At 37.9% G+C, this 72,089-nt stretch overlaps 1 protein-coding gene across 1 annotated transcript; it reads right to left on the bottom strand.

Moving 5' to 3' along the window:
* Nucleotides 1-27,567: 27,567 nt before the first annotated feature.
* LOC149828615 (putative inactive cysteine synthase 2) lies at nucleotides 27,568-36,246 on the bottom strand. Its single transcript, XM_090017098.1, has 5 exons — nucleotides 36,205-36,246; nucleotides 35,999-36,108; nucleotides 35,865-35,922; nucleotides 34,866-35,129; nucleotides 27,568-27,891 (listed from the first exon to the last, which is right to left on the bottom strand). The coding sequence occupies exons 1-5, from the start codon at nucleotides 36,244-36,246 to the stop codon at nucleotides 27,568-27,570; spliced, it is 798 nt and encodes a 265-aa protein (XP_089873224.1).
* Between the last annotated feature and the right edge of the window lie 35,843 nt (nucleotides 36,247-72,089).

Raw genomic sequence — 72,089 nt, 5'->3', positions numbered from 1 at the left:
TGATCTTTTTGCACTCTTTTTTAGTCATTGGGATTTCTCGAGTTTTTGAAGAATTTTATTGCATCATCCTTCATTTTGGAGATGTCTTGACTTTTTCTTCTTCTGGGAAGGGTACATCACAAACTCCTTCACCTTGGAGATGCTCTGATCCTTCTTTTTCTCAGGAATTGTATCGTTTCTTGGGTTTGAGAATCTTTTGATGATAGCAGAAATCAAATATCCTTTAGGGTTAGTCGAGAGGTTCATCGCATCTGCCTTCAACTTGGGGGTGATCTGAATGTTCCCTGGAAGGATCTGTCACAAACTCTTTCATCTCGGAGATGATCCAAATCTTCTTTGGCCCCGGGGGTAACTCATCCATTCGCCTTCAACTCGACTGTAACGCCCCGGATTTCCAAAACAAAGCTAAGTTAAAATTTTCATGAATTTTTTTTTTCTTTGCAGCGGAACTTAGAAAAGCTTTTAGCAGCGGAATAAGACGATAATGAGTCGTCGGTTTTAGAAAACTCCGAGCACGTTGCAGGTATGTGGCCAAGCAATTCATTGACCACCAAGGTGTTCCATTTTATCGAAAACTCATGTTTATTACAACACTACTGCTTAGAAAAGCAGTGTAGGTTCAATAAAAGGAAGCAGTACAACTCTGTCTAGAGAAACCCTGGAACTCGATGCCGCCTTGCTCCGCATATCGCCACGCAGGTTCAACACCTGAAATCCCCATAAAACGGGGTCAGAACCACTGATGGTCTGGTAAGCATGCAATCATACATCCATTCAACTCAAGTACGATAATGACCACTTAGGGTCGCAATGCGCAATAACGACGCTCAAGCCTCCAAGACTTAGCGTATATCGCAAGAGCCTCCTCAGGGCTATGAGTTGAACATCCGCTCGAGTCCTCATGACTTAGAGCAAGCCTTTTCAGGGCTGTGATTTGAATAGCCGCTTAAGTCTCCACGACTTAGCAATGACCTCTTTCGGGTCTCAAAGTGATGTCTAGCTCAAGTCTTCATACTTGGCACATCCGTATCCCACGCATCTAAGGACAACTCCTCGAGCTTCGCTTAGTCGTGCGGATACAACACAGGTCTTTGCCCAGTCGGTCCAGTAGTATACCGAACATGACACCTTCACAAAGGTTATGCAGGACTGACTCAACACGTCATCCACTCATACATTCAAAGCATCGCTGTACCTAGAGCTAATGCATTGTTTGATAATTAACCGCTCCCGCCTTTGGTACGCAGGTAGAGCTATTGTCCGGGCATCAACGCGACATTCTGGGGGTTGATTATTCTATGTATTTTAGATACCCCAGAGGCCTGTTGACCCTATCCATAGTAGGGCAGTGTGTTTCAACTGGGAGAATCCTACTAGGCCCATATTCGGATGCATCCTCTACTTGCAGTAGTTGGGTTCAATCCTTAGATCTTAAGGATAACCACGACCCCAAAACCCATGAGTGACTGAGGCCATCGTGGACTCTATCAGGTCCAAAGTAAAATACATGTCACTCAAGGCTGTACCATCACTGTCATTCCAAAGTGAGCATAATTCCTGAAGGGGTGTGCCAGTCTTACAATTACTTGGACAGAATCTGCATGCCATTTAGGCAGCCCGTGCTTTCAGCACTACGGGAGTATGTACCCGACCCCATTCAGTCTGCCCCAACACAGTCATTACTGAGGGGGTACCCCTAACACGATCTTCAACCGCGGGGTATGTGCGACCTTAAGTCTTATTCATATGCATGCAGAACACCGCTCTTTGGCACTTCGGCCATCACGAGCATCACACCTCTTTGGGTGGAAACAACACACTCTGGCTCTTCGGCCCTTACGAGTCTGGTTGTGTAACCGTTCTCAATGAGCATGCATATGACTCGATCTAAATAGATCGGCTACTCGGCGTATTTTTACGCAACGAGTCCAAACCTAGCCAAGGCGCAACCTCTACTCCAGCTCAGCGGCCCTTACGAGCAAGGTGCCCTTGCAGGCACAAGGATACGAGCCGATCTGGCATCATTCCATCAACGGACATCATTATGCCGTTCCATTGGTTCCGGCAGCTCTTCTGCCAACCATTTCGTCAGCACCTCCTCTGCTCTACCGGCAGTGGTGCGACGAACCCTTCTACGTTGTAGAGGGCAAACCATGAACTGGGTAGCACTCTGCTATATGTCAGAGTATCCTGCTACGTTCTTTCTGAGCTATTCATAGCTTCTTCAGAAATTTCAGCAGCACTTCCTCTCTTTTACGGAGAAAGCGTGCGTTTCTTTTATCCATTTCAGCGGCATCTCCCCTCTTTGGTAGGAAATCGCCACGCTTAATTCGGGAAATGGATGCGCACCGTTGTGCGTACTTTGCATCCATCAAGGTTGCAGGAACCCTTGGCCATAGCCAGGCCATACGAAATTGACTTAGTCATTACGTAAAGAGCATTTTGCCAAAAACCGAAGCCTTTCCAATAGGGGCTTCATTCGTCAAGCAGAATCTTGAACGAGGAGCGGTCAAGGAATCGCATGGGCGATTTGGAGTTGATCTCCATTTGAACGCTCATTTATGCGCTATATATGTAGTATAAGCAGAAGCCTATGCTTTATACAGCGGCGGCGTAAAGAAATGCATATACTATTGTTCAGGGTGTGTAACTGAACGAAATATTCTACATATATAACAAAGCAGAAGCCTTGGCATCGTTCGACGCGACGGCGTAAGTAAATACATTGCAGAAAGCAGGAGCCTTGGCATCGTTCGACGCGACGGCGTAAGTAAATGCATAATCAGAAGTGCAGTAATCGGAAGTGCAAAAAACAGGGAGCCTTGGCATCATACGACGCGACGGCAAAGGTAAATTACATAGCCTGTGCGATATAAGACGCGTCGGCAGAATCAACAGATATACACCTAGATCCGTATCCAACGATAGTTACGAGGCGAGCGGGTGAACACCGAAGTGTCCTAGAGGGCTCAACCAAGAACTAGGGTGAGATACTATTTTTGAAGAACGCATATACTGCGCATTCGAACATATATATCCGACGATAGTTACGAGGCGAGCGCGTGAACACCGAAGCGTCCTAGAGGGCTCAACCAAGAACTAAAGCAAGATACTACTTCAGAAAGTATATTCTATATACAAACAATCAAATACTTGAGAGAGATGGATCAACGAAGCGAACTTACTTCAAATCGTGGAAGAAACGGCTCCGGGTTGCTTCTTGGGCTTCGAGCCTTCCTTCGAGAGGTCAGACTAAGTCAGATGAAGCTGACTTAGTTGAGAAAGAGGTAGAGTAGGTCAAGCTACTCAACCTAAGTGGTTTGAACCAAACAGGGTTCGATCCAAGTCAACTGGGTTCAGCAGGTTCGAACTCAGCTCAAGTAGGCTAAGTCTGGGTTCAGAAATCCAAACTGGAATCTGGACCAAAAAGGACTTTGACTTTAAACCCAACTAGGTTCAAGTCAAGTCAACTGGGTTTGGACCAGGTCAAGTGGGTTCAGACCCAGGTCAGGTGGGTTAGGACCAGGTCAGGCAGGCTCAGGCTAAATCAGGCAGGCTCAGACCAGGTCAGGTGGGCTCAGGTGGGCTAGGCTAGGTAGGGGAGGTTTAGGAGAGAGAGAGAAGGCAAGAGAGAGAGGGGGTCGATTTTTATGAGAAGAGAGAGAGTGGGGAGGGCTATTTATAGCCCAAGCCCACCTCCTCTTGGATTTTCTCATGCCCCTTCTACCCCCTTGGCTTCTTTTTAATTCCAAGAGGTTCCTTGGTGTGGGGCCCACTTGGATATTCCATGGGATATTTTTGTGGGTCCCACCAGATATTTTCTGAGGAATATTTCTGTGGGTCCCACCAATATTTCTGTGGGTCCCGCAAGAATTTCGGGTTTCCGGCGATTTTTTCCGAAAAATTCTGAGTACGCTATTTTCTTCGTATTGACGTAACTAAGAAAGTTGGCTCGTACGAATCTATTGATTTCGTTTAGTTAGGAAGTTATGGCTTCCCGAGTGTTTGAGCATATATTCGCAATTCGACGAATATCCTAAGTATAACTGGCTCGCAGGAATTGATTCGTTTCGCATTCTGAGAAGAAATGCTATTTTTACCGGTAAATGCCTCATGAATTTTATTCAGATATTTTCTGAAAAATTGCGGGTCTTACATCATTACCCCCTTAAAGGAATTTCGTCCGCGAAATTCAGCTAAGAGTACAAGGTGAAGAGTTCAGGATATTTATCCCGCATATCCGATTCGGGCTCCCAAGTGCAATCATCGATTCCATGATGCTGCCACCTCACTTTAACAAGTGGAATGACCTTCGTTCTTAGCACTTGCTCCCGTCGGTCCATGATCTCCACTGGCCTTTCTTCTACCGTCATATCTTCTCGGATGTCAATGTCTTCATGTTGAATGACGTGAGAAGGATCATGAACGTACTTTCTAAGCATTGATACGTGAAATACATCATGTATTTGCGCGTATTGTGGTGGCAATGCTACTCGGTAGGCAGTCTCTCCGATCCGGCTCAAAACTTCGAAGGGACCAACGAATCTGGGGCTGAGCTTCCCCTTCTTTCCAAAACGAAACACACTCTTGGTTGGAGAGACCTTGATAAAAACCTTATCTCCAACCGCAAAAGCGAGTTCCCTGCGCCGCTGATCGGCGTAGCTCTTCTGTCGACTCTGAGCAGTCAGTAGCTTCTTTCTGATCATGTGGACCTGCTCAGTATAATGCTGCAACACAATGGGCGAGTCCAAGGTTCGCTCACCCACTTTACCCCAATGGATCGGTGATCTACAGGGTCGTCCATACAAGGCTTCATACGGCGCCATCCCAATGCTAGCGTGGTGGCTATTATTATAAGCAAATTCAGCCAACGCTAGGTGGGAATCCCAATCACCTTTCCATTCCAGCATACAGGCTCTTAGCATATCTTCAAGAGTCTGTATGGTTCGTTCTGATTGCCCATCTGTTTGGGGATGGAATGCTGTACTGAACTTGAGTTTCGTCCCCAGGGCTCTCTGAAGCTGCTTCCAAAAGTGAGAGGTGAACTTCGGGTCACGATCAGATATGATCGAAATCGGCACTCCATGGAGTCTAACGATTTCCCGAATGTAGATCTCCGCCAATCGTTCAGTTGAGTATCGAGTGTTGATTGGCAGAAAATGAGCAGACTTGGTGAGTCTGTCCACGATCACCCATATTGAGTCATGTTGTCTCTTGGATCGAGGCAATCCAACAATGAAATCCATCGTAATGCCTTCCCATTTCCATTCTGGAATCTCGATCCGTTGCATCTTTCCACCAGGTCGCTGATGTTCGATCTTAACTTGCTGGCAGATCAAACACTTCGAGACAAACGTAGCCACATCACGCTTCATACCCTTCCACCAGTACTTCCTCTGCAAATCTCAGAACATCTTCGTACCTCCAGGGTGAATGGTGTACTTGCTATTATGAGCCTCCTGGAGTACTTCCTGTCTTAGCTCAGGGTTATTTGGAACCCAAATCCTTTCTTCCATCCATATTCCTCCATCTTCTTTCAAATGGAAGAAAGTGTCATCTTTTTCAACATGAGCTTTCAATTCCAAGTACTGGGGATCCTTGAACTGTTCGGCTACGATGCGATCGAGGAACTCAATGTTGATCGTCAAACATGACATTTGGATTCTACCTGAATAAGCCAGAAATGGCTTCCACTTGACGAAATCCTCCATCAACTTCCATTGTCCGGTTAGGCTGGCCAGAGTGCCAACAGTCTTGCGACTAAGGGCATCTGCTACAACATTCGCCTTTTCAGGGTGATAGGAAAGCGTGAATTCATAGTCTTTGAGGAATTCCAGCCATCGCCGTTGCCGCATATTGAGTTCTTTTTGAGAAAAGAGGTATTTTAGGCTTTTATGGTCCGACATGACCTCAAATTTCTCTCCATACCGGTAGTGTCGCCAAACTTTAAGTGCGAACACTACCGCGGCAAGCTCAAGATCGTGGGTTGGATAATTTTTCTCATGGACTTTCAACTGTCGTGACGCATAGGCGATTACTTTGCCATGCTGCATCAACACACAACCCAGACCTGTTCCCGAGGCATCGGTATAAGCCACGAAGCCTCCCTGACCAGAAGGTAAGGTAAGGACAGGGGCAGTGGTAAGCCTCTGTTTGAGAACCTCAAAGCACTCCTTACACTGGTCAGTCCATTCAAACTTGACTCCCTTTTTAAGTAATTTCGTCATCGGTACTGCGATTCGGGAGAAGTCTTGTATGAACTTCCGATAATATCCGGCAAGTCCAAGGAAGCTACGAACCTCAGTGATATTTTCTGGCTGCTTCCAGTCCATCACAGCTTCCACCTTCGCAGGATCTACTACGATTCCATCTTTCGAGATCACATGACCAAGGAACATCACTTTATCTAGCCAGAATTCACATTTTGAAAACTTAGCATAGAGTTGGTTATCTTGAAGGGTTTTCAAGACGATTTTCAAGTGATCCACGTGTTGTTCCTTGTTCTCAGAATATACGAGAATGTCATCAATAAAGACGATGACAAAGCTATTCAAATATGGTCTGAATATCCGGTTCATTAGATCCATAAAGGCAGCAGGCACATTAGTGAGTCCGAAGGGCATTACTACGAACTCATAATGGCCGTATCTCGTTCTGAAGGCAGTCTTGGGTATATCCTCTTCCTTTACTCTGAGCTGATGGTACCCAGACCTGAGGTCGATCTTGGAGAACACCCTCGCTGTTCTGAGTTGATCGAATAAGTCCTCAATCCGAGGCAACGGGTACTTATTTTTAACAGTTGCCTGGTTAAGCATCCGATAATCGATGCATAACCGAAGGGATCCATCCTTCTTCTTTACAAACAGTACCGGGGCTCCCCACGGTGACACACTAGGATGGATGAACCCTTGTTCCATCAGTTCTTCCAACTGACACTTCAACTCACTGAGTTCAGCTGGCGCCATTCGATACGGGGCTTTGGATATCGGCGCTGTTCCAGGTAAGGATTGAATTCCAAATTCAACCTCACGAAGTGGCAGAAGTCCTGGCAATTCCTCAGAAAACACATCGGGAAACTCCTGCACCACTTCCAAACTCTCAAGGGGTTGGTCATTGGATTTTTCCACCGAGAGACTCAACAGGAAGGCCACACAACCCTTCCTAAGGTATTTTTGTACCTTAAGTGCTGATATGAGCCTTTTCTGTGGAACTGGTTTGGATAACCGGTACTCCATCTTAGGCAATCCGGGTCGAGATAGAATCACTCTGCCCTCGCGGCACAGAATCTTGGCATTATTCTGAGCCAACCAATTTATTTCCAGAATGACATCGTACTGTATCATATCGATCAGGATGGCGTCGGTAGGCAAGTGTTGCCCTGCTATCTCAATATCCAAATTTTTCACACACCGGATACATTTGGTGCGTGAACCCAACGGGTTATATACTTCGATCATTTTATCAATCGGTTGCACCGAAGCGTGGAGTTGTTCGGTGAAATCGTCAGAGATAAACGTATGAGTAGCACCACAATCAAACAAGACGTAAGCTGCATGTCCATTAACAGGTACGGTGCCTTCAATCAGGTCACCATTTTCGACTTGTTCAGTCGTTACAGCGTATACACGACCTGCAGCAGGCCTTTGTTCTACTCTAGGTGGAGGTCGTTGAAACTGAGAACGTTGTGGCGCTGGTCGAGAGGGTCCGGCAGATCCAGCATTACTCCTCTGTTCATCTGCAGCCTTCTTGGCGCAATCCCTTATAAAGTGGCCCATCTTGCCATAATACAAGCACCCACCAATGTCACGAGGACATGGTTTTCCGGGGTGGTTCATACGACACCTTGGGCAGCTGAAGTTGGACTGCTGACCATTCAGAGTTGTGTTCTGTCTTGGCCTCACGACTTGTTGAGTGTTGTTCCCTCCTTGGAACTTCTTCTTTTGAAAGGGTTGTCGTGAACCCTGGCCACTTGGGAATGTCCTTTTACGATTCCCACCATTCACTATGGGCTTCTTTGCTATGATCACTTTAGATCGCGCCCAATCCTCTTGGATTTTTGAAGCTGCTGCTACCGCAACCTGAAAAGTCGAAGGCATGCTTGTTATCACTCGAGATCGCAGCCCTTCGCGCAGACTATTCACATATTTGTCGGCCCTTTCTTGGTCTGTTTCGAACAATCGAGAGCAGTAGCGCTCTAGATTCTGAAATTTGGTGGTATAGTCCATTAGACTCATACCGCCCTGTTCCAACTCCAGAAACTCCATCTTTTTCTTGTTTCTGGAATGCAACGGAAAGTAGTTATCCATAAAAGTCCTCCGAAAGTCAGTCCAAGGAATGACTTCGACTTGTGAGAACTGGATAAGTTTAGTGGTATCCCACCACTTCCGTGCATTGTCTTTCAACCGATACGTGCCAAAATTGGTCTTCTTTTCCTCTGGTACTCCCAGTACTGAGAAGGCACATTCTGTCTCTTCGATCCAACTCTCCGCGAGCTCAGGATCGGCTCTGCCAATGAAAACTGGCGGGTCAAGCTTGAGGAACTTCTCATAAGTCACTCCTCCCAGGTGCTCGTTTCGTGGTGCGACTGGTTCTGGCCTCGTTTCACGGATGGGTGTAACCAGGTTGTTGAGTGTCTCCAACAGGAATCCTTGAGTATGGGACTCCTCGCTTGGTATGGTTCTCCTCGTCGTAGGAGCCATTTATCTATGCACACACAAGCACTTGTTTTTAGTTTTTCGATGTATATGAGGAAGTAAAAGCTTTATTTACTTAATATACATCACATTTACACAAGCATCGCCTTAAACAAAACGTCATGCCGCACTGGCAGACTTTAGGCGTTGAGAAACTATATACATGAGTCTACTGACTCCAAAACATCACCAGTCTCTTTAAGACTTGGATTTCTTTGATGAAGACGAACTCCAAAAGGTCCATCTATTGCCACATGGCCTTGGTGCAGGCAATACTAGCTTTGGCTTGGGCGGCACTTCCGCACTAGCAAGCGAATACTGGGGATATATGAGAGACTCCAGTCCACTTTCCCAGTCAGCAAGTTCAAGACTCTGGGAGTCTGGAATAATGATTGGCGAACAGAAAGAATCCCCTCTTTTGTTCCTGCCATTTAAGCTCGGCATATGTGATGCCGGATGGTAGCTTGGCGAGTAATAGACTTCTGCAGGGAAGTTCAAATCAAAATCCCTCAGCCTTGGTAATTCATCAAAAGATGTTGGGGTATGGTTGCTCCCAACACTAGAGTGATGCGGTCCACTGACACGCGAAGTCTCATCCCTGAGACCCTTTGAAGCCCGCCGACCCATATCGGCGGTATATTTCCTTTGGCATTCGTTGGCGGAATGCCCATCTTCGCCACAGTATTGGCAGTCTTGGACTTCATACGGGCATATCCACTCATCGTGCATGACCTTGCAGCGATAGCAATATCCACGCGAGTCATGAGTTGCCATCTATACAAAGATGCACCCAGATCAGAACAAAAGTATAAAAACATATACTTACAGTGCGATATCAGTACCATGACGGATCTTGAACCAGGTTTCTCAGACTCATGCTCTGATACCAATTCTGTAACGCCCCGGATTTCCAAAACAAAGCTAAGTTAAAATTTTCATGAATTTCTTTTTTTTTTTCTTTGCAGCGGAACTTAGAAAAGCTTTTAGCAGCGGAATAAGACGATAATGAGTCGTCGGTTTTAGAAAACTCCGAGCACGTTGCAGGTATGTGGCCAAGCAATTCATTGACCACCAAGGTGTTCCATTTTATCGAAAACTCATGTTTATTACAACACTACTGCTTAGAAAAGCAGTGTAGGTTCAATAAAAGGAAGCAGTACAACTCTGTCTAGAGAAACCCTGGAACTCGATGCCGCCTTGCTCCGCATATCGCCACGCAGGTTCAACACCTGAAATCCCCATAAAACGGGGTCAGAACCACTGATGGTCTCGTAAGCATGCAGTCATACATCCATTCAACTCAAGTACGATAATGACCACTCAGGGTCGCAATGCGCAATAACGACGCTCAAGCCTCCAAGACTTAGCGTATATCGCAAGAGCCTCCTCAGGGCTATGAGTTGAACATCCGCTCGAGTCCTCATGACTTAGAGCAAGCCTTTTCAGGGCTGTGATTTGAATAGCCGCTTAAGTCTCCACGACTTAGCCATGACCTCTTTCGGGTCTCAAAGTGATGTCTAGCTCAAGTCTTCATACTTGGCACATCCGTATCCCACGCATCTAAGGACAACTCCTCGAGCTTCGCTTAGTCGTGCGGATACAACACGGGTCTTTGCCCAGTCGGTCCAGTAGTATACCGAACATGACACCTTCACAAAGGTTATGCAGGACTGACTCAACACGTCATCCACTCATACATTCAAAGCATCGCTGTACCTAGAGCTAATGCATTGTTTGATAATTAACCGCTCCCGCCTTTGGTACGCAGGTAAAGCTATTGTCCGGGCATCAACGCGACGTTCTGGGGGTTGATTATTCTATGTATTTTAGATACCCCAGAGGCCTGTTGACCCTATCCATAGTAGGGCAGTGTTTTTCAACTGGGAGAATCCTACTAGGCCCATATTCGGATGCATCCTCTACTTGCAGTAGTTGGGTTCAATCCTTAGATCTTAAGGATAACCACGACCCCAAAACCCATGAGTGTCTGAGGCCATCGTGGACTCTATCAGGTCCAAAGTAAAATACATGTCACTCAAGGCTGTACCATCACTGTCATTCCACAGTGAGCATAATTCCTGAAGGGGTCTGCCAGTCTTACAATTACTTGGACAGAATCTGCATGCCATTTAGGCAGCCCGTGCTTTCAGCACTACGGGAGTATGTACCCGACCCCATTCAGTCTGCCCCAACACAGTCATCACTGAGGGGGTACCCCTAACACGATCTTCAACCGCGGGGTATGTGCGACCTTAAGTCTTATTTATATGCATGCAGAACACCGCTCTTTGGCACTTCGGCCACCACGAGCATCACACCTCTTTGGGTGGAAACAACACACTCTGGCTCTTCGGCCCTTACGAGTCTGGTTGTGTAACCGTTCTCAATGAGCATGCATATGACTCGATCTAAATAGATCGGCTACTCGGCGTATTTTTACGCAACGAGTCCAAACCTAGCCAAGGCGCAACCTCTACTCCGGCTCAGCGGCCCTTACGAGCAAGGTGCCCTTGCAGGCACAAGGATACGAGCCGATCTGGCATCGTTCCATCAACGGACATCATTATGCCGTTCCATTGGTTCCGGCAGCTCTTCTGCCAACCATTTCGTCAGCACCTCCCCTGCTCTACCGGCAGTGGTGCGACGAACCCTTCTACGTTGTAGAGGGCAAACCATGAACTGGGTAGCACTCTGCTATATGTCAGAGTATCCTGCTACGTTCTTTCTGAGCTATTCATAGCTTCTTCAGAAATTTCAGCAGCACTTCCTCTCTTTTACGGAGAAAGCGTGCGTTTCTTTTATCCATTTCAGCGGCATCTCCCCTCTTTGGTAGGAAATCGCCACGCTTAATTCAGGAAATGGATGCGCACCGTTGTGCGTACTTTGCATCTATTAAGGTTGCAGGAACCCTTGGCCATAGCCAGGCCATACGAAATTGACTTAGTCATTACGTAAAGAGCATTTTGCCAAAAACCGAAGCCTTTCCAATAGGGGCTTCATTCGTCAAGCAGAATCTTGAACGAGGAGCGGTCAAGGAATCGCATGGGCGATTTGGAGTTGATCTCCATTTGAACGCTCATTTATGCGCTATATATGTAGTATAAGCAGAAGCCTGTGCTTTATACAGCGGCGGCGTAAAGAAATGCATATACTATTGTTCAGGGTGTGTAACTGAACGAAATATTCTACATATATAACAAAGCAGAAGCCTTGGCAACGTTCGACGCGACGGCGTAAGTAAATACATTGCAGAAAGCAGGAGCCTTGGCATCGTTCGACGCGACGGCGTAAGTAAATGCATAATCGGAAGTGCAGTAATCGGAAGTGCAGAAAACAGGGAGCCTTGGCATCATACGACGCGACGGCAAAGGTAAATTACATAGCCTGTGCGATATAAGACGCGTCGGCAGAATCAACAGATATACACCTAGATCCGTATCCAACGATAGTTACGAGGCGAGCGGGTGAACACCGAAGTGTCCTAGAGGGCTCAACCAAGAACTAGGGTGAGATACTATTTTTGAAGAACGCATATACTGCGCATTCAAACATATATATCCGACGATAGTTACGAGGCGAGCGCGTGAACACCGAAGCGTCCTAGAGGGCTCAACCAAGAACTAAAGCAAGATACTACTTCAGAAAGTATATTCTATATACAAACAATCAAATACTTGAGAGAGATGGATCAACGAAGCGAACTTACTTCAAATCGTGGAAGAAACGGCTCCGGGTTGCTTCTTGGGCTTCGAGCCTTCCTTCGAGAGATCAGACTAAGTCAGATGAAGCTGACTTAGTTGAGAAAGAGGTAGAGTAGGTCAAGCTACTCAACCTAAGTGGTTTGAACCAAACAGGGTTCGATCCAAGTCAACTGGGTTCAGCAGGTTCGAACTCAGCTCAAGTAGGCTAAGTCTGGGTTCAGAAATCCAAACCGGAATCTGGACCAAAAAGGACTTTGACTTTGACTAAGTAGGGGAGGTTTAGGAGAGAGAGAGAAGGCAAGAGAGAGAGGGGGTCGATTTTTATGAGAAGAGAGAGAGTGGGGAGGGCTATTTATAGCCCAAGCCCACCTCCTCTTGGATTTTCTCATGCCCCTTCTACCCCATTGGCTTCTTTTTAATTCCAAGAGGTTCCTTGGTGTGGGGCCCACTTGGATATTCCATGGGATATTTTTGTGGGTCCCACCAGATATTTTCTGAGGAATATTTCTGTGGGTCCCACCAATATTTCCGTGGGTCCCGCAAGAATTTCGGGTTTCCGGCGATTTTTTCCGAAAAATTCTAAGTACGCCATTTTCTTCGTATTGACATAACTAAGAAAGTTGGCTCGTACGAATCTATTGATTTCGTTTAGTTAGGAAGTTATGGCTTCCCGAGTGTTTGAGCATATATTCGCAATTCGATGAATATCCTAAGTATAACTGGCTCGTAGGAATTAATTCGTTTCGCATTCTGAGAAGAAATGCTATTTTTACCGGTAAATGCCTCATGAATTTTATTCAGATATTTTCTGAAAAATTGCGGGTCTTACATCGACGATGATTGAGAGATCCCTTTTATAGATATTTGATTGCAGCTTAATTGGCTGAGGAGATACAGATTGGATAAACTCTTTTTATTGCCCAGGATATTTCCATTGCCTTACTGCCATAAGAATGGTCTTTAAGAATATGCCATAGCTATGATCAATATCCATTCACTTATGGCTTTTCAACATCATTCAATTTTTCCTTCACCGATCATATCAAAGATTTTTCTTTATCCTCTTGGTTGACCAACAGAAAAGCTTCAATTTTTCTTCTTTCTTTACAAAAGTCATGTCCATTTTGGAAATAATACTGAAGGTAATTCAAGGTAATTCTTTGTGCAATGATTTTTTTTAGATCAACAATGGTTTTTGACAGCAAATTGGCAAAACATTCTAGAAATCTTTGATGAAAGTAATTGCTTGACATCGAATTGACATATCCATGACAAAATTCTCCTCTCTTTTTCCCCCCAAAAAAGAGACTCAGGCTTAACCCTTACCTGAATGCGAAGTTGGAAATACTCCTCTCTTCCCTAAAAAGGAGGTGTTTGCAAAACAAAACTTTCGAAGAGAAATTAAGTTTTCATCAAAACTCCCTATCTCTATGGTTCTCTTATGGAAAGGCGGCCGGCAATAAAGGTTGAAAAAGTATCACAGAGGAACGAGTCCATTACACTCTGCCTGGAAGAGGTTCCTCTGTGAAGGGGGTGGCCAAAATCAGAAAAATGGGGACCACAAAAAGAAACGGGCTTCCGTCGAAGCTCTCCCTGGAAAAAGGGTTCTTTTGTGTGAAGTTGGTTGTTGTTTTGCAAACTGTTCACGAAGAAAATGAGTCCCTTCAACTCTCCCTGGAAAAGGGTTCTTGCGAACGAAAGATGGTTGCATGCGAAAGGAACGAGCTCCCTCAAACTCTCCCAAAAGAGGGTCCTTTGCAAGAGAAAAATGATTGATTTTTGACAAAATGGTAACCCAAAGGTTGAAATTGAGATTTAAAACTTGAATGTTGATGAACGGTTAGTACAAAGACTGAACCTGGAGGGCTCACTGATCAGTCAGCCAAACACTAGCACGAGCGCTAGAGGTACTAGTACAAGCACTGGATTTTGAAAAACACACTAGCACGAGCACTGGGTTTTGAAAATGTACAAGCACGAGCACTGGATTTTGAAAATCACACCAGTACGAGCACTGGGTTTTTGAAGATGTACCAGTACGAGCACTGGATTTTGAAGAAGAGACAAACACTCCTAAGATATTTGAAAATCGAAGCGAGAATGATTGTCGGAGTTTCAGAATTATCCCTTATCCTGAAGGGAAAGTTCAGGCTTGTCCTTTAACCTCAGAGGGAACAAAAATCCTAGTCGGAACCCGGATCTTAAAAAATAAAGATAAAATGGAAAACTCGAGTTTACAAACTCGAATCTTCAAAGGAACGGTTGGTTCCAACACGAGCGTTGAATTCAATAGGAAGTCTGAGTCGGAACTCAGAACTTCAAACGACATATAAAAAGGAAAAACCCGAGTCGAAACCTAGATTTTTAAAATAATGATAAAAATGGAAAACCCGAGTTTGAAAACTTGAATCTTCAAAGAAACAATCGGTTCCAACACGGGCGTTGAATCCAATAGGAAGTCCGAGTCGAAATTCGGAACTTCAAACGACATATAAAAAGGAAAAACCCGAGTCGGAACCCGGATCTTTAAAATAATGATAAAAATGGAAACCCGAGTTTAAAAACTCGAATCTTCAAAAGAACGATCGGTTCCAACACGGGCGTTGAATCTGATAGGAAGTCCGAGTCGAAATTCGGAACTTCAAACGACATATAAAAAGGAAAAACCCGAGTCAGAACCTGAATCTTTAAAATAATGATAAAAATAAAAAACCCGAGTTTGAAAACTCGAATCTTCAAAGGAACGATCGGTTCCAACGTGAGCGTTGAATATGATAGGAAGTCCGAGTCGAAACTCAGAACTTTAAACGACATATAAAAAGGAAAAACCCGAGTCAGAACCCGGATCTTTAAAATAATGATAAAAATGGAAAACCTGAGTTTGAAAACTCAAATCTTCAAAAGAACGATCGGTTCCAACACGAGCGTTGAATCTGATAGGAAGTCCGAGTCGGAATTCAGAACTTCAAACAACATATAAAAAGAAAAAACCCTAGTCGGAGCCTGGATCATTAAAATAATGATAAAAATGGAAAACCCGAGTTTGAAAACTCGAATCTTCAAAGGAATGATCGGTTCCAACACAAGCATTAAATCCAATAGGAAGTCCAAGTCGGAACTCAGAATTTCAAACGACATATAAAAAGGAAAAACCCGAGTCGGAATCCAGATCTTTAAAATAATGATAAAAATAGAAAACCCAAGTTTGAAAACTCAAATCTTTCAAGGAACGATCGGTTCTAACACGAGCGTTGAATCCGATAGGAAGTCCGAGTCAGAAATTGAAACTTCAAATGACATATAAAAAAGAAAAACCTGAGTTGGAGCCCGGATCTTTAAAATAATGATAAAAATGGAAAACCCAAGTTTGAAAACTCGAATCTTCAAAGGAACAATCGGTTCCAACACGAGCGTTGAATCCGATAGGAAGTCCGAGTCGGAACTCGAAACTTCAAACGACATATAAAAAGGAAAAACCTGAGTCGGAGCCTGGATCTTTAAAATAATGATAAAAATGAAAAACCCGAGTTTGAAAACTTGAATCTTCAAAGGAATGATCAGTTCCAACACGAGCGTTGAATCTGATAGGAAGTCTGAGTCAGAACTCGAAACTTCAAATGACATATAAAAAGGAAAAACCTGAGTCGGAACCCGGATCTTTACAATAATGATAAAAATAGAAAACCCGAGTTTAAAAACTCGAATCTTCAAAGGAACGATCGGTTCCAACATGAGCATTGAATCCGATAGGAAGTTCGAGTCGGAAGTCAGAACTTCAAATGACATATAAAAGGGAAAAACCTGAGTCGGAACCCAGATCTTTAAAATAATGATAAAAATGGAAAACCCGAGTCTGAAAACTCGAATCTTCAAAGGAATGATCGGTTCCAACATGAGCGTTGAATCCGATAGAAAGTCTAAGTCGAAACTCGGAACTTCAAACGATATATAAAATAGAAAAACCTGAGTCAGAACCCGGATATTTAAAATAATGAGAAAAATGGAAAACCTGAGTTTGAAAACTCGAATCTTCAAAGGAACAATCGGTTTCAACACGAGCGTTGAATTCGATAGGAAGTCCGAGTTGGAACTCGGAACTTCAAACAACATATAAAAAGGAAAAACCCGAGTCGGAACCCGGATTTTTAAAATAATGATAAAAATGAAAAACCCGAGTTTGAAAACTCGAATCTTTAAAGAAACGATCAGTTCCAACATGAGCGTTGAATCCGATAGGAAGTCCGAGTCGGAACTCGGAACTTCAAATGATATACAAAACAAAAAACCTGAGTCAGAATCCGAATCTTTAAAATAATGATAAAAATGGAAAACCCGAGTTTGAAAACTCGAATCGTCAAAGAAACGATCGGTTCCAACACAAGTGTTGAATCCGATAGGAAGTCCGAGTCGGAACTCGAAACTTCAAACGACATATAAAAAGAAAAAACCTGAGTCGGAACTCGGATCTTTAAAATAATGATAAAAATAGAAAACCTGAGTTTAAAAACTCGAATCTTGAAAGGAACAATCGGTTCCAACAAGAGCATTGAATCCGATAAGAAGTCCGAGTCGGAACTTAGAACTTCAAACGACATATAAAAGGGAAAAACCCGAGTCGAAACCCGAATCTTTAAAATAATGATAAAAATAGAAAACCTGAGTTTGAAAACTTGAATCTTCAAAAGAACGATTGGTTCCAACACGAGCATTGAATCTGATAGAAAGTCCAAGTCAGAACTCAAAACTTCAAATGATATATAAAAAGGAAAAACCTGAGTCGGAACCCGGATCTTAAAAAGAAAATAAAACAAAAACCTGAGTCGGAACTCAGATGGGAAGAAAGTAATTCCAACCCGGGAGTCAGATTCTGGAAGGATTGACAAAATATATGAATAAATTCTGATGATGAAGAATATGAGAGATTTATTCGAGATCCTTGACCCAAGATGGCCTAAGATTTGAATTTATTTATGATGATTTTAGGATTTTCCCTTATTCTGAAGGAAAATAGAATAAAAATTTGATGTGAATTAAGGAATTTATGGGAAATAATTCAGGTTTATCCCTTATTCTGAAAGGGACGTACCTCGAAGAACGAGGTTCTGGTTTAACCCTTAACCTGAAGGAGGAAAAAGAATATGATTATGAACATGATCAAATCCTAAAAATAAAAAATGTTTTGTGAAAAAAATGAAATATTAAAAAAAAATCAAATTTTGGCCAAGTTTCAGTTGAATTAGGACTCCACGAGCATCCTGTTTTGATAAAATAACTAAATAATGCATCAAATGAATTCCAAAATTTATAAAAATTGACATGAAAACTTTTAATAACCCTAAAATTAAAATGCGATAAAAAAAGTATATTTTTGGTATTATTTAAATATAAATATTAAATAAAGAAAGAAAAATATGCAATTTTGCTCATGGTCATATATCTGTCACAGTGTGAGGCTTGAATCAGATATCAAACAACCATACAAATTTATTAAATTTTAAATAGAGAAACTAGATAGATGAGCAAAAATAACTCTTTTTACAGATTGTAAAAATCATCGCCGGTTAGGGAGATATGATTCTGGCAATATGTACGTGATTCCGGCCTATATGTAACGATATGAAACAGACAAATCTGATTTTGGGTGTTGATAAATATAGCAAACAGTCTTAAAAATTTATAAAATTTTACAGAGACATACTATAGATCACAACAAGAAAACCCTTTTTTAGAGATTATCGATACAATCTTCGGTGAGGGAGAAATTGATTCAGCAAGTTGAACCATTATTCAAACCAAGATTTTCATTCAAGAAATACAGGTTCTAATTGTGAGCTTCAAGAAAATAAAAATACATGGTGAAAGTTTATGAAAATTGCATCATAAAAAATAGACATGCATAAAATCAATGGTTTTTTACGGATCATCAATACAATCTTCGGTGAAGGAGAAATCGTTGTGGCAAGTTGACTCAGGCCCTGAATTGGGTCTGTCGGTTCAAGAAATACAGATGTTGTTGTTGGATCAAATAAATAGAGAAATCCACCGTATAAATTTATAAAAATTTCATAGATTGAAGTAGACATTATGAGGAGTACACTATTTTTTACGGATCATCGATTTGATCTTGGATGAGGGAGATATGACCTCAGAAAGATGGTTCTGGATTTTCATAATGTTTTCCCAACTCAGAAAATAGGTCCCAACTTTGATTTTTGAAAACAGGATTACAAACTCTAAAAATCCCAATTTTTTATTAAAAATCGTAGGCACATGCATGATTTTACCATAAAAAAATTAGATTTTATTAACAAATATAAACTTGTGAAATAATTATATTAACAGACGATCAGATTTGCAAATAACAAATCTAAAACCCTAGAATCAAATAAAATTGATTATTCATGCTAAAAACATAGGAAAATGTGTAAATAATGCAATGAATCATGATTTGATGCTTGAACGACTAAAATAAACATGAATATGATGAAATAAAAAAAAATCAGGGAAGCATGGTTAGAAATTTGATTTAGCCATTAAAAGAAGGATTCAACCTATAGAAAGTTGAATCTTGATCTTTTTCGGGCATTTAGCATAATAAATGCATTATCAATAATTCTAACTGATCAAAATCATGTAAAACACCATGGATGCTCAATAGATCATCATCTTGGGTCATGAGCATTGGCCTTGAATGAAAAAACAGAAACACATGCACAAAAGGGGGTGGCAATGGTGGAAATAATAGAAAAACAATAAAAAAATGAAAAAAATAAAAAAAGGAAGGGATGCTCACCTTGGGCTGCAACAATAGAGGCAGCTGAACTTGAAAAGAAAGAAAGAGTGATGAGAGAGGGAGAGAAGATGATGTCCTGGTCGAAATCCCCATGGACCCCTTTTATAGATTTTCAAAAGAACATTTATTGGGGTTAATTAGAGAGTTTTTTTTTTTTTAAATCTTCTTAATTAATTCAATTAAGGGAGGAGATTTTCCTAAAGACTTCTAACCTGAACCAAACCCTAATTAGCTAACCTAATTGACTCCTAATTGATTTGAAAGAGTCTCAAATGTGGCACCACCTCTGTGGGTCCACATTTGGTTTTTAAAACATTAATTAAAAGTTAAAAACAAGGTTTTAAAAATACTAAAATAAAGGTAGAGTTTTAAAATTAATTTTGACTTTTTCAAACTTCTAATCTAACTTGAACACTAACTAAACCCTAAACTAACCTAAATACCCTCAAATGTGGCATCACCTACTGTGGGCCCTGTTTGATTTTTCAGAAAACGATTTTAAAAAACTTGAAAATAAAGGGGTTAAAAAAGATTTTTTTTTCAAAAAACTTCAAAAAGATACCTAGACCCACTAATATTTTTGTATTTTTGAAATACGTAAAACATATAATAGAATGAATTTGAATAAAAATGGAAAAATTAGGGTTTGCACCCCTGCAGGGTGGGCCCTACTTGAAGAAATTTGTAAAAATTGGAAACTGGTTTAAAAAGCGAGTTCAAAACGAATACAGATCATTTTTCTAAGAAAAATGTTTTGAAATAAGGAATATAAAAAGTCTTGGGGATTGGCCAAATGGAAAATGTCGATTTAAAACCCATGTTTCTAAAATTGATTTCGAAATAAGGTTTTAAAACTCGAATCTGGATTTGAGATTTTGAAAAATCAGAGTGCTGGATCTCGAGAATGACATGCAATGTGATGAAATGACATGAAATGATATAAAATGATAAGAAATGACATGAAATGATATGAAATGGTTACAAAATGACAGGAAATGATAAGCCCTGGATGAGCGGTTTGAAGTCCCGAACCTCTGGCAAGGATAAAGAACTGAACATTCATGTTCGAAGGTAAAAAATGATAATTGGATATTGGACCCACTGTTGGATCCGATCCAAATGTGAATTAAGCCTCTGATATGGCTAAAATTTTTAGGAAAGGAACTGATTCGAGCTTTGATTAGTGATTGTACCAGCTAGGGGAATGATAAAATAAAGTTCTAGACAAGAATGATTCGAGAAATGATTTTTCCCCTGCAGGGCATGGAATGATAATAAAACAAGTTTTGAACTGGTCTCGACTGCTTTACACTGAATCCTAGGGTTTCTGAACATAAGTGAACTAAAATGACACTGACTCAAACAAACTTCCTGACTGAATGATTGAGAAATGGTACAATTCTCATAGAAATGATAAGAAATGCAACCTGGAGTGAAATGGATGACGAGACCGCATTGTGTTTGAGCTAAAATGAAGGTCAAAAATACTGAGATAAACTAAATATGAAGCTCAAACACTAGCTCAACTGACTAGATTGAACTCAATTTTAGCTAAAATGAGCTGAAATGGGCTAAAGTGGACTCCTAGACTATGAGAAATAGAATTGAACTAGATCTGGGCCACTTGAACTTCTGGTGAGCTCAAGTTAGACTCAAGAGAATAGGGTCGACTGAGATTGACTGACTCAGGAATAATTGACTGAAATTTGAGGTAGAAATGATCTTATTTCTAAGGAAATGAACCAATTTTAATCGAAATGGTCAGAAACGAATAGGATTTGCTCACCGTGAGCTCATGTGAGCTAGAAATGACAAACATTCTAACTATTCTGAGCTTGAAAATGAGCTGGGTCGACTCTGACTGACAGGGTGCCTAAGGTGACCTATGGGTAAAATGGTAATTTTTTGATGAAATGGGCAAAATGACACCTAAACTAGGACAAACTTAGGGTTAGACTCCTACTGAGATTGACATCTACTGAAAGAGGGTGTTTGAGGATGGATGAGAAAAATTTGAGGTGTTTACAGATGCCCATCTTTGCTACTAAGCCGATTGATAGTCGAGCTTAGTGGCAAAAAAACACACATCAAATTTAGGCTATAGAAATGCCCCCGTTAGAAGATCTGACTGGGTATGAAAGAATTAACTCTGGTGGTGGTGGTAGATGTGGAACGAAGGAAATATAGAGGAAGATTCACCTCATCGAAATGAGGCTCAGGCTTGACCTTTACCCTGAACGGGAAGAAGATACCTCACAAAGGAGGCTCAGATGTAACCCTTAACCTGAACAAACATGGATAATATAAAAACCTCATGGAATGAGGCTCATGTGTAACCCTTAACCTGAATGGGCATGGATAAAATACCTCACGAAGTGATGCTCAGGTGTAACCCTTAACCTGAATGAGCATGGATAAAATACCTCATGAAGTGAGGCTCAGGTGTAACCCTTAACCTGAACAAGCATGGATAAAATACCTCACGAAGTGAGGCTCAGATGTAACCTTTAACCTGAACGGGTATGGATAAAATAGAATCCTCGAATGAAGAAACCATGATGAAACCTTCAGATTTCGCACAATAAATCCGAGACGGGTTTGCAAAAACATGAAAATGGGGTTTCCTAAAGCTTCGAAAAGGGATTGATCTTGGGCATCTCATTGCTGGGACTAAATAGCTTTTGAAATAACCTTTTACTGGAAAAATAGATGTTGGCTCAACCTCCAACCAAAAACAAAAAAATGAACTATCTATGGTGGGACAGTGGGGAACACAGGAAAGTGTGCGAATCTGAGAGCCCGTGTGCTCAGATTAAAAATAGAAGGGAAGAATCTTGAAAAATCATGTTATCAAGTCCTAAAGAGGGATAACAACGCTAGAATATATCAAAAATGGACATCAAGCTCTTACTTCATGTCGGGATAACGTGAAAAGATTGCCAATAAGATAAAAATCGTGGTTGATTAAAAAATAATTGAAAATAAGCACATTTGTGTGAAAAATATTCCCTCTTCTACCTAAAGTATTGCCTCTAATTGGGCTAACTCCGTAGAATCAAAATCAAAATCAAATGATTGATGTTGGGTTTCTTCAAGGAAGCTATCCATCTTCTTGATATGAAAAGAAAGGAATTTGCTCTCAATATCATAAAAGTGATTTATAAAAGGATATTGATAAAAGAATTTCACATAAATAAAGATAATTCTTGGCAGTTTCTGGCAATTTGATATCTGAGGTTTACCTATGATGATCTTTTGACACTCTTTTGAGACATAGAAATTGAGCTATCTTGGGATTTAGAAAGAATTTCATCATATCAGCCTTCAACTTGGTGATGTTATGATTTTCTCTAGAAGGGCACATCACATGCTCCTTCAACTTGAAGATGTTTCGAGTCTTCTTTAGTCCCAAGAATTATATTAATGATGTTGTCTCTTTGGTTGAAATCTCTTGATGATCTTTTATGCTCTTTTGAGACATGAAAATTGAGCTCTCTTGGGATTTGGCGAGAATTGCATCATATCGACCTTCAACTTGGCGATGTTCTGATTTTTTCTGGAAGGACGCATCACAAGCTCCTTCAACTTGGAGATGTTTTGAGTCTTCTTTGATCCCATGAGTTATATTGATAATATTGTCTCTTTGGTTGGAAATCTTTTTATGATAACATAAATCAAATATCTTTTAGAGATTGTCGGGAGGTTCATCGCATCAGCCTTCAACTTGGCGATGATTTAAACTTTTTCTGGAAGGACATATCACACACTCCTTCAACTTGAAGATGATTTGAGTCTCCTTTGACCTTGGAGGTCTAACTCATCCACTAGTCTTTAACTTGACAATAATTGAGAGATCCCTTTTGCAAATAATTAATTATAGCTTGAATGATAGAAGAGATATTGAGATTGAGTGGATTCTTTTTTTATCACCCAGGATATTTCCACTACCTTGTTACCATAAGAATGGTTTTTAAAAATGTGTCATAGTTATGATCAATATCAGTTCACTTATGGCTTTTCAATATCATTGAATTTTTCTTGCTAGTCACATCACAGATTTTTCTTTCATCCTTTTGGATGACCAACATAAAAGCTTTGAATTTTGAATCTTTCTTCGCAAAAGTCTTATCCTTTTAGAAAGAATACTGAAGGTAATTTGAGGTAAAATCTTTGTGCACTAAAAGTTTGAGATCAACAACTGTTTTTAATAGCAAATTGGCAAAATGTTCTTGAAATCCTTAATGAAAGAGATCGCTTGACATCCAATCAACATATTTGTGACTGAATTCTCCTGTTTTTTTTCCAAAGGAGAGACTCAAGATTGACCCTTATCTGAACGGGTAATAAAAAGCTACTTCTCTATCTCCTAAAGAGGAGGTGTTTGCAAAATGACTCTTTTGAAGAGAAATTAAGTTTTCATCAAAACTCTCTAACTTTAGGCCTCTCTTATAGAAAGGTGGCCGATTGGGTAAGATCGATGAATTGTCATAGAGGAGTAAGTCCATCATACTCTCCCTGAAAAGAGGGTCCTCGATGACGGGATGGCCTAACAAAAGACATTGGGGGCTACAAGGAGAATGAGTTTTCGTCGAAGCTCTCCGTGAAAACAGGGATCCTTGTATGACAATAAAAATTGTTTTACAAACTGTTCGCAAAGACACAAGTCCCTTTAAATTCTCCTTAAAATAGGGGTTCAGTGAATAAACAATAATTGCATACGAAAGGAACGAGCTCACTCGGACTCTCCCTGTAAGAAAGGGTCTCTCGCAAGAAAAATGATTGATATTTGATATTGAGCCAATTATGAACGAGTCCAACATGAAGGTCGGGTCTTGAATGACCATGATTGGCAAAAGTGGCATGTGGGTAAGAAAATGATTGATTTTGATAAAATTGGTAACTCAAAGGCTTGCTTGATAAAATTGGTTAACTGGAGGTCTACCTACCAAAATTGATTGACCCGGAGGTCTGATATATAAGATGGGCGACCCAGAGGTCATACTGATAAAGATGAATTGACCCGTAAGTCTAAAAATTGGCAGAGCCTGAATCTTGATGTGAGACCAGTATGAGGATTGAATTTGAAAGAGTGACCAGTACGAACACTGGATTTGGTAAAAGAACCAACGCAAAGTTAGATTTTGTGAAAGAACCAACAGAAAGCTAGATGTGATGAAAGGACCAACTTGACAACTGAATTTTGAAGGACCAGTGCTAAACTGGATTTTGAAAGGAAAGTTTGAGTCAGAACTCAAATCTTCAAAGAAAAACTAGAACGATTCTTTGAGTTTAAAGGAAGGAAATTTGAGTCAAAACTCAAATCGTTAAAGAAAACTGGAAAATTCGAGTCAAAACTCAAATCTTCGAAGGAAAACTAGACCAATTCAGAGTTTAAGGAAAGAAAATTTGAGTCGAAACTTGAATCCCAAAGGAAAATTACATTAATTCAGATTTAAAGGAAAGAAAACTCTAGTCGGAACTCAAATCCTAAATGAAAATTAAACCAATTCAGATTTAAAGAAAAGAAAATTTGAGTTGAAACTTGAATCCCAAAGGAAAATTAAACCAATTCGGATTTAAAGGAAAGAAAATTCGAGTCAAAACTTGAATCCCAAAGGAAAATTAAACCAATTTGGATTTAAAGGAAAGAAAATTTGAGTTGGAACTTGAATCCTAAAGGAAAATTAAACCAATTTGTATTTAAAGGAAAGAAAATCTGAGTCGGAACTCGAATCCCAAAAGAAAATTAAACTAATTCAGATTTAAAGGAAAGAAAATTCAAGTCAGAACTCGAATCCCAAAGGAAACTGAAAAATTTGAAAATTGGATTTAAAAATTAGCTTGACAACTGAATTTTGAAAGCTCGATTAGTACAAAGACTGAATTTTGGAATAGTTCGATAGAGGTTCAATGTAGGAACTATCGGTTCCTTAGGGATCTAACCTAAGGGCCACATTGGCTCAACAGGGGACCAACCTACAAACTATTGGTTCTATAGGGATCTAACCTAAGAACCACATCGGTTCAACAGGGGTCCAAACCTACGAACTATCGGTTCTATAGGGATCTAACTTAAGAACCACATTGGTTCAGCAGGGGTCTAACCTACGAACTATCGGTTCTATAGGGAGTTAACCTAAGAACCACATCAGTTTAGCAGGGGTCCAACCTACGAACTATCGGTTCCTTAGGGATCTAACCTAAGGGCCACATCAATTCAGCAGGGGTCTAACCTACGAACTATCGGTTCTATAGGGATCTAACCTAAGAACCACATCGGTTCAGCAGGGGTCCAACCTACGAACTATCGGTTCTATAGGGATCTAACCTAAGAACCACATCGGTTTAGCAGGGGTCCAACCTATGAACTATCGGTTCCTTAGGGATCTAACCTAAGGGCCACATCAATTCATCAAGGGTCCAACCTACAAACTACCAGTTCCTTAGAAATCTAACCTAAGAACCACATCGGTTTAGCAGGGGTCCAACCTACGAACTATTGGTTCAAGCGAATGCAGATCAGGCAAATAAAGGGACAACACTTGGTAATGCTTGATGATTGTGATGGGAGATTTTCAATCCTTACCCTCATGATGACTTGGACAATCACCGGGGTCTTAGAATTATCCCTTATCCTGAATGGGTATATGAATTTGATGCAAATGAATGTAAATAGATGGGAATGAATGCAAATAAATGCAAATAGATGCAAATGGATGGTGAAATATTTTGTTTGATCCTGCCTGCATACAAGATGTTTTGAAGACAAATTTTTAAAAAAATGCCCTAGTGTAATAGGGGAAAAAAGAAGAAGGATAATTGACATTTGACAAACATTCTCTAAAGGTAACAAGGCAATGGGCTTCTTGATTGATTTTGGGAGGCATGTTTTAACAATCCTAAAAATGAAAAAAGGGTTTTTAGGGAAAACTACAAGCCTTAAAAATAGCCTTTTGTATGAAAGAAAAGAATAATGGCATAGACAAAATAGAAGTAAAAATGATGGGCACCAAAATATGAAGAAAAGATCTGTCTTTTGTTGATTGAGTCAAATTGATGACAATGACTGAGTATTTTCAGGGATTAACAAAAGGACATAAAAGACTGGGCCTGTCTTGTCCCTATAAGACGATAGAAATAAAGGAAGAAAGCAAGAAAACTCTGGAATTGTCATTCTTCTGAGTGGTCCAAGAAAGGCTTGGTCATGATGATCGGTTGTTCTTCTCTTTTATCTTCCACCAGAATATTTTTATCAATGCAATCCTGGATGATGTTCTTAAGGATGAAACAGTTCTCTGTGTCATGCCCTACTGCTCAGTGAAACTTGCAAAACTGTTCTTTGAATCTAGCCATAATTGATGGGAAATCAACGACTTTGGGCAAATAGATCATATCTCTCGCGAGCATATATTCCAGAACACTCTCAAGTGTCTCGTCCAGAGGGCTGAACATTCGATCAGTACTCTAGCCTTGCGCTTTAGTTTTTCCTGAATTTTCTTTTTATGCTAGGGACTGGATTGGAGAGACTTATCATTGTTGAAGAACTTCCCTTTTTGGCCTTCGGATCCCTCTAAATTATTGCCATGATTATTTTTGTTGCCTTTGTTATTGTAGGAGGAATTGGCAAAAAGAGTAAAGTGAGTTTTCTTCTTGACATCTTGACTGCTTCTTGCAATGGTAATGCCCTCATAGACTGTGTTCTCCATTCCCTTCTAGAGCCATTCAACTCATTGAGTGAGCTCAATAAAAGACATGGAGGGTGAGGTAGAAATAAGACTTCTCAGAGGCTGTGAGAAGTTGTTTAGGATGATCTGGAGTGTGTGCTCCTTTGAGATGGGGGTTCTCATTTTGTTGCAGGTGCTTCTCCACCTACAAATGAAGTCTCTGGCTTTCTAATTGTCATTTTGCTTCAGATTGTACAAATGATTTAATGTTGGCAGTGCTTCAGTGTTGAACAGAAAATGTTCAATAAATAGATTGACCACCTTGTCGAACTCCTTTAACTTGATGGGGTTGATGTGCTTTGAGTACCATTTGGTAGCGGTACCCTCCAAACTGCATGAAAACATCGAAAGAGAGCACGATTGTCTCTCCTGAACCGGTTGCACTCGACAAAGAACATGGCGAGATGAGCCTTGGGATCGCCGGTCCCATCGAACTTGATAAATTTTTGGAAAAGGTCTTCGAGACTATTATCCCCTTCCAAACCATCGTAAAAGGTCTCACTCGTGAAGACCTTCTTGCCCTTGTCACGGACCTGCAAATCTTTGACCATATTGGCCATTTCCTTCAGTTGTGCCTGGACTGGGTCATCCACAGACTGATCCTTGGATTTGTTGGCCGCCTTTCGAAATGCTTGCTGAGTTGAGATAAAGGCTTTCTACTCTTCATTGGTATCACCCACTAAATTGGCTTCATCATAGGTATCCTCGTGCTGAACCCGTTTCTTTGAAATCTTCGGATGCCTTTTCATAGTATGGCCCTTGAGCTTCTTCTTAGAGGGAACCTTGCTTGAACTGGCCTCTGTTAGCTTGGTCATCATCTTATTTATCATTCTATGGAATAACGAGTTCATATGAGGATCAATGTCATCATTGGCCTGCTGGCTCTGATCTCTAGCAGATCGCGGGGAGTCCATTTCTTGCTCGGATATAGATGAGTAGCTGATATGCTGGACAAGTGCAATTTTCTTGTCGAACCTTGTCTGAACCATATGGAATCATGAGTGCTCTTTGCAGAACAAGATGGATGATTAGACTTGAAGAACGAATTGAGATAAAAATGAATAGAGGAAAAATAATCGATGAGGATCAGGTCAACAATTTGAAGGATATCCCATTACCAGGGATTGGGTCTTCGTAAGAATTATGACAATTACGTTGCTATTCTCGTAAAGGAAATAAACAACTAAGATATGTCTTGTTACCTAGGCGAGGTCGTCAAACCATGATGAGATGAAAGGTGATTAAAAGAAAATGATTTCATTGATAATAGACTTGACAAAAAGGGGGTGTACAAACAATTTGCCACCACTCAAGATAATCATAGGACACTCGAGGACCAGGGAAAACAGTGAGGGTAACAAAAGAATCACAACTATATTTGGCAGAATGGTATGTTTTGGATCACTGAGCAAACTTTAGATCAAACTCTGGCATAATGCCTAATAATATCCGAGCATCAATTTGCTTCTGCTTCTGCGAGAACTGCCTAACACATCGCTCTGGCTGGTAATAGATAGAAAAGAATGGCCCAAGTAACTTGAGTCACTTTCCATGCACATAAGTATATCGAGGGGATGACTCTTGGTGGTCGAAGTAATCCCACACTATTTCTTTTTCGTGGAGGTTCTCGATCAAGAATTTGTACCAAGGTAGTGGATCTTTATCATTATATATGAAAGAACTCACTCTAGTTGGCACGTGCCAGAAGAACCAAGATTGCAATGTGTAGATGCACCCTTCTACTAAGATCGAATCTTTGAGCATGAAGTCAGTCAATTTATGGTATAAGAAGGCAAGTACGGCCATGGCAACCGAGAGATGGTTGGTCTACCGATTTTTCCATCTTCACAAAAGCTACACTATTCTGATGTCAATGTAGTTTTGTCCATCCTGAAAGAAGGCTAGTCCCACCGTGCACAAGATCATTGCATGCTGAATCTTTTCTCGCACTGCTTAGGATAAGGAATCGACTTCTTCAAATATCCCATACTGTCGGTATAGCTCAAACAAGTCAACACACTGACTCTTATATATGTCTATCAGTGGTTAGGATCTGCGCCTAGTCATTCAGGCTAAAGCATCTCGGGGGTCGAGTCCCTTGACGTTGATAAAAATTTGCTGCTCTAATGGATCCTCTGGTTGACCAGCTGGCTCAGGTAGACCCATAATCTCTGAAAATTCATCCAATAGTAGAATCATCTCTCCTCACAGAAACCAAAAGGTGCAGGTGCGTGGATTCCACCGCTCTACCAGTGCTTGAATCAAATTGCCATTGACGATCTGCTTTCCCACTGATGAAGTCAGTTCTAATCTGTAGTCGCTTAGATGGTCTGGAAACATATGGGAGAAGTTTTTTAGCCAAGAATAATATCACCAAAAAAAGAAAGGTCTGATGTTTAGAGTTTGATATTCAGGGAGACCTTTTCGCACCTCGTAAGAGATATGACCCGTAGGAAAGATAGAATCAAGCTGACTAGATGCCATCAGAATAGACTAGAAACAAATAGGAAATCAGGACTAGACTTGAGAAAAAATGCATGATTTTTTAAAGTTGCAGGCAGGATCAAAATAAGGCTGAAATTCGAGATCCAAAGGAAAGGAAGGATGTAAATCGCCTAGAGTTTTGAAGGAAAATAGAGGATTTTTGTTTGAAAAATCATCCAAGGTTTGATAAAATATTTATAAAAATAAAAGAGAATGCAAAGTAATACAAGAAAATAAATGGAGAATAACGAAGGTACATTCATATCACATCCTGCACAAATAAGTATACGCATACAACATTTCCTAAAAGGCTAACTCTAAATGCATAAATTTTGAAATGGTTGTAGGACCCTAATCCTAACTCTAAGGCTCAGATCATTTATGTCCAATCATGCTATGCCAATATACTCGAGCTGAGACTCGATATACGTGGCATAAAAACACTTTCTCTGGTTCAAAGCTCATGTTTTCCAATATCTTTGAGCACCTACTGATATACTTTGGACTATGGCCCTCAGTACGTGGTAGGGGGGATCAACCCAAATAGGTGGCCCAGTTGTGAGGCTTTGTCCCGAACTATGATTCTAGAAGAAAGCCCAGCAATGTGGTGGTTAGATAAAAATAAGTGGGGGTTGTTTTTGAAAATTGATTATCATGCAAGAAAACAGAAGGCTCTAATGACCTAAAGAAGTAGAATTTTGAAAATTTTGAGAAGAAAATAATATTTTCAATTAGATCCTAGATTGTGGAGGATTGTATTTGACCTAAATCTAAGTGAGCATGAATAATGCCTCCTCAATCAGTCCTACCAAACCATGCCTAAGTCTATATGCAATCCATGTCAGTTGGGTTTGATTCTAGGCTCCTAGGTTCACATGATATAGAGCTGACATTATAGAACATGATTTTGACAAGTTGAATAGAGCAAAGTACGATATTGATCAGGTGAAGACAGGTCCCATCACAGTCGCCAAACCTATTATCATTGCAAAATTTTACTTTTGCAAGTCAAACTAACCTTTTGAAAAAGTTTTGAAAATAACTCACCTTTGTTTTAAAATGCGAGAAAATTTTGAGGAATGAGACTTGTCTCTCGGTACAAGGTTCAACCGTTCCTGGCACCATAACCAGAGGTAATCAAACCAAGGATCAATCATGTGCTTTGCTTTACACAACTGTCTAAATTGATGTTCTATTCCTAAATGCATGAAGAATCAGGCATATGCTATGACTTAGAAATTTTTTGACTGAAAACATGCTGTATGCTTGGAATGTTTTGAAATACTTGAAAAGGGGGATACCTTGAAAATCGTAAACTACAATTAGGAAATATTTCTAAAGAATGGAAAATTGTGAATTGGACTAAAAATAGATTGAAAATTTCTTGAAAAACAAAGGGGTTTATGAGAAAATCGATTTTAATAAAAAAGACAAAGAAAATCAGATTTTCTGAGATTGAATTGAAAAATATCAAAAGGGATGGGCGTGTGGCCTTGTGAAACTCTTTTCATGATGCAATCTAACCTAGATGATGCATGAATGCAGTTTGTGAAAATATTTTTTGAAGAACTTGTGAAAAATCATTGATAAAAAAAAAAATTGTACCTTATAGAATTTAGATGAAATATATTTGCCACATATCCCTAACTATGGCCATGAATATGTATGGAATATAGTTCATTTGATTCTAAAAGGGAGAAATACTTAAAAAAACTTTAGAAAATGTGTAATAATTTCTTAAAATAGCCTAAAAGTGTAGACCGTTTGTGGCTTAAAAGAAGATGATAAATCTAGATATTGTTCGTATTCTGACTATGGCCACAAATACGAACTCCATTGAGTTTATTAACTCCTTAGAAGCGAGTGCATGTGCCATTTATATAGACCATTGTGAATTTGAATATGCATGAATCATCATCCATCACATAATCAATATTATTGAAAATAAACTATATGCAATGCAACCCTAATCTAAGCAGAAAAGTAAATTCTTATTCCAATATTTATAATTTACATTAATAATAAATTAAAAGAGAAAAAAAATAATAAATAAAAATACAATCTTGAGTGTCCCTGCAAAATTAGCAAATTTGTTAGTGGATAAATGTCGGCTTTTCAAAATTTATCTAATAATATTGGAAATCGAGGGATTTATACAGATATAAGCCTTTTTTTATGCTTTTCTAAAATAAACACAATAAAGGATGATGCATAAGTGAATAAATAAGAAAAATAAACAACTTTAAAATTCAGAATTTTGAGAAAAATAGCCAAAATATCCTTAAAAATTGACATTTATTGCAAAATAGCCTTAAAATTAGGGTTTTTCAGAAAAGATTTTCGTAAAACGCTTAATCTAGGGATCAAACAAATTCAAAATAAAGCCAAATCGGGTAGAGAAAACCCTTATATGATTATGAACATAATCAAATCCTAAAAATATAAAGCTTTTCATAAAAAAAATGAAATATTAGAAAAAAAACAATTTTTGCCCGTGTTTCAGTTGAATCAGGACTCCGCAAACATCCTGTTTTGATGAAATAACTAAATAATGCATCAAATAAATTAAAAAATTTATAAAAATTGACATGAATACTTATAATAACCCTAAAATTAAAATGAAATTGAAAAATATATATTTTTGGTGTTATTTAAATATAAATATTAAATAAAGAAAGGAAAATATGTGATTTTGCCTGCAGTCACGTACCTATCACATTGTTAGGCCCAAATAAGATATCAAACAACCATAAAAATTTATGAAATTTTATAGAGAGCAACTAGACAAATGAACAAAAATAATCTTTTTTACAGATCAGAAAAAGCATCTCTGGTCTGGAAGATATGATTTTGGCAATATGTACCTAATTTTGGCCTATATGTAATGATGTAAAATAGATAGATCCAGTTTCGGGTACAGGAAAATATAGTAAAAAGTCTAAAAAATTTATAAAATTTTGCAGAGATATACTAGAAATCACAAAGAGAAAAATTTTATTTATGGATCATCGATACAATCTCTGGTGAGGAAGAAATTGATCTGACAAGTTGAACCATTATTCGAACCAAGATTTTTATTCAAGAAATATAGGTTCCAATTGTGAGCTTCAAGAAAAAAAAAATTCATGGTAAAAATTTATGAAAATTACAGCATAAAAAATACACATGCATACAAATTAGTGAATTTTTATGTATTATCAATACAATCTTTGGTGAAGCAAAAATCGTTCCAGCAAGTTGACTCAATCCCTGAATCAGGTCTGTCAGTTCAAGAAATACATATGTTGTTGGATAAAAAAAAATAAAGAAATCCACCTTATAAATTTATAAACATTTCACAAATTGAAGTAGACATCATGAGGGGTACACTGCTTTTTAAGGATCATCGATTTGATCTTGGACGAGGGAGATATGACTTTAGAAAAATGCTTTTGGATTTTCACAACATTTTCCCAACTCAGAAAATACGTCCTGACTTTGATTTTTGAAAACAGGGTTATAGACCTCTAAAAATCCCAATTTTTTTATTGAAAACCATAAAGACATGAATTGTTTCACCATAAAAAATTTAGATTTTATTAATAAATATAAACTGGCAAAATAATTACATTAACAGACAACCAGATTTGTAAATAACAAAACTAAAATCCTAGAATGAAATAAAATTGATTATTCATGCTGAAAACATAGAAAACGTGTAAATAATGCAATGAATCATGATTTGATGCTTGAGAAACTAAAATAAACATGAATATGATGAAATAAAAAAAAAAATTAGGGAAGCATGATTAGAAATTTGATTTAGCCATTAAAAGAGAGATTCAACCTATAGAAAGGTCGAATTTCGATCCTTTTCGGGCATTTAGCATAATAAATGCATTATCAATGATTCTAATAGATCAAAATCATGTAAAACATCATGAATGATCAGTAGATCATCATCTTGGGTCGTGAGCATTGGCCTTGAATGAAAAAAGAGAAACTCATACACAAAAGAGGGCGACAATGGTGGAAATAATAGAAAAACAATAAAAAAAATGGAAAAAATAAAAAGAGGAAGGGATGCTCACCTTGGGCTGCAACAGTGGAGGCTTCTGAACTTGAGGAGGAAGAAAGATCAATGAAAGAGGGAGAGAATATGATGTTTTGGTCAAAATCCCCATGGACTTTTTTTATATATTTTCAAAAGAACATTAATTAGGGTTAATTAGAGAGTTTTATTTTTTTTCAAAACTCTTCTTAATTAATTCAATTAAGGGGGGGGGGGGGGGGATTTTCCTAAAGACTACTAACCTAAACCAAACCCTAATTAGCTAACCTAATTGACTCCTAATTGATTTGAAAGAGTCTCAAATGTGGCGCCACCTCTGTGGGTCCACATTTGGTTTTTAAAACATTAATTAAAAGTTAAAAATAAGGTTTTAAAAATACTAAAATAAAGGTGGAGTTTTAAAATCAATTTTGATTTTTTCAAACTTCTAATCTAACTTGAACACTAACTAAACCTTAAACTAACCTAAATATCCTCAAATGTGGTGCCACCTAGTGTGGGCCTCGTTTGATTTTTTAAAAAACTTGAAAATAAAGGGGTTAAAAACATTTTTTAAAAAAAAAACTTCAAAAAGACACCTAGACCCACTAATATTTTTCACTACAAGAAAAACGTGAATTAGCAACGGGCGCTATCTATCGTCAATCCGTCGCTAAACTGTTTAGCGACGGATTGGTGATAGATAGTGCTCGACGTAGATTTTTGGTTGCTAATTAGCAATGAAACTCATTTGTCACTAATCCGTCACTAAGTAGTGATAGATTAGCAATGAATAATATTTGTCGCTAAATAACCAACAGACTTAGTTTTGCGATGTATATTATTCGTCGCTAATCTATTGCTATTTTAGCGACGGATAATATCTGTCGCTAATCTGTCACAAAATTTTTTGAAAAAAATTTAAAAAAATTAAAAAAAATTGAAATATAAATACTTCATATCAAACTCTATATGCCTAAACAGTGCATAACTGTTGTGGGTGACAAATTTTTCAAATGGAGATATTTAATTCCCCTTGCCGCTCCCAGGGCTATTCACGACCGTGTCTTCCAATTTAGTGGTGTTCTGCCTGCTCCTCTACTTCCTGTTCATAGACATTCTATCAGAAGAAAGAAGATAAAAGAAAGGATACAGAACACGAAGAGACTATCTAGATTATTGTCATCAAGAAAATCTATCACAATTTAGTGTGATGAATAAAAAACATACAGATAATAAAAGATCTAAATGCTATCAACATTAATCACAAAATGCCAAGACCAAAATGACCAACTGATTTTGCTTGTAAGTAATTGCCAAGAACAGCTCAATCAACTTAATAGTTGGAGTAGAGAATGAAGCCACCAAATCAGCTAAAAGAAGAAATAGATGAATGAAAGGACAACAAAATTAATAAAAAGAAAAAATGCAATTTTGTACCTTTGGGTTAGCAGGATTTTCAAACTGTTGAAGAATGTAAGAATTGAGAGTCTTTGCTAGCAACTCTTCAGCCTTCTGAACAACACCTTTCGTGCTTTTAGCTGGGTCTGTGAGCACTAGTTCAGCTCCAAAAGCCAGAAGGATCGTTCTTCTCTCAACACTCATAGAAGCAGGCATGGTGATTATAAGCTTGTCACCCTTGGCCGTTGCGGTGAATGCCAACCCAATGCCAGTGTTGCCACTAGTAGGCTCGATCAAGACACTCTTCGGTGTTCATAAAAACACAAAGGTTGAACATGTCACACACACACACACACACAGAGAAGCAATCAACTTGAGTAAGTTCAAACTCGATACATGCCATAATCCTTACAACTAAATTGAACACTCTAAAAAAAGATACATTCAATGGAACATTGTTGAAGCTACATGGGGTCGAGCAGCTAAATCCAGGGTTAAGATTTGAGAATATCAAGTCCCTATACTTTTCCTCCCGAAAAAAAACCCAACAAATGTTAAGTAGAGAGTATTGTAAGTAATGTTGTAAAGAATGGAACCAGAAGGCTAAGTTTCAAGATATAAAAGGGAAAAAGTACCAAGTGGTGAGAAGGAAGCAATGTCATTTAACACCAAACACCTCAGCAACACGATGATTTATTTTATGATTATTTCGCTTTTCTTATATAAATGTCAAGAATAACACGGAAAAATCTTTACAAACTTGAAAAATATAAAATGGGAACTAAGAAAAAACAAATTTTCATAACTTAGGAAAAATATACAAATGTCATCAAAATATAGAAACTAAATATGGACGATGATCATAGAAAATAAATTCCACAAGATATTCAAATTGGTGGTATATTTTCAAATATGGTTGATAATATATTTTTATGAAAATATTGCAGCACTTTTCCAAAAAATACCCAATATTTGTGACGATGATGTAAAAAGGCCATTCACCAGGTACAATACTGAAATTGAAAAGAATTTCCTAACCTGTCCTGGGGTTATATGCTCCTTCTCTTCTGCATCGGGGATCATACTGTACCCAATCATGTGAAAAACAAAGTCAACCACTGTGAGCACAAGATAAGCTTAAGAAAAAGAATGTATATAGGTGACCATAGTACCTATCCTTGACACTAGAGCATGGCTCCATCATCTCCAGCTTAGCCGCAATGTGAGCAACACAGCCATCTACGACATTGTTGAGATACACCAAAGGCGTTTTCCCAATCAACTGTTCAAAACAGAGAATAGGCAGATTCAAAACAAAAGAAAAAGGATGAAGTTTCTTCAAGAAGGGACGAACGGGAATTCAATGAAAAGGGCACACCTCAGTGACATCATGTGCGATGGAGGTTGGTTCTTCCACCATCTTCCGACTGTAAAACCAGAATTAAGCGCTAATCCTTATGATCCCTGCTAACCCAAAGGTCCTCCAAATCGAAGCCCCTCCTTGCGTCGGGAAAGAACACCAACTTCTTCCCACCACCACCACCACCAACAGCTCCACCCATTTCCGATTTCCCCATCACATCATACTTCTTTAATCTGCCGCCACCACCCACATTGTCTTCCTCCTCGTCTGTCACCTTCTCTAGTGCCACAGGATCCGACTGGGGCGGCTTCGTGACAACCATATCGATCGATCCCTCTTCCCCATCGAGAAGCCAAATATTTGGGAGCAATCAGAGAGAGCAAGCAAGGGAGAATTTCGCACCCTAGATGGGCTGGTTTAAATAAAAAAGTAGCGATATAATTTTTTTGTCGCTAAGCCATCGCAAATTAGCGATGGAATTTTTTCTGTCACTAATTTATGCAAATAATTTGAATGTTAGCGACGTATAGTTTTCTCTAACTAATCCATCACAAATTTGCGATGGAAAAAATCCGTCGCTAAGTAGCATTTTTCTTGTAGTTTTTATATTTTTGAAATATGTAAAACATAAAATAAAATGAATTTGAACAAAAATAGAAGAATTAGGATTTGCACCCCTGTAGGGTAGGCCCCACTTGAAGAAATTTGTAAAAATTGAAAACGCCCAAAGTGCATCGTGCATCTTCTCATGCCAATCACGACCTGTTTCCATAGTTATTTTCAGAATGCAGATTAAGATTTTGTTGGTGGCCTCTGCCTGACCATTCCCTTGAGGATAATAAGGGGCTGAGAAGTGATGATGAATCCTAAACTTTGAGCAGAAGGTCTTCATCCTCTCATTCTTGAAATGACTACCATTGTCAGACACAATATCATGCGGCACACCGAAACGACAAAGGAGGTTCTTATGAATGAAAGAAATCACATTAACACAGGTTATAAAATAATAGACCCTCGTGTGGTCTCGGTCAGCTACGATGTCGAATGTCTGTGCGTACCCACAGGGTAATTAACATGATGAAATATAAAGTTAATGCGTTAAGAAAAATCTTCAAGTAGTTGCATAAGGCTTGATGTTGCAATAAGCTGTGATTCTTATAGTGCACGACTCAAGTTAGTTTTTCTTTATATAAAAAATGTGATAACATTTAAATGATGTGTTGAACATTGGCGTTTGTGCTTTATGCCAATTTTACATGAAACGCTTCACTTAAGTCAGGTGTTTATCCACATTAGTTTCAAAGTTGTTATTACTTATATAACTATGATTCATGCATATATCGTGCTTTGATGTTGATGGAATTATATCATGAAATACTTAAACTTTAGCGACCTATACATTTATCACTTGTTAAATGGTTAATAGTTCTATCCAAACATGTTGCACATATATTTGTACACATGACACTATGCACATTCATATGGATATTATGCCTTTTACTTAGACGTGGTAGTCTGACCCTTCAAATTTAATAATTTTCAGAAAACAAATAAGGATGGGCAATTGCAGTCGTTGTTGCGGACGAGCCATGAAACCATACCTTCTTTGGATGTCCCGAGGAACCTTGTTTTAATAAATTCATTAAACTTGTCAATTTGACTTGTAAAATTCCAAGGCAAGATTTTGATTTGCCTAATGTTATTGAGTTTGTGCCATCACCTATAACTCGCCCAAATTATTTGACTGAGAGATTAATAAAATATTTCCACTGTGGTTTTAAAAAAAAAATTATTCCAAAATTTTCAAGTTAAATATTTGAGGCGTTTCCGCTATGGTATCAAAGAAAAACAAGAATATATGGTTCATGGCCTTCCAGCGACCCTGCAAAAGCTCTGTAAGTATTTATTATTGATGTAAATTATAAATATTGGAATAAGAGTTTACTTTTTTGCTTAGATTAGAGCTGCATTGCCTATAGTTTATTTTCAATAATACTGATTATATGATGGATGATGATTCATGCATATTAAAATTCATAATGGTCTACACGAATGGCACGTGCACTCGCTTCTAAGGAGTTAATAAACTCGATGGAGTTCATATTTATGGCCATAATCAGAATACAAATAATATCCAGATTTATCATCTTCTTTTAAGCCATAAACAGTCTATACTCTTAGGCTATTTTCAAAAATCATTGCATATTTTCTAAAGTTTTTTAAAAGTATTTCCCCATTTTAGAATCAAATGAACTATATTTCATACATAGTCAGGGATATGTAGCAAATATATTTTATCTAAATTCTATAAGGCACAAAAAAATTCTTTTTATCAATGATTTTCCACAAGTTCTTCAGAAAATATTTTCACAAACTGCATTTATGCATCATCTAGGTTAGATTGCATCATGAAAAGAGTTTCACAGGGCCACACACCCATCCCTTTTGATGTTTTTCAATTCAATGTCAGAAAAATCGATTTTCTGTCTTTTTCCTAAAAATCGATTTTCTAAGAAACCCCTTTGTTTTTCAAGAAATTTTCAATCTTTTCTGAGTCCAATTCATAATTTTTTATTCTTCAGAAATATTTCCCAAATGTGGTTCACGATTTTCAAGGTATCCCCTTTTCAAGTATTTCAAAACATTCCAAGCATACATCATGTTTTCAGTCATTTTTTTTTAAGTCATAGCACATGTCTGATTCTTCATGCATTTATGAATAGAACATCGATTTAGAAAATTGAGTAAAGCAAAGCACATGATTGATCCTTGGTTTGATTACCCTGGTTATGGTGCTAGGAACGGTTGAACCTCATACCAACAAGCTAGTACCATTCCTTTGAATTATTCTGCATTTTAAAACGAAGGTGAGTTATTTTCAAAACTTTTTCAAAAGGTCAGTTTGACTTGTAAAAGTCAATTTTTGCAATGATAACAGAGGTGTTGACAGCAAAAAAAAAGGTAATATATATATATATATATATATATATATAGAAAAATTAAAGAAATTTATTAAAGACTTATTTTGGAAAATAATTCTCACAAGTAGCATTGTTGCTCCTATGAGGGGTCTCAGGATTATCCCTTATCCTGAATAGGAACACCTCGAGGAACGGGGGTCAGGTTTTTCCCTTAACCTGAAAGGGAAAAACGAATAAAGGAGTACCTCATTGAACAGAGGCATCAAGTTTATCCCTTAACCTGAAAGGGTATAAAGATTGATAAAATTTAATAAAATTGATAAAAACTTGATAAAACTTGAAAAAAATTAAAAAAATTGGTAATAAATTGATGAAAAATTGATTAAATTGAAGAACTTCCTAATCTAGGAAAGAGATCAGGGTCTTCCAAGCTTCCCTGCAATTACAAGACTAACACAAGGCAATAGAAATGCAAAATACAGAAAGGATTTGAAAATACCATGTTAAAACCAATATGCATATGATTATGCTTACGCTTTGATGAAAATGCATATGCAATGCCTATGCTAATAAGAAAATACACATGAAAAATGCATATGTATAAGCAATGCTTATGTCGATGAGAAAATATATATGAGAATGAATTTGCAATGCCTATGCTAAAAATACATATGACAATGCATATGCTAATGGAGAAATGCATAAAATGAAGCTTACAGTAGTTCATGGGACTGCTGTGGGCGTGTATGAAGTCACAGCAGTTCATGGAACTGTTGTGAATGCACATGAGGCCACAACAGCTCATAGGCTATTGTGAATGCACATGGCAATGTGCTATGAATGCATATGAGGTCACAACAGCTCATAGGCTGTTGTTGTGAACACCCCAAAATTTTCAAAATGTTGTAAATATTCTCCTTTTTCCCCTGAGCCTCATTTTCTGAGTAAATTGAGTCCTTTTTTTTTACTCAAAATTCCAGTTTATCTTTGGATTTACTAGAATTAAATCCATTTTATATATCTGACTCGATTTTGAATCCGGATCCCGCATCAAATTCCAAATCAGAGCCTTGTTATCCCATTTTCAAATTAAAATTCACAAAAATACCAAACTATAATTTTTGAAAGGCTCGGATAGTCCATCTGGTATCATGTTGGATCCACAACTCTGTATTTATTGATTCGAGGTTTAAACCTCGAATATTTCCTCAAAATCAGGATGTAAACCCGTTTTCTAAAGAAAATTCCAAAAGATAAACTCAAACTCTCAGAAAAGCCCTCTTTTGTAAATATTTGTAAATTTTTATAAATAGTTTAGAAATCCCATAGTTTTAGAGTTTTTATTTTCAAAAATATAAAAAAATATAGAAAATGCAAAGAAAAGAACCAAAAAAACAATAATAATAATAGAAAATAAAAATACGAAAAAAATGGTTGAGAAACCCCTTTTTATGAAAGTTGTTTTAGTGAAAACCTTCTTTTAGAAAACTTTTTACAAAAAGAACCATTGTTTTGAGAAACCTCAAAAGAGAGAAAACCCTAACCACGCTCGTTTTTTAGAAAGTCGGATGACTCCCTCTTCCCATCTCTCTCTCTCTCTGCTTTATCTCCTTCGATTGCCCCTTTTGAAGCATCGATCTCCAACAAACCTCTGATTCCGCCCGTTGATCCCCAACAAACTCCTTCTCGAGGCTTCCTTTTCCTCTTTAAAAGGGGCACGCAGGAGGAAGGTGGAGGTATCCGTTCTCACCCCGCCACTTGCGTTCTTCACTGTTTCTCTTTCCCCCTCTCCTCTTCAATCTACCATTCTCACCCTTTCCCCCTCTTCTCACCCACGATCGTCTTTCACCCTTCCACCATCACAAACCGTGCTTCATCATCGCACCCCCCTCACGGCTGATCTTCTTCTTCGTTTTCCTTCGTCCCCTTTTCTTCTTCTTCTTACTATTACCCCTCCTCTCTGGTTCTTCCTCAACCGGCTGAAAAGAATCGATAAATCCAAAAGCCCCATTACGGGTCATCCGTTCCTGTAAGCAAGAGGATCCACTATCCAGCAAGCATCAATCCTTCAATCGAGCCATTAGCATTGCAATCGACTGTTATCTGATTCCCCCTTTGTCTTCCGCACCAAAAATAGAAAAAGAAAAAGAAGAGGTTGAAGAAGAGCATAGAAGGGAAGATCCTTCAGGGCCCCAACAGAACCAGGTAAGAATCGCCTTCTCCTATATACTCCCTCTATAAATTTGCCTCTTCCCTCTCCTTTCTCTTGGATTGTTCTTTTGATTTTCTTTTAAAGCAGTATGTGCAATGTCGGTCTGCTTATAGCAACACCGATTTGCACCTCGCAACAGAAATTCAACCCTTCTTTGGGTTACATTTTTCCCATTGTTAGTTTATGTATTTTAACCTTCTGTATCTTCGTTTGTTTTCATTTCGTTTCATGTTAGATGCGGCTAAATTACTGCATTTCCATTTTGTACATTTAGTTCCCTTCCCCTAATTGGTTACTCATTTCCCCTCTCTTGTTTTATCTTCCATTCATCATGGACGAAGAAAATAAAAACAGGGTGACGAAACTAGTTCCAGTAAAAGCAGAGAAAGGGGGATGGTATCCTGCTCTTTGTCTTGGTCATTTATGTAGAATCATCATATCAGCTTCTATGAAGCTGAACGTTCCCGCCAACCCATATCATCAATTAGTTCTTGCTTGCTGTGATCTTTCCATTGTGCATGATCAGTTTGTCTTGTCTCAATTAGTTTGTCTCGTTTATTTCAAACAAGATCATTGGTTACGAGAAACATTCAAAATCAATTATGTTTGTGGTTTACCATGCCCCGTAACCCCTTTGATCCCCTTTTCTTCTCTTTGCCATTTTTCTTGTGTCTCCTTGTTCATTTGTCCCATTAAAGCACTCCGGTAGCATCGAGTTGCCTATAGCAACACCGATCTACTCTTGTGTGATGTTGATGGAATTTCATATTCCAACACATTTTGCTTTTTGTTCGTTATGCCTGATTTTGATCCCTAAAGTGCAGTAAATTTTTTGATTTCCATCTGTAATGTCCCTTTTCTATGAGGAATTTGTTTCTAATAATTTCCTTTAGCATTATATTATGGGCTATAATTTATACAGATTATCCTGTGAACTTCATAGTTACCCCCTTTATTGTTTCATTCTCGCATAAGCTATTTTAGGGCATCCGTTATTCTAGTTTTGACATTTTACACATATAGTTTGTTTCTAGCATCACAACCCCATGCAATGATTTTCTCTTAATGATAAAACTGATGTAGCAATTCACTTGTCAATCCCTTTTAATATTTAAGACCATGAAAGAATCATGCCGTCCATATCATTAGATTTTTGGGTTCCATGCTGGCATCAGTGGTAAGCTTGAATAAAGCAAGACAGTCACATGTGAATAGTAGGCCGATGGATGATCTATATCCAAAAGAGCAGTGAATTGCGGATGCTTCTAATAATTGATGAAATTATCCAAGCTGGCTGGAGGATCTGTTTTGTAGCTGAGAAAGGAGCAAATGCTTCCTCATTGGGATCATTCGTTATCATAAGGAAGGCAAAGTTGTAGCCCATCATAAATATTGCAACAGTCTTTTTTTTGTTTTTTTTCTAATTCATCTGGCTGCAGGTACGAAGTAAGGGACTACATCTTCAAAGCTGAAGCAGAGTTCGTTGATTGCTGGGGAAAACAACATAATTAAAAAAAAAAAAAGAGAAGAAGAAGATAGCATACAATCAGTGACATATCTCATTGCAAGGGATTCATTGTTCTCATCATATACTCTCCACAAAAAAATGGGGTGGGTCTGTGGGTTCTTTGCTTTTATGCCCCCCCTTTTTTTTTTGTGATCACAAGCAAGATCTAATTCTGAAGGGAATGCATTATCCACATTGAAGAATTCTCTGAATGTCACTTCTGGTCAGCTGAAAGAATTTTGCCCTCCATAGGGTTTTCATTAACTTCATCACCCAGAGTTGAAGCTTTGCAACCCCTTGCTGTTTCTTTGTCCTATGTACTCATCGCCTGCAAATCTCAGTTGAGTTAACCCAGAGTTGGTATGTATATTCAGGGTTGACAGTCATTGATAAGAGTTCTGAGGCACACAAATGCCAGTCCATTTGTATCTCCCATATAGCATCAACAGGTTATTCTTGCACCTGTACACTTGCATATACTCTGTGCATAACATCCTTCATCATATTGCACGTTACAACATATTTTCAACACTATTACACCGCTATACATATATTGTAGCACCTGATTTCACATCCATAATGCATAGCTTCCATTGACTGTGCATCAATCACCTTCACCTGCACCCCAACACCTTCTTCGTGGCACTTAGTATTACACAGTCACATCGCCTATATTTGCAGCACCTTTAATACCTCCCAGCATGCGCCCCAGTGGCACTTAGTATTTATTTCATTAATCACATCGTCTTCTGTCACCTCTGCCCTCCTCACCATGCATTTGCACGCAGTGCCTACACATTACCTGTCCTCATTGCATTCACCTAACCATCTATCACTTCATCATTTCTGCATCATGTGTTCAAAGTGTATTCCAACGGTACCTGTTATTTTCAGCACTCACCTCTCTTGCCTATTGCAATTACAACAACAGGTCATACCTACCTACTACATTATGCTTCTCCGCAATCACAACACTCCCTCACATTCGCTTGCACTCTACCTATTACAATATATACTACATTCAGACATTGCATATATGTTTCTAGTATGGCACAAGAATAATGATTTGTATGCACACCCTCTAAGTAGAGTAGGCATGGACATGTGTGTTTGGTATAAATAGCTAGCATTGTTTTACAGGAAATATATGAAAATTGCCATTTTTCTTTCTTAAAATTAAAGATTCTTGTAATTTTGAATTAAATTCCGAATTGTAATAGCTAGACATCAATGAGAAATTTTCATTTCCAGTATTAAAATAGAATGTATGTGCATATAGATTTCATAATTGTTTGTTTCATCTCATTTTGTCTTATTTCTCAAAAATCCACAATGGTGAAACACGAATGACACGTGCACCATTCTAATGAGAGGTAATTAATCTTAAGCAAATGACACATTGATGGCCATAGTCAAAATGTGAGCAATGCTTAGGATTTTTATATTTTATGGAATAACATTAGGTCCACACTGGACCCCTTTAAAAAATTATCATATTTTTTTGAATTTTTCCTACTTAATCAGAGTTTAGCAAGAAATTAACTCAAAATATATATCAATGGCCATAGTCAAGATATATTGAAGATTAATTTCATTTTTAAACTACATAAAGGCACTAAAAATGTGTTTCATTCTTCACTCAAATTTAAATATGATTATTATATAATACATCTTATGACCATAGTCAGAGATGTATTATATTTTCAATCTTGTTTTAATTCATTTAAAGAATGAGATATGATTTTCAAAACCAAATTTAAAATTCTTTCATTCATTTCATCATTTTGGATAGAATTACATCATTCTTTTTCAAAATCCAAAGTGATAATTCTTCAAATATCTTCTTCACTTCTCAAATCAATTTTCAACTCTTGTAAATTCAAATTCTATTCTCAGATTCTAACTTCAATTTCAAAATCCAATTTGACTTTGGAATTTCAAAATTCATTTTTTATATTCAAAATTCAATTTCCAATTCAAATCCAATTTCAAAATTTTAATTCAACTTTGAAAAATTCAAATTCATTTTCATTTTTAGGATTCAATTTCAAATTCAATTTAATATCTCAGATCAAATTTCAAAGTTCAATTAACACACAACGATATGCTTAAGTAAATAATTTGCGACGTACCAAGGAGTGCAACAAGAATAATGCCACCATTTCATCAAGTGAAGTGTTACGATTCATCATACACAATAAACTTCTTATTCATGTAATAACCTTATACTGTTTTGTTTCGTACTTGATATGGTGCCATTCACAAGTACTATGCATTCAGTTCCGCAGGGGTTGTAATATGTACAAGAGTGTGAAAATCACACTAAACTCATCTATGTATCACCATTACTTTATGCGTACACATAGATTTTCTTCGAACAATCGTGCACTCTTCGTCCACGTCGTGACGAGTCAAATTCTATAGAATTATCAGGGTAATTGGAACCCGTGCCATATGCTCACATGCAGCCCAAAAAACTGCAGTCTGGAGGCTCGCTAACAAGGCTAAAAAGCGCGGTGAATGGGTTCCTACGAGTGGGAGAAAATTCCAACTGCTGAGCAGGAGTCCGTCCAAATCAGACCCACCAACTTACCAACCACTCGGTGCCATGAGGCACCACACGCACACATCAGGGCCCGGTTGGGCGGCACTGCTGAACCAAAAAAAAATAGGCAGCGGACTATAATGTAACTGCGCCAACGTAACACAGTTGCAAGGGCCGATCCACTTGGGTCGTGTAGGTTTGGTTCAGGGAAAGACCACGAGAGTGGGCTGCGGCCACCAAGGAAAAAAAAACTCAGGTCTAGACTGACTGATCCAGACCCATAAATGGGTGTGCTCAGACCTGAGCAAGGTCTGGACCACAAGTACAGACCCGAGTTGGACTCAGCCAACACCAAATGAAGGGGTGCATGCCATCTGCCTGCACTCGGTCGCAACCTACCTGCTGCAACATGGTTGCAGCCGGTCCAAGGAGCACCAGCCTTAGCTAGCATGAGGGCGAAGTGCCCTTAACCGAACCCAGTTCGGCTAAGGGCCTTTGACAGGTCTGGACCAGATTTGGTCCAGACCATGTCAAGTCAAAGGGGGCCAGACCCATAGCAACCCGAGTTGGTGGGTTTGGCTATGGGTCACGCCCAACCGAAGAGGAAAAAGGGGAAGGCACCCAGGCTGACCCGATGGTGGTCGGCCTGGTGCCACCCACTGCTGGACACGTCCAATAGTTTGGACTAGTCCCACCGAACAGGAAACAGGGGAAAGAAGCTGGTGGTGTGGGACCACCCTTGCCAGGCCTCGGCTAGCCCTTGCCAGGCCTCGGCTAGCCCTTGCCAGCCGCAACCGAACCCAACAAGGTTGGGTCCAAAGGCCACCTAGCCATCCGAAATGCACCATGGTAGCCCAACTTCGTTGCCATAAAAAGGCAGAACCGTAGGCTACCATGAATCCCCAAAAAAAATCGTGGAGAAAGCAAGGAAAACCAAAAGGAAATGCGAGAAATAAAAAAATTATTCATGCTCCCGCAAGGACACTACATACAACCCCACAGTATGCATCAAAACAACATAAGATGGACAATAACACGGTGTCATACGTGCGTGTACACATTTGTGAATAACAAAATAATAACTTGGAATTTAGAGCACCTAATCCGACCATTTCCCATTCATGGCAAAGCCTACCATGGGAAAATGGTCTTCATGGAGGAATACATGATTTTCACAAAGGAAGATCATGGTGAGAAAATTCCTCACCAAAACAAAAAGAAAGCATGAGAGCTTGCTCACACGAAAACCACAAATATTGAGATGCGAAATGGTAGCTCACCTCCGATGGCTTTCAAAGGAAGAGGGTGTCCACGGATGGGAGAAAGAGAGAGTGAATGAGGGAAAGAGAGAGTGTGTGGAGAGCAAGAGAGGAGAGAGGGAAAATCGCCCCTTTGGGGATTTCTCTCTCTTCCTTCAAGGATTAAATACTTAGGTTAAACAAATGGGTGGCTGGGATTAGCCTAGAGAATATGGAGGGCTGGGGTGCTCCACGCCCCCCATAGCCGCCCACTCCTACATACGAATCCTCTCATTTGAAATCATTAAAACTCTTTTCAAAAATGCCATTAAAAGGGGTTTTGAAATGCCATTCAATGCTTGAACAAATTACAGTGGACGCCCCAGAGTTGCCGCCTCCTTCTAGCCTCTAGAAGTGCACCATTTAGGCTGCACTAAAACCTTTCAAAACTGCCATGGGTTGCCGCCCACTTGGCCAACCCATGGCTGAGATTCAAATCAAAGTTGGGGTTTTTACCCCTTGCCACCGCCCAGCTGGTCAACCATTGACCAGCTGGTCCTCATGACCACAAACGTCCACTAGAGGGGCGCAAAAAGGGTCTGGGTCGTCCCATGGGTCTGGGTCATCTCCAGATCCAAAAACGATAATGTAATAATAAAAACAAATGTTCTTTTAATGCTTTTAAAATAAAATTTGACCTCAACACATAATATACTCATTTTTAAATTCTTAATTGACATGAAATGTTCAAAGCTCCTTTGAGAAATTTCTCATCGTTTGCGAGAAATGCACTCGTTACGACTCGTGTACTATCGATATGTAATTTTAGTAATTCACATGCACTAACGGTGTTTTCTCGTCGTATAGGTCCCAAATTCGGGGACAAACTAAATACATATATTATGAACTTACCCTTAAATTTTCAGAAGTTAGTTCATCCAGAATTGGGCTCTTCCTACTCATATATTATACTTATGCGATTTCGGATCTCGCTCATTATGAACCAAAATACAAAGCATAATCAAATTATATCTAATTACGTGCTACAACCTCATAAACATACGAAAGTATACACCTCAACTCTATGCAAATAGTGAATTCTTTAAAAAAAATTGCGGGTCTTACATCCTACCCTCCTTAAAAAGGATTTTGTCCGCGAAATCATGAAACACCAAACAACGACAAAATGGTCAGATCTTCTCTGACAGTGCCTAATCGGCAACAACTAAGTCTCTAGTAGACTTCCTTGGACAAAACTTGGCAATATGCCCTAGTTGTCCACACTTGAAATACTTGCCATCGTAGCGAGCACAAGCTCCGAAAGAATGATCTTCATTGCATCGTCAACACTTCTGCTGAGCATTCAGTCACTGAGATTGCCTTTGCTGGTGGTTCTGCTGTCCTTGAGGCTTTCGCTTTCTAGTAGGTAGCAAGGACTCCTTCCTACTGGGATTCTTCTCACTCGCAATCGCAAAAACCTTGGTCTGCTGCTCGGCTTGGTCTTCTTCCAATAGAGTAGCTACCTTAATAGCCCCTTCGAGCGACTTTGGCCCGCTAGTGAACACTTTGGTTCTCAGAGTAGGCCTCAAACCATAAGCAAACTACATTGCTCGTTCCTTTTTCGCAATGTAAATATTTGGACAATATCGCTCCAAACAACGAAACTCAGTGATATAGTCGGATAGGGTTGTCATCCCCTGTTGTAGGTCCAGAAATTCTTGCATCTTCTTACTTCATTCATGCTTAGGAAAATACGTCGAGTTAAAAACTTCAACAAATTCATCCCATGTAACATTCTTGTCTTTGAATTTAACCAATGAGATTGTGTCCCACCACTTCTTAGCGTGGTCTTTCAAACGATAGGTACCGAAGTTCACTTTTTGCTCCTCTGGAATGTTCAAAACACAAAAAATATGTTCTATCTCACATATCACGATTCCGCAATTTTAGGGTCTGTCTTACCCTCAAAAGCAGGAGGATCCAATTCCATGAAACACTTATAGGTAACCGTACTTATGTTCTGCCCACCTTGGGCTACGCGTTGAAAGTTTGCACCCATCTATTGCATTATAACCACTTGTTGTTGCACAACCTCCGCAAGGTTGCTCACAGTGCCCATAATATCATTGCATCTGGTCTTCCAAGTCATCTATCATGACAAAAAGATATAATAATTAATCGATAGGTCTGACAACCATGCTCGCTAAATGATAATCGCAGCAATCATTCAAAAATCATCGGGCGCACTACACATAATTCAAGCAAAAATACAACACAACTTAATCGTGCAACAACACGACATATAAAAACGTTTATCGAACAACCTCAAGCGACATACACAAGTTCGCTATCGCTAGAAAGTCACCATTATAGACAACCAACGTTAGAGAATCACCACTCTAACACAACAAAACAAAGAGAATTGTTACTCATAACATCGTTAGAGAATCACTACCCTAGCGGCATCGTTAGAGAATCACCACTCTAATGACATCGTTGAAGAGTCACCACTTCAACAACATCATTAGGGAATCACCACCCTAACGGCATCATCAGAGAATCACCACCCCAGCAGCATCATTAGAGCATCACCACCCTAATGGCATCGTCAGAGAATCACCACCCCAACAACATCATTAGAGCATCACCACCCTAATGGCATCGTCAAAGAATCACCACTCCAATGGCATTACTGGAGAATCACCACTCCAACGACCTTCATTAGAGAATCACCACCCTAGCAGCATTACTAAAGAATCACTACTCCAGTAGCATCATTAGGGAATCATCACCCTAATGGCATTATCAGAAAATCACCACTCCAACAGTGTCACTAGAGAATCACCACTCCAACGACCTTTATTAGAGAATCACTACTCTAATGTCATCACGAGAAAATCACCACCCTAGCGGCATTACTGAAGAATCACCACTCCAGTAAAATCATTAGAGCATCACCACCCTAATGGCATCATCAGAGAATCACCATCCTGATGGAAAAGCTAGCACTACCAAGAATCACCACCTGAGCCAACACAACACCACAATCCTCCCGACGGTGGTTGGGAAACAAGAGTTCCCACAACGCTCTCTCAAGAGCAACAACACCCTGAAGATCGGTGTTATGCCATCCCCAAATACGACCCTCTCAGGAGTCAAATGCCATCACCGACAACACAAAAGCAACTTGCTAAGCACATAACATCGTATGTGTTCTCATCACTAAGAACAACGGGGATCTACAACATCCTCCGACGGAATACACAAAGGCTCAACTGGCACAATCAAGGCTTTAGACTTCTGTCCAGAAAGGTCTTATCCAAAAAGATACCCTCCATCAAAGATAGGGTCACGAACATCTCCAACGAAGTTGGAGAAAGAAAGAAAAAATAAAACACAAACTTAGAGCGTCATCTGACGATTCTCATCAAAACCACATCGTCTTTAACACGATTGGTGCAATAATTCGATATTCGTTACAATTCATCAATCGTCTCCACTCAAGTAAAGTGGAACGAGAAAGCGAAATATGCAAGAAGTCTCTAGGTCTCAGTCATGAATTTCAACTCTCGTAGGAGTTGACTTGAACTAGCTTGGAAAACTATAACCACAAGCGTAAACAAACCCCTTGGTTCTGACATTAGGTACCATAAGCCAGATATACAAGGCCTAAACACGAAATTGTGTCTCGCATAAGACGACACCCACAAAACACACAAATTTACCTAAACATGCAGAAAAAGCAATAAAGCAACAAAAACACAGTTCTACAAAATTAAGCATACTTACAGTGCGATGGTCGATGCGTGCAGAGACTTGAACCACACTTCTAAAACACGACTCTGATACCAAAAATTGTAACGCCCCAGAATCCCAGCTTGGAAAATCCTTTAGGTTTTTAGGGATTTTTTTTAACTACATTGCGCAAAGGGAAAAAAAACCAAAAAGGGAAAAACAAGTGGAAATTTTGGGCGGGTTACAGAGGAAACAACAAGATGAAAACTTTTATTTAATACTATTTACAAGATGATACAACATTTCCCTTTTTACAAAAACACTGTCAAGATCTTTGACGTTCTAGAAGTGTGAGTTCATGTCTTCCGCCGCACATCGAGCTCCATCGCATACTTATAAGCAAACACCTGCACCCCCACAAAATAGGGTCAGTACTCTTGCGAGATGGTGAGACAAACCAAAACACAATATACCAATATGTGGAAAACGAAAGCAAGTCTATCATGATACGCTTAACATTATCATTCATTCGCCATGATTTCACAGATATAACATAAGCAAGTATAAAGACAATAAGAAAACTGAAAGCAGAGCCGTAAATGATGACAACTAGTAATAACATGCTTTCTAATGCAATTAAGCAAATTATGAAAGCAAACAATATAAGGTTATCTGTATTGCGATGAGACAAATAAGCAGAACTACAATTAGCATGATGGAACAATCAGGAAAATGTAATCCAAGCATAGGTGTAAGTGAGTATATATGTGCATCGTGCAACAAGTACAAACTAACAATGTGATGATACAAGTCATTGAGCATCACGATGATACAATTAGAAACATTTAGCCACAATAAGGCATCTCTAGAAATGAATCACGAGACATGTAAAAACATATAAAAACTATGTATCTCTAACACAAGTGAGTTCGTGTCCAGAGGTGGGGCCATCACCCTCACCAAAACTCGCCAAGGCGTTCCAAATATCACATAAGTCTCAAAAGACTAAAATCTCCATATATGTGCCTCACGATCTCTTCGTACTAGAGAACACATTTAATTGCCCAAGTGATTCATATATCCGGAATAACCAATACGAACATGTGATAGCATTCATTTGTGCACTTGCTTTCATGCTAGAGTGTGTGACAGTGTACATGTTGTACGAACTTCTTCCTAACACCATGTCACCTAACACACAACGATATGCTTAAATAAATAATTTGCGACGTACCAAGGAGTGCGACAAGAATAATGCCACCATTTCATCAAGTGAAGTGTTATGATTCATCATACGCAATAAACTTCTTATTCATGTAATAACCTCATACTGTTTTGTTTCGTACTTGATATAGTGCCATTCACAAGTACTATGCATTCAGTTCCACAAGGGTTGTAATATTTACAAGAGTGTGAAAATCACACTAAATGCATCTACGTGTCACCATTACTTTATGCGTACACATAGATTTGTGTGATCATCGCAAAATTTTTCCTCTCGTTCCTCTTTTCCTTACTCTTCGCCTTTCTAACCTCTATTCTCTTTTTGAAGGGGAATAAAAGATAGAAAAGTGGAGAGAATGAGAAAAGGAAGAAGAGAGAGGAACTCTTTTGCGAAGGTCTCACTTGGCCTTAATTTTGAAAATATTTAGAAAATTACTCGCCTCCGTTTTTTAAATATTTGTGAGAAAATTGGGAGACGGGATTCGCTCGTCAGTACAAGGTTCGACCGTTCCTGGCGCCTTTACCAGGGGTAATCGAACCAAGGATCGAATTTATGCCTTTTTGCTTTGCCTAAATATTATCTAAGAATTTATCCTAAGTCTAAATGCACAAAGAATCATGCTTGTGTAATGCAAGGATGTATGCTCTTTTTGAAAAGAATGATTTTGGAAATCTGAGATTTTCCAAGTGAAAATGTGATGATGGAATAAAGAGATGATTCCTGAATAGTTGAATTTAACTTAGAACTCGAGATAGATCAGGGAAGATATTTTGAAATTCTAAGTCTTTGAAATAATCAGAGTTCGGAAAATAAATCTGAAATTTGAAAGAATAAAAAGAAATGAAGTTTCAGAGTCAGAAAATGTGATTCATGCATTTTATTTCAAAATCACTATGGATGTTCATGAAAGACACATGCACCAACTCTTAGGGAGTTGATGAACTCGGTGGAGTCCATATTTATGGCCCTAGTCGGAATATGGACGAGTCCGAGATTCAGCATCTTCCTACTAGTCACACTGAGCCTACACTCTTAGGCTATCTTCCAAAATTCATTGCATATTTTCGATATTTACAAAACATTTTAGAATAAGCTAAGTGAATTACAAGCATATTTACAGCCATAGTCGGAATGTGTAGTAATCTTACCTTAGTTTAATTCTAAAATTGCATATTTTCCTGAAAAGATGTTTTCTCAAAAGGGCATTCGCCCATTCAAGTCACTTGCATCATGAAATGATCTGCATTTTCTCAAGAAAATTTCAGTCCATGGAAATCGATTCCCCAGAAAACTTTGAAAGTTTTCAAAGTTGGATTTCCCAAGTCAAGTTTTCCCGCGATTTTCCCTAGAAAATGTTATTTTCTTAAGATTCTTTTTCAAAAAGAGTTTCTCATCTTTCTCAAGAATTAAAATCGATTTTCAAGTATTTCAAGGCTAAATTTCTCAGAATCTCAATTTTCTGATTTGATTTTCCTTCTCCAAAGAGTTTTTCAATGAATTTCGATCATTTTCTGAGAAACTTTTCAAAGCTAGAGTTCTCCTGACCAGCATTTTCTCTTCAAGTGTTCACCTTTTCTCAAGAAGTACTTCTACTTTCCAAGGATTTTCAACCATTCATGATTTTCCCAAATCTTTACAAACTTTCTTGAGATTTCAAATCCTTTTATCAAAGTTTCCTGAGAAATCGATTTCCAATTTTCCTTAGAAACATCTTCCAACTCCAAAAGCATTTTCCAAGCATGCATCATGTTTTCTAACTTGCATTTTATAAAATCTCATAGCACAGGCCTGAATTCTCTGTGCATTTAAGATAGAACACAATTTCGATGATTTAACTAAGTCAAGCACACATTTGGTCCTTGGTTCGATTACCTCTGTTAAAGGCGGCAGAAACGGTCAAACCTCGTACCGACAGGTCGAGCCCCATCCTATGGATTTTTCCGCTATTTTAAAAAACGAAGGCGAGTATTTCAAAACAAATTTTCAAACTCTGGTCAAGTTTGACTCGGGAAAGCAGTTTTCCTCTCTCTCTCCTGCAAGGAAGGGAAGACGGAAAATTTTTGCGATGATAACAATATTGAATTGAATTTGAATCTTGAAAATGAACTTGAAATTTCAAAGTTGATTTGAAACTTGATTTGAATTGAAATTGAAGTTTTGAATACAAAACCGAATTTGAAATTTCAAAGTCAAATTGGACTTTGAAATTAAATTTTGAATCTTGAAATGAGATAGAATTGAATTTGAATCTATAAATAAGAATTGATTTGAGAAATGAAGAAGATATTTGAAGGAAATCACTTGGATTTTGAAAGAAAAGAATTTTTGAAAACATGATTTAATTCTATCCTGAATGATGAATGGATTTAAAGAATTTTGAAATTGGATTTGAAAAAAAAGCATATCTCATTCTTTAAATGAATTGAAATAAGATTGAAGATATAATACATCCCTGACTATGGTCATTGAATGTATTATATAATAATCATATTTGAATTCAGGTGAAGAGTAAAACATATTTTGGTGCTTTTATAGAGTTTAAAATGAAATTAACTCTCAATATATCCTGACTATGACTATTGATATATATTTTGAGTTAATTTTAAGTTAAACCCTAATAGAACAAGAAAAATATTTAGAAATATGATGATTTTTTAAGGGGATCTAGTGTAGATCCAGTGTTATTCCATAAGAGATAAAAATCCTAAGCATTGCCCATATTTTGACTATGGCCATCAATAAGAGTCATTTGCTTAGGATTAATCAACTCTTATTGAAATGGTGCACGTGTCATTCCTGTTCTCATTCATGGATTTTTGGAATATAGGGTAAAATAATATGAGAACAAATAATTCATGATATTTACAATGCTCATTCATTCTAATCTAAAAGCTGAAAATGTAATCTTTTCATTAATGATTTTATATTATGGGCGTGAATTCTGGAGAGATGGAAGATATCTAATTTAAGAAAGGAAGATCCATAATCCTGCAAAACAGGTTTAGAAACCCTATATACATATAATGAAATCTAATCTAGTGAGCAAATAAAAAATATCTATATAATGTATCATATTACTAATGGATATAGGGGATTGTTATCGTCGCAAAATTTTCCCGTCTTCCCTTCCTTGCGGAAGAGAGAGGGAAATGCTTTCGCGATTCAAACTTGACCGGATTTTGGAAATTGTTTTGAAATACTCGCATCCGTTTTGAAAATTGCGGGAAAATCCATGGGATGGGGCTCGACCTGTCGGTACGAGGTTCGACCGTTCCTGCCGCCTTTAACAGGGGTAATCGAACCAAGGACCAAAATTGTGCTTGACTTAGTGAAATTACCGAAATCGTGTTCTATCCTAAATGCACAGAGAATTCAGGCATGTGCTATGAGAATTTTGAAAAATGTAAATTGGAAAATATGATGTATGCTTAGAAAATATTTGAAGTTGAAAAGTATTTCTCAGGAAAAGGATGGAAATCAATTTCTCAGGAAAAACTCAGACGAAGAAGGTTTGAAATCTCGAGAAAATTTATAAAGAGTTGGAAAATCTTGAAGAAGTGAGAATCTCGGGAAAATATTAAGAAAGTTTATAAAGACTTGGAAAATTATGAAGAGGTGAGACTCTCGAGAAAATCTTGAGAAAGTTTATCAGATTTGAAAATCATGAAGAAATGAGAATCTCAGGAAAATTTTGAGAAAGTTTATAAAGACTTAGAAAAATGAGAATCTTAGGATAATTTTGAGAAAAGCTTAGAAAGACTTGGAAAACCATGAGGAAATAAGAGTCTCAGGAAAATTTTAAGAAAGTTTAGAAAGACTTGGAAAACCATGAAGAAATGAGAATCTCAGGAAAATTTTAAAAAAGCTTAGAAAAGACTTGGAAAACCATGAGGAAATAAGAATATCAGGAAAATTTTAAGAAAGTTTAGAAAGACTTGGAAAACCATGAGGAAATAAGAATCTCAGGAAAATTTTAAGAAAGTTTAGAAAGACTTGGAAAACCATGAAGAAAATAAGAATCTCAAGAAAATGAAGGAATTCTTGAGAGAAGATGATCATTTGAAAAGAAAAACACTTATCAGGAAAACTTGGATTTTGAGAATTTTCTTAAGAAAAGGATAGAAAATTTATAGAAAAGATTCATTGGAGAAGTAAATTCAGAACTTAGGAAATTGAAATCCTGAGAATCTGGTTTTTTGAAATATCTGAAAATCAACTTGGATTCTTGAGAAAATGAGAAATTCCTTTGAAAAGAATCTTAAGGAAATAACTTTTTAAGGAAAATCACAGGAAAACATTTGATTTGGGAAATCCAACTCTGAAATCATCATAGTTTCTTGAGAAAATCGATTCCATGAAGTGAAAATCTTTTGAGAAAATCATGAGAAAAACGAATGATGCAGATGGTTTGAATGAATGAATGCACTTTTGAAAATATTTCTGAAAATTTTATTGGAAAAATGTGGATTAAGCCAAAGTAAATCCTTCATATATTCTGACTGTGGCCATGAATATATTCAGGGTTTATTTGAGTTAATTCACAATATTTTGAAAACATTGGAAATATGAGGTGCATTTTCAAGATAGCCTAAGAGTGTAGGCTCAATGTGACTGGTAGAGAGATGATGGATCTGGGTCTCGTCCATATTCCGACTAGGGCCGTAAATATGGACTCCACCGAGTTCATCAACTCTCTAAGAGTTGGTGCACGTGTCATTCGTGTTCATCCACAGTGGGTTTTGAAAAATTGAAATATATGCATCATAGAATCAGGATATTACTGAAATCAAACTATATGAGATGCGGCCTAATCTAAGCAGTAAAAGTAAATCTTATTCCAAGGTTTACATTGGATTGTTACATTGCATAACATAAAGTAAAAGAAAATTGAAATGGAGCCAAGGAATCAACCACTTCTAGATTTTCCTGCAAAATGAGAGTTAGTACAAAATAAACAAGAAAACGGACATATATATATATAATATATACAACGAAGAGACATATACAGATATCAAAATGCTAAAATAGGTGCTAAATGTCATGTAACAATGGAGGTGTAACTATATGAGGAAATATATGGATGTTCATACATGGAAATAAGAGCACATGAAGATATATATATATATATATATATATATATATATATATATATATATATATATATATATATATATATATATAAGTATATATCTATGTATATATATATACATATATATATATACATATATACGTATACATATAGGTAAATATATATAGATATACATATATATATAGATATATATATACATATAATGAGAAAATATGTACATACTAATGGAAATTACATATAATAGGTAAAACCAGAAATTACAGGTATATACAGTTTCTGTAGGGGATTTCACACAACCATACTTCTCAAATTATAATGCAATTTCCGCTAAAAATGGGTATGAAGCTTCCCTATATATCCATAATGAAGCACGCCAAAGATGGTTGGGGTATCACGATCGGATATAGAGATATCCGTTCATGAATATGGCCAAATATCAAGACTGCACACTTGCAGCAGAAAATGAATATGTGCAGGAAATGGGTTGTGGAAGCATCATGGGCTATTTCAAGGATATCATGAAAAAGATATGAAAAGCTTGGTGAATAGGTGAAAATGTCGTGGAAAATGATGAAATAATGTGTATAATTGGTGCTGCAAATGGAGTGATATAGCAAACAAGAATTTAGCACTAAGCTAAGCAAAATTTCATAAAACCAAGGGTGATGTTCCAGCCATAGCTTCATAAAACAGAAATTGTAGCATCAAATGATGAAGTTCCAGCCATAACTTCATAAAACAAGAATTTTAACATCAAGCTCATAAATCAAATGATGAAGTTCCAGTCATAACTTCATAAAACAGAATTTTTGAACATCAAATGATGAAGTTCCAGCCATAACTTCATAAAACAGGAATTTGCATATCAAGCTTATAAATCAAATGATGATATTCCAGCCCATAGCTTCATAAAACAGAAATTGTAGCATCAAATGATGAAGTTCCAGCCATAACTTCATAAAACAGGAATTTGCATATCAAGCTAAACAAAATTTTCATAAATCAAATGATGATGTATTTATAAGAGTAAGAGAAAAGAAAAATACATGTAATAGCAAATACTCATGAAGGGATATATATATATATATATAGGTATATCTATACATATATATATACATATATATATCCATATATACATATACATGTATACATATAGATAGATATACAATAGATATACATATATATATACATATAATGAGAAGACATATATGTTTGATGGAAATTCCACATAATGGGTAAAACCAGAAAATACAGGTATATACATTTTCTGTAGGCAATTTTACACATTCATATTTCCCAAATTACAACATATTTCGCAACAAAATCGGGTATAGAGCTTCTCTATATATCAATAAAGAAGCATGCAAAATATGGTTTATAGACAATGAATGGATATAAAAATATCCATCCGTGAACATGGCCGATTATCAAGACTGCACATCTGCAGAAAAGTGAATGGGTAAATATAACACATACGTGATGTGTAAGAAGTGCATTGTGGGAACAATGGGCTGTTTTCATAAAGTTCCAGCATTTCACATAAGCTTTAATCACAACCTTCCAACATTTCACCAAACTTCAAACACTTTCAATCACCACCACCTCCATTATCATGAAGACAAAATATAGGTAAAACCAATATTTTTATGCAATATCCAACTGAAAAATGAATCCTTTTGCTATACTAATTCTAAAAAAATTGAGTCAAGGCCAGCACCCAACTATATATAATACTTGTACCATAAATTTAGATATAGAGAAATAAGTCAATAGTAAAAACTAAGACAGTTTAAATATAAACCACTAGCACAAAATTTGTAATGCTAATAAAACTAGATAAATGAATGAAATAATGCCTTTTGGTTATATGTTTACTACAGAATTTGCATGATCAAAATTCCAAAATGCATCAGATAAACACAAATAACACAAATTAGTTAAAGAAAAGAAAAAAAAAACAAACAATACAAGTTTCCAACACAAATATTTCTATGCTGATTCAAATGCATAAAAAACTAACAAAGGACAAAGAGATAAGCTTTCTGAAAACCTAATATTCCAACAGAAGCACAATGGAACACAAATCTGTTATTTTTCAGAGCTTATAAAACGTTCCCCATAAAATACAGTTTTCCAGGAATTAAGTGATATATAGAAGCAAATTGCAATGGTACTCACTGTAACTATCTAGAGAGGAAAATTGGTGAATGATTTGGGATGGTGGGTAACTTCAAACTCGTGGCTTGTGTGGAAGGTAAGAAATGAGAAAATGCTTGATTGATATTCAAACCTGCAGGTTGTTACCTTGTGATTCCCCTGTTCCAGACGAACTGCAAGAAACAAGTTAGGGTCGACTTTTGCAGCTGGGGTTGAAGGAAGATGCAACCGGATGGAATCTTTTGCTGCTGGGGATGGACACGCTGAGCTGCAGGAAAAGGGCGACCTGCTGTATGAAGGCAAATGGGGAGCTAAAGAAAGGTGGATGATGGTCTTCAATGGGCTAAAAGATCTGCTGAAGGTGGATGTGCGGCTGGCTGCTGTAACGTTGGGTTGGATTTGTGGCTGGGCTGTAATGTTGGGTTGGATTTGTGGCTGGAGGAAAATGGGTAAAGAAGCTGGTGGAGATGCCCTGCTGCTGAAGAATGATGGCAATCGGCTGGGCTGAAGAAGGTGGACAACTGCTGTTGGAGGTCCGGGGGTGGCTGGAATGAAGAAGGGGAAGGCAGCTGCTGGCGGCTGGGCAGGCACACGTTGAGGAGGAGATCCCTTGCAGAAAATCCAAAAAAAACAGTCAATCCTCCTCCCCCAGTTCAATGGTTGGCCTCCCTTTTTTCAAAGACCTTCAGCCCCTTGAAGAAAACGCAGCCTTGAACTTCCGTTACACATTTTGAATTTTTTTTTTTCAAATTGAAACTTAATGCTGCCGTTTTCAAAAGGGCGCAACTTGTGAATTTTCAAAATTTTCATTTCATTCACCTAAGTTTTAGGTAAAATGAAATTTATTTAATTTTTTATTTTTTGGAAGTTCGGTTGTGCCATTTAAGGCGGCCTCCTTCTAAAAAAAAAATCATTTAAACAAATCAATAAAAAAAAATGGATATTGAAATAAATGAGAGCTTTTATGGAAATGCCACCTCAACCCACTTTTAAAATCCTTTTGAAAATAAAGCTTTATTTTGTTTTGTAAACTCTTTTATTTTCAATTGGGGTGCCACATGTGTGTGGGCCCACTAAAAAAAAAATAAATAAATAAGAATTTTAAAAAGGAAATTTTGCAAATTGGTATGACCTCCGGGTGGGTCCCACTTGAGAATAAGATACTTACCTGGGAATCTGAGTATGATGCTAGTTCAAAGGCGGATCCCGCTCCGTTTATTTGAAGATACGAAATAAAACATTATTTGTTTTCAAGAATTTGGAAAAATTGGTTTTTCAGAGCAAAATATGGCTAAAGTAAATGTAAAAAATTTGTAAGGAGATTTAAAATCCTTTTTGCAAAAAGTTTTGAGATAAACTCTTTTAAAATCAATATCCAAATATCCAGATTGTTTTTCTTGAGAAAAAAATTTTGTAATTCAAAGTCCTGGGGGTAAAATGGGAAAATTTGGTAATTTTGAATACCCAGGGTTTTAAAAATCAATTTGAAAAAGTTTAAACATCAAATCTGGATGGACAATTTTGCAAATCAGGAGTTCTGGATCTCAAACTGGCATGCTATGCAGTGAAATGATGCAATGTTATGCAAATACATGTTTCATGAAATGTCACTCTGAGCTTGGACTTGGAAATTCTAACTTTTTGTCCAGAAAAAGGATTTTGAATTTTTGCAATTTGAAGATGTCTCTGAACCTAAATATAGAAATTTTTTAGGCTCAAGAGTGAAATTTAGGACTTTCTGCAAGGTTCAATCTTGGAAAATGACCATTTTGCCTTTTATTGCTTCCGGAGAACTGAAATGTGCCGATTGAGGGCAATGTCAAGAAGTGAGTGAAAATTTGGGGTGTTTACAAATGCCCCTCTTTGCTACTAAGCCGGCTTAGGGTCGAGCTTAGTGGCAAAGAAAACACACCAAATTTGGGCTATATATAAAAAAATGCCCCAGTTAGAAGTATCTGACTGAGTATGAGAAAATTAAGCCCGAGGAAAATGATAGATATGAAATGGAGAATAAAGAGAAAATAGATTTGCTCTGAGAGAGCGAAGTTCAGGTTTTTGCCCTTAATGGGACAGAAATACCTCGCATGGAACGAAGCTCAGGTTTTACCCTTGACCTGATTGGGGTATAAAATATCTCATTAAAATGAGATTCAGGTTTGCACCCTTATCCTGATCGGGCGGAAAATAAAATACCTCGTTGATTGAGGCTCAGGTTTGTACCCTTATCCTGATCGGGTGGAAAATAAAATACCTCGTTGATTGAGGCTCAGGTTTGTACCCTTATCCTGATCGGGCGAAAAAAATGAAATACCTCTTTGAAGGAGGCTCAGGTTTGTACCCTTATCCTGATCGGGCGGAAGATGGAATTTTGGAAGGTGAATAAGACAACTTTTCTTGAAGGTGAACGAGGCGATGAGAATGGAATTGTAAGAGGCAATTTTGGAAAATGATCAAGACGATCCGATGAATTTTCATCATCGTGAAATATGAAGAAGGTAAGGAGTAAGACGACTATTTCGACAATGTGAAAGATGGATATGGAAATCTTTTGACGAGAATAAGGTAACTCTTTTGACAACGCGAAAGATGAATAAGGCAAACTCTTTTAGAGAAGAGTAAAGCAACTCTTTTGACAACGCAAAAGATGAATAAGGCAATTCAAAGGAACAAGGCAATTCTTTCGACAATGCGAAAGATGACAAAAGGCAATCCAAAGGAACAAGGCAATTCTTTCGACAATGCGAAAGATGACAAAGGTAATCCTTTTAGAGAGGAGGCTAATCTTTCAACAACGTGAAAGATGACAAAGGAAACTCTCTCGAAGGGGTTAAGATGCATCAATATGGACATCAAGCTCTCACTTAACGTCAGGATAGCTAGAAAATATTGTCAAAATGTTTAAAATTTTGTTGATTCAAAGTAATTGAAAATGATGCACATTGTTGCAAAGATATTCCTTCTTTTCTACCTAAAGCATTACCTCCAAACGAGATTCACTTCGTAGAATCAAGATTTAGCATCCAAATTTCTTGCGATTGACCTTCTTCAAGGAGGTTATCAATTTCCTTGATATGACCAAGAAAGAGAATTTGATATTATGAAAGCAACTGATGAAAGAATATTGATAATAGAATTGCACAAATTTAAAGAAATTCTTGGCAAATTTTGGCAGTTTGATATCCTGGGAGTTTCTCTCATGATAATCTTTCTGCACTCTTTTGGCTCTCTTGGGTTTTTGCTACATTCTCCTTCATTTTGGAGATGTTCTGACTTTTTCTCTCTTTCTTTTTCTTCTCTTGCTCTCTTTTGGGAAGAGTACGTCACAAACTCCTTCAACTTGGAGATGTTTCGATCCTTCTTTGATGATATTGGCTTCTTGGATGGAGATTTTTTTTTTGAAGGATAGCTGAAATTAAATATCTTTTAGGGAATGTCGGTAGGTTCATCGCATCTGCCTTCATCTCGAGAGTGCTTTGGACTTTCCCTGGAAGGATCCGTCACAAACTTCGTCATCTTCGAGATGTTTCGAATCTTTTTTGGCCCCGAAGGTCTACTCGCTTAATTCGCCTTCATCTTGACGACAAGTGAGAGATCTCTTTTGCGGATATTTAATTGCAGCTTAGGTGATTTTAAGGAGACAGGGATTGGATGAATTCTCTCTTTTTCTAGCACTCAGGATATTTCCACTGCCTCATTTTCACAAGAATGGTCTTTAAAATGTGCCATTGACTGTGATCAATATCAATCATCTATGGCTTTGCAAAAACATTGAATCTTCTTTTCTGACCATATCGAGGATTTATCCTTCATCCTTTTGGTTGGCCAATAGAAAGAATTTGGATTTTTGAATCTTTCTTCTCAAAAGCTTTGCCTTTTTGGAAGTAATACTGAAGGTAAACTGAGGTAAAAATTTGTGCAATAAAGTTCTGAAATCAACAAATAATTTGATTGACAAATTGACAAAGTTTTCTTGAAATCCTAGGTGAAAAAGAGCATTTGAAGTCTGGTTTAATGCACCCGTGACAAAAATTATCCTCTCCTTTCCCCAAAGGAGGTGACTATCAGTTCACTCGAAACAATATCAGTTCAATTGAGAACAATATCGGTTCAATTAAGAACGACCATCGCTGGGAATAATATCAGTTTAATGAAGAACGACCATCGGTTCATTTGGAACACTATCAGTTCAATGAAGAACGACTATCAGTTCACTTGGAACACTATCCATTCAATGAAGAACGACTATCAGTTTGCTTGGAATACTATCAGTTCCATGAAGAACGACTATCAGTTCGCTTGGAACGCTATCAGTTCGATGAAGAACGACTATCAGTTCGCTTGGAACACTATCAGTTCAATGAAGAACGACTATCAGTTCGCTTGGAACACTATCAGTTCAATGAAGAACGACTATTAGTTCGCTTGGAACACTATCAGTTCGATGAAGAACGACTATCAGTTCACTCGGAACACTATCAGTTCAATGAAGAACGGGGACTATTATATAGAATTGGATTGCTTCTATGAACGGTTTTAGGATTATCCCCTTATCCTGAACGGGGATAGAAATTGGATGACCTGGCGGTCGAAATTGAGAATTTTGGTAATTTTGAGAATTGGAAATTGGATGACCTGGAGGTCGAAGTTAAAGAATTTATGGAAAATGATTTAGGTTTTATCCCTTAACCTGAAGGGGAAGATAATGGAAATGTAAAATGAAATGCAAATGCACATGAAATGTAAATGAATGCAAAATTAATGCAAGTGAGTGCATATATATGCAAAATGAGAGATTGGTTTATCCTGCCTGCATACAAGATGTTTTGAGGTAAAGATAAATTTTAAAAAAAAATGCCCCAGTGTGACTGGGGAGGAAAATTTTGAATAAAAAAAAAGGATAATTGACAAGCTTCTTGACTAATAGACGTTCTCAAGATCATTCCTCACAAGAGAGACATTTTGAAAAGGAAGAAGAAGCAAATAAGATGGCACCAAGCTATTGAAAAATTCGATGACTTTATTGATGCTTTAAAATCAAGGAAGGAGAATGGGATTACATTATTCTTTTTGAAAAAGCAAGATGAGAAATGGGAAATTGTTGGCATTGTCATCTTCTGGAATGATTGTGGAAAAAGCTTAGTCAGGATGACTAGTCCTCTTTTCCATCTTCAACGAGGAGCTTCTTGTCAATGTAGTCTTGAACAATGTTCTTAAGGACGAAGCAGTTTTCTGTATCGTGCCCTACTGCTCGATGAAACTTGCAAAACTGTTCTTTGAATCTGCCCATAATTGCTGGAGGATCACTAGCTTTAGGCAACCGAACAAGGTCTTTCTCAAGCATATACTCGAGTATACTCTCGAGTGTCTGATCCGGAGGGGTGAATTCTCGATCAGTTCTCCAGTCTTTGCGCTTTGATTTTTCCTGATCTTTCTTTTGATGCTGAGGGCTGGATTGGAGAGGTTTATCACTGTTGATGTCCTTCCCTTTTTGCCTTTTGATTCTCTCCAAACTGTTGCCATGATCATTCTTGTTGCCTTTGCTATTATTGAAAGATTTGGCCGCAAAAGTGAAGTGAGCCTTCTTTTTGGCATCTTGACTGTTTCTTGCAATGGTAAGGCCTTCATAGACTCCATTCTCTACTCCCATTTCGAGCCATTCAGCTCATTCAATGAGTTCAACGAAAGACTTGGAGGGTGAGGTAGAGATTAATCCTCTCAGAGGTTGCGAAAAATTGTTGAGGATTAAGGATAAAGCATGCCTTTCTGATATAGGATCCCTCATTTTGTTGCAGGTCTCTCTCCATCTGCGAATGAAGTCCCTTGCCTTTTCATTATCTCCCTGCTTCAGATTACAGAGGTGATTTAACGTTGGTAGCGCTTCAGTATTGAACAGAAATCGCTCGATGAATAAATTGACCACCTTATCGAATTCTCGCAGCTCGATTGGATTGATATGCTTGGAGTACCACTTGGCGGCAGTGCCTTCTAAGCTACGAAGAAAACAGAGAAATAGGGCCCTATTGTCTCTCTTGAATTTGGAGCATTCGGCGAAGAACATGGCGAGGTGGGCTTTGGGATCACCAGAACCATCGAACTTGATGAACTTGCGAGGCAGATTTTCCAGATCTTCGTCTCCTTCTAAGCCATCATAGAAGTCCTCGCTGGTGAAGACTTTCTTGCCCTTGTCGCGAGCTTGCAGGTCTTTAACAACTTTGGCCATTTCTTTGAACTGTGACTGCAAGGGCTCTTCTGCAACTTGATTCTTTGATTTGCGACTCCTCCTTTGTTTTCGGCCCTGTTTCTGAAATACCGGAGGCACCTCATATTCTTCATTGGTGTCTTCCTCTGATTCTGATTCATCTGATATTTCTTCTAGCTGAATTTGCTTCTTGGAGTTCTTCTTATCCTTGTGCCCATGGAACTTCTCTCTGAATGGGTTCTTCTCTACACTGGTCCCAGCCTGTTCACTCATCATTTTGGTCATCATTTTCTGGAACATAGCATACATCTGTGGGTCTATGCCATCCTCCTCTTGTTGTTGATCTTGATTCACGGGATGATCCATTTCGCCTTCTGAGGCTGAGGAGTGCTGTGATGATGTGGTTCTTCTTCCTGACCTTGTTCGAACCATCAAATATTGAGGATGCTCTCTCTGCAAGATGAAGTCTTGATTAGACTCTAAGGAAATTTTGGATTGGAAAAAAAAATGATTATTGACGATATGGTAGACAATTGGAAGAATATCCCATTACTAGGGATGGAGTCGTTGCTGAAATCACGACAATTGCGTTGTCATTCTTTGTAAGAGAAATAACAACGAAAAATGTGCCTTGTTAGCTAGGCGAGGTCGTCAACCACGAGGAAAAACACCATTTTGAAGGAAAGAGATATTTCTTGGAAAAACAATCCGCAAATGGATTTAGAACAAGGAGAAGGCAAGTGGGTAAACAATTTTCACCGCAATAGTCAAGGTATGCACGAGGAAAATAAGATGAAGAATTTTTGCAAATAGACAAAAGAATTGAAAATCCAATAAGAGAAAACATATGATTTTGGAAAATTGCAGGCAGGATAAAAATGCAGCTGGAAATTCGAGATCCAGTAGAACAGAAGAAGAAAAAATCACCTGGAGTTTTGAAAGAAATGGGATATTTGAGGAAATCATCCAGGGTTTTAGGAAATAAAGGAAAATGTGAGAAATATGGATATTTGAAAATATTTTGGGAAAATGTAAGGAAATAGAGGTAACCTACAAACAATCACATCCTGCACAAACATTTATGCACATACAACACTCCCTAAAAGGCTGACTCTAGATGCATCATTTTGAAAAATAGTTGTAGGACCCTAACCCTAACTCTAGGTTTAGATCATCTTTGTCCAATCCAGTTACGCCGATATACCCGAATCAAAATTCGAGGTACGTGGCATATAATTTCAACTCCGGTTCTAAGGTAAGGTTTTCCTACATCCTTGAGCACCTACCGATATACTTCGGACTGTGGCCCGCGGTACGTGGTAGGGGGGTGTTAACCCAAATAATTGGCCCAGTTGTGAGGCTCTGTCCCGAACTATGGTTCTGGAAGAGAGCCCAGCAACGTGAAGACCGGGACAATATAGGTAAGGGAGGTTTTGAAAAATGATCACATGCAAGAAATAGAGGGCTCTAAATCCTAGAGAGATAGACTTTTGAAAATCTTCGAAGAAGCATACATTGTTTGCATTCAGATCCTAAATTGAGGAGAGTTGTATTTAGACCTAAGTCTATGTGAGCATGAAAATTTCTCCTCAATCTGGTCCTACCAAACCATGCCTAGTCTATATGCAGTCAATGTCAGCTAGGTCAGAATCTAGGCTCCTAGGTTCGCATGATAGCAAAAGTAAAGAGCTGACATTTTGTGAACATAATTTTGATGATTGAACTAAGTTAAGCACAATCTAGGTCAGACAAGGACAGGTCCCATCACGGTCGCCAAACCTGTTATCGTCGCAAAATTTTCCCGTCTTCCCTTCCTTGCGGAAGAGAGAGGGAAATGCTTTCGCGATTCAAACTTGACCGGATTTTGGAAATTGTTTTGAAATACTCGCCTCCGTTTTGAAAATTGCGGGAAAATCCATGGGATGGGGCTCGACCTGTCGGTACGAGGTTCGACCGTTCCTGCCGCCTTTAACAGGGGTAATCGAACCAAGGACTAAAATTGTGCTTGACTTAGTGAAATTACCGAAATCGTGTTCTATCCTAAATGCACAGAGAATTCAGGCATGTGCTATGAGAATTTTGGAAAATGTAAATTGAAAAATATGATGTATGCTTAGAAAATATTTAAAGTTGAAAAGTATTTTTCAGGAAAAGGATGGAAATCAATCTCTCAGGAAAAACTCAGACGAAGAAGGTTTGAAATCTCGAGAAAATTTATAAAGAGTTGGAAAATCTTGAAGAAGTGAGAATCTCGAGAAAATATTGAGAAAGTTTATAAAGACTTGGAAAATTATGAAGAGGTGAGACTCTCGAGAAAATCTTGAGAAAGTTTATCAGATTTGAAAATCATGAAGAAATGAGAATCTCAGGAAAATTTTGAAAAAGTTTATAAAGACTTAGAAAAATGAGAATCTCAGGATAATTTTGAGAAAAGCTTAGAAAGACTTGGAAAACCATGAGGAAATAAGAATCTCAGGAAAATTTTAAGAAAGTTTAGAAAGACTTGGAAAACCATGAAGAAATGAGAATCTCAGGAAAATTTTGAGAAAGCTTAGAAAAGACTTGGAAAACCATGAGGAAATAAGAATATCAGGAAAATTTTAAGAAAGTTTAGAAAGACTTGGAAAACCATGAGGAAATAAGAATCTCAGGAAAATTTTAAGAAAGTTTAGAAAGACTTGGAAAACCATGAAGAAAATAAGAATCTCAGGAAAATGAAGGAATTCTTGAGAAAAGATGATCATTTAAAAAGAAAAACACTTATCAGGAAAACTTGGATTTTGAGAATTTTCTTAAGAAAAGGATAGAAAATTTATAGGAAAGATTCATTGGAGAAGTAAATTCAGAACTTAGGAAATTGAAATTTTGAGAATCTGGTTTTTTGAAATATCTGAAAATCAACTTGGATTCTTGAGAAAATGAGAAATTCCTTTGAAAAGAATCTTAAGGAAATAACTTTTTAAGGAAAATCACAGGAAAACATTTGATTTGGGAAATCCAACTCCGAAATCATCATAGTTTCTTGAGAAAATCGATTCCATGAAGTGAAAATCTTTTGAGAAAATCATGAGAAAAATGAATAATGCAGATGGTTTGAATGAATGAATGCACTTTTGAAAATATTTCTGAAAATTTTATTGGAAAAATGTGGATTAAGCCAAAGTAAATCCTTCATATATTCTGACCGTAGCCATGAATATATTCAGGGTTTATTTGAGTTAATTCACAATATTTTGAAAACATTGGAAATATGAGGTGCATTTTCAAGATAGCCTAAGAGTGTAGGCTCAATGTGACTGGTAGAGAGATGATGGATTTGGGTCTCGTCCATATTCCGACTAGGGCCGTAAATATAGACTCCACTGAGTTCATCAACTCTCTAAGAGTTGGTGCGCGTGCCATTCGTGTTCATCCACGGTGAATTTTGAAAATTTGAGATATATGCATCATAGAATCAGGATATTATTGAAATCAAACTATATGAGATGCGGCCTAATCTAAGCAGTAAAAGTAAATCTTATTCCAAGGTTTACATTGGATTGTTACATTGCATAACATAAAGTAAAAGAAAATTGAAATGAAGCCAAGGAATCAACCACTTCTAGATTTTCCTGCAAAATGAGAGTTAGTACAAAATAAACAAGGAAACGGACATATATATATAATATATACAACGAAGAGACATATACAAATATCAAAATGCTAAAATAGGTGCTAAATGTCATGTAACAATGGAGGTGTAACTATATGAGGAAATATTTGGATGTTCATACATGGAAATAAGAGCACATGAAGATATATATATATATATAAGTATATATCTATGTATATATATATATATACATATATATATACATATATACGTATACATATAGGTAAATATATATAGATATATATATATATATACATATAATGAGAAAATATGTACATACTAATGGAAATTACATATAATAGGTAAAACCAGAAATTACAGGTATATACAGTTTCTGTAGGGGATTTCACACAACCATACTTCTCAAATTATAATGCAATTTCCGGTAAAAATGGGTATGAAGCTTCCCTATATATCCATAATGAAGCACGCCAAAGATGGTTGGGGGATCACGATCGGATATAGAGATATCCGTTCATGAATATGGCCAAATATCAAGACTGCACACTTGCAGCAGAAAATGAATGTGTAGGAAATGGGTTGTGGAAGCATCATGGGCTATTTCAAGGATATCATGAAAAAGATATGAAAAGCTTGGTGAATAGGTGAAAATGTCGTGGAAAATGATGAAATAATGTGTATAATTGGTGCTGCAAATGGAGTGATATAGCAAACAAGAATTTAGCACTAAGCTAAGCAAAATTTCATAAAACCAAGGGTGATGTTCCAGCCATAGCTTCATAAAACAGAAATTGTAGCATCAAATGATGAAGTTCCAGCCATAACTTCATAAAACAAGAATTTTAACATCAAGCTCATAAATCAAATGATGAAGTTCCAGTCATAACTTCATAAAACAGAATTTTTGAACATCAAATGATGAAGTTCCAGCCATAACTTCATAAAACAGGAATTTGCATATCAAGCTCATAAATCAAATGATGATATTCCAGCCCATAGCTTCATAAAACAGAAATTGTAGCATCAAATGATGAAGTTCCAGCCATAACTTCATAAAACAGGAATTTGCATATCAAGCTAAACAAAATTTTCATAAATCAAATGATGATGTATTTATAAGAGTAAGAGAAAAGAAAAATACATGTAATAGCAAATACTCATGAAGGGATATATATATATATAGGTATATCTATACATATATATATACATATATATATCCATATATACATATACATGTATACATATAGATAGATATACAATAGATATACATATATATATACATATAATGAGAAGACATATATGTTTGATGGAAATTCCACATAATGGGTAAAACCAGAAAATACAGGTATATACATTTTCTGTAGGCAATTTTACACATTCATATTTCCCAAATTACAACATATTTCGCAACAAAATCGGGTATAGAGCTTCTCTATATATCAATAAAGAAGCATGCAAAATATGGTTTATAGACAATGAATGGATATAAAAATATCCATCCGTGAACATGGCCGATTATCAAGACTGCACATCTGCAGAAAAGTGAATGGGTAAATATAACACATACGTGATGTGTAAGAAGTGCATTGTGGGAACAATGGGCTGTTTTCATAAAGTTCCAGCATTTCACATAAGCTTTAATCACAACCTTCCAACATTTCACCAAACTTCAAACACTTTCAATCACCACCACCTCCATTATCATGAAGACAAAATATAGGTAAAACCAATATTTTTATGCAATATCCAACTGAAAAATGAATCCTTTTGCTATACTAATTCTAAAAAAATTGAGTCAAGGCCAGCACCCAACTATATATAATACTTGTACCATAAATTTAGATATAGAGAAATAAGTCAATAGTAAAAACTAAGACAGTTTAAATATAAACCACTAGCACAAAATTTGTAATGCTAATAAAACTAGATAAATGAATGAAATAATGCCTTTTGGTTATATGTTTACTACAGAATTTGCATGATCAAAATTCCAAAATGCATCAGATAAACACAAATAACACAAATTAGTTAAAGAAAAGAAAAAAAAAACAAACAATACAAGTTTCCAACACAAATATTTCTATGCTGATTCAAATGCATAAAAAACTAACAAAGGACAAAGAGATAAGCTTTCTGAAAACCTAATATTCCAACAGAAGCACAATGGAACACAAATCTGTTATTTTTCAGAGCTTATAAAACGTTCCCCATAAAATACAGTTTTCCAGGAATTAAGTGATATATAGCAGCAAATTGCAATGGTACTCACTGTAACTATCTAGAGAGGAAAATTGGTGAATGATTTGGGATGGTGGGTAACTTCAAACTCGTGGCTTGTGTGGAAGGTAAGAAATGAGAAAATGCTTGATTGATATTCAAACCTGCAGGTTGTTACCTTGTGATTCCCCTGTTCCAGACGAACTGCAAGAAACAAGTTAGGGTCGACTTTTGCAGTTGGGGTTGAAGGAAGATGCAACCGGCTGGAATCTTTTGCTGCTGGGGATGGACACGCTGAGCTGCAGGAAAAGGGCGACCTGCTGTATGAAGGCAAATGGGGAGCTAAAGAAAGGTGGATGATGGTCTTTAATGGGCTAAAAGATCTGTTGAAGGTGGATGTGCGGCTGGCTGCTGTAACCTTGGGTTGGATTTGTGGCTGGGCTGTAATGTTGGGTTGGATTTGTGGCTGGGTTGTAATGTTGGGTTGGATTTGTGGCTGGAGGAAAATGGGTAAAGAAGCTGGTGGAGATGCCCTGCTGCTGAAGAATGATGGCAATCGGCTGGGCTGAAGAAGGTGGACAACTGCTGTTGGAGGTCCGGGGGTGGCTGGAATGAAGAAGGGGAAGGCAGCTGCTGGTGGCTGGGCAGCCACATGTTGAGGAGAAGATCCTCTGCAGAAAATCCAAAAAAAACAGTCAATCGTCCTCCCCATGTTCAATGGTTGGCCTCCCCTTTTTCAAAGACCTTCAGCCCCTTGAAGAAAACGCAGCCTTTGAACTTCCGTTACACATTTTGAATTTTTTTTTTTCAAATTGAAACTTAATGCTGCCGTTTTGAAAAGGGCGCAGCTTGTGAATTTTCAAAATTTTCATTTCATTTACCTAAGTTTTAGGTAAAATGAAATTTATTTAATTTTTTATTTTTTGGAAGTTCGGTTGTGCCATTTAAGGCTGCCTCCTTCTAAAAAAAAAATCATTTAAACAAATCAATAAAAAAAAAATGGATATTGAAATAAATGAGAGCTTTTATGGAAATGCCACCTCAACCCACTTTTAAAATCCTTTTGAAAATAAAGCTTTATTTTGTTTTGTAAACTTTTTTATTTTCAATTGAGGTGCCACATGTGTGTGGGCCCACTAAAAAAAATAAAAAAAATAAATAAGAATTTTAAAAAGGAAATTTTGCAAATTGGTATGACCTCCGGGTGGGTCCCACTTGAGAATAAGATACTTACCTGGGAAT

This window comes from Nuphar pumila, chromosome 9 (assembly GCF_984573655.1).
Source record: "Nuphar pumila chromosome 9, dmNupPumi1.hap1.1, whole genome shotgun sequence".
Taxonomy (NCBI): Eukaryota; Viridiplantae; Streptophyta; class Magnoliopsida; order Nymphaeales; family Nymphaeaceae; genus Nuphar; species Nuphar pumila.
This window is presented reverse-complemented; position numbering and strand designations above follow the sequence as displayed.

Bases quoted from the DNA above. Each gene is read 5' to 3' on its own strand.
- LOC149828615 (XM_090017098.1), bottom strand. From the start codon at position 36,246: ATGGTGGAAGAACCAACCTCCATCGCACATGATGTCACTGAG. The intron at 36,109-36,204 runs GTGTGCCCTTTT...TGTTTTGAACAG, and splicing joins TCGCACATGATGTCACTGAG to TTGATTGGGAAAACGCCTTT. The intron at 35,923-35,998 runs GTACTATGGTCA...TGTTTTTCACAT, and splicing joins TGCTCTAGTGTCAAGGATAG to GATTGGGTACAGTATGATCC.